This window comes from Camellia sinensis, chromosome 10 (assembly GCF_055761805.1).
Source record: "Camellia sinensis isolate YWXY chromosome 10, ASM5576180v1, whole genome shotgun sequence".
Classification (NCBI taxonomy): domain Eukaryota; kingdom Viridiplantae; phylum Streptophyta; class Magnoliopsida; order Ericales; family Theaceae; genus Camellia; species Camellia sinensis.
This window is the reverse complement of record NC_138970.1, coordinates 13,515,348-13,579,918: the sequence shown is the minus strand read 5'-3', so window position 1 is coordinate 13,579,918 and position 64,571 is coordinate 13,515,348. Positions and strand designations below refer to the sequence as shown.

Below are 64,571 nucleotides of genomic sequence, written 5' to 3'. Positions count from 1 at the left end.
ACTAGAAGTTTATGGTTTTGGGAGAACAGCAGCACAAGCACACAATCAATATGATATTCAAGTCTCTTTTTTCTTTTTTCTTTTTTGGAATCATTTTCAATGATAACTTAGAGGCCAATGTGAAATTAACAAGTGGGTATGTTGTTTCTAGTTGTTTGGAAATTTATTGTATGGAAAGATGTTGAATTGAAACTATTCAGACAGATCAGTATTAGTGAAGGTTGTTTAATTCTGCATCCGATGAACATTGGTGAGGGGTGTGCTCTTAATGTATAGAATGTTTGAAGTTTATTGAACAGGCATGCTTGATGAATCTAATTATGCAGAAATAGAATTAAAAGTTGTTTTTTAACAGGTTTAAGCTTTATTGGGCTTTAATGCTCTTTCTATTTGCTATGGCGGGATCTCTTTGTGGCCTATCACGTGTTCCTTAAGTGTAAGTAAAGTGTAAGAATTTAGGGCAAATTACATATACACCCCTCGAGGTTTGGCTAAATTACAGATGCCCCCCTGAGGTTTCAGAAATTACGAATTCCCCCCTGAATGCTATATTTGCATAAGAAATTAGGGGGTAATTTGTTATGAAATATAAACCTCAGGGGGCAAATTGTTATGAAAATACAAACCTCAGGGGGCGGGATGTAATTTCTGAAACCTCAGGGGGTATCTGTAATTTAGCCAAACCTCGAGGGGTGTATATGTAATTTGCCCAAGAATTTATGTATTATTGATTGATGTTACAAGATTGATATCTTTAGTACAAATGTGAGAGGCTCCTTATATAGGAGATATAGGTGTAGTAGGTGAAGTGGAGGTGGTAGTGGTGTAGGTGAAGTGGAGGTGGTAGTGGTGTAGTGGGTTAGGTTTAGTGGAGTAGGTGAGGTGATAGTGGTGTAGGTGAAGGTAAATTCTAACAGCCCCCCGCAAACTCAAGGAGGATAGAAACTAACCAACTTGAGTTTGGAGAGAGGAACAAAAACAAGAAAATACATAAAAATAAAAAAGGATAGGTGACACTGTATGGTCGTGTCAGACCATTGGTGAAGACACTGGATGGTGGTGTCATAACGTTGTAGAGGACACTGTATGGGGGTGTCATAACCATGTAGAAGACAGTTTATGGGGTCATGTCGGACCGTTGTAGAAGACAGTTTACGGGGTCATGTCGGACCGTTGTAACAGACACTGTTGTGACAGTTGTTGTGACAGTTTACGGAGTCTTGCTGGACCCTTGTAGAAACTAACCGGAATCAATGTCGGGACAGTTTACAGAGTCTTGTCGGACCCATAAAAAGTCGCACCCTCAAAAGGTGTGCCCAATCTATAAAAAAACGTTCCATCAAAAGGCGTGTCTAATTCATCAAAAGGTGTGCCGGACATGATGGCGAGGCACGTGGGCGCCTTGGCTTGCGTGCCCGTTTGTCGGCTGGTGGCAAGAGGCGCGCGATGCGCGTGGCTGCCTTGGCTATTTAACCAAGACGAAGGCTGAGGCTGAGGCATACCATTCTGAAACCTCTGAAACCAACCCTTCTCTGAAAAAACTCTGCCTCTTTGGAGAAAGAAACTGTGGAACATTTTGTAGCCCAGAAAAATGGCTTCGTCTTCCCGCGGGCTGCTCACCCTCTTTCCCGACCTCAACGAGTCAACAAGAGAGAGAACTGGTGCGGTGGCACTGGAAACTCAACCAAGCGCCCCGGAGTTTGCTCCGTTGAACTTTCCGATGCGGTCGGTGGAGCAAAGAATGGCAGTGCAGTCGGATGTGGAGGCCAATCAGTATACTCTGAAGGCATGTGTGGAAAGCATGACGGCGGTCACAAACTTGTCGAACCGGCTGCAGAGTAGGACAAATGAGGTGCAGCATTTAAACTCCCAGCTGGCTCTGCTCCAACGCATGTATAAGGATGCGCGAGCAGAGATAAGCGTGCTAAGGGCAGAAAACAAGGAGCTGAAGCGGAAGGCCACCGTGATGTTCCGATTTGGAGGGCCGCCATATGCTGCAGTGGAGGAGCAGGGAGTAGTGATCATGCCCAGTGGAGGGGGAAACACGGAGGCAACACCGGCAAGGGCCGCGCAGGACGGAGGCAAGAAGAAGAGACCGGCGGCAGAGTAGAGAAGAAAAATCATGCCTGTGGATGGGGTTGTTTTGTGTGTTTTGTGTTTGTTGTTGTTGTTGGTGGTTTTTTTTTTTTTTTTTTTTTTTTTTTGGTGTAAAATGCTGATCGGGGTTGATCCCTGGTAGAAATAAAATGAGTGTATTGTGCAAATTCGAATGGTGTGAAGGTACAAGAGCAGAAAAATTAGATCGAATGAATTTGTTTTTTTTTTTTTTTTTTTATTTTTAATAAAAAATGGAGATTCAAGGAAAAGTTGTGCTGTGGAAAGAAGAAAAAGAAAAAGTAGCACCCACGTGAGTCCCATCTAAGTTGTACATATATAAGATAAAAAAAAAGTTTTGGACGGTGGAAAAAAAAAAATATATATTTTTTTTTTTATTGTATCCATTACCCTATTTTCTATTGTAAAGGAAATGATTTCATGAATGTGATATAATCTAGCATTGCATAGTTTTGGAAAGAGATATAAAACGTTTTGACACGAGCATTACATATGCATTCACCTTATAACTTTATTAAGATTCATACATTGTATTAGAGTATCTCTATTGGGCTTTGGCTTATCCTATGTGGAAAACTATTTTCAGATACTGATGATATGCCTCTGCCAAGGCCATAGCTTGGGAGAACTTAGAGCCGAGAGTTTCTTGTTTTATTTTTGTTATATTTATTTTGTGCAAACCTAGGGTTTTATTTGTATTGAGTTTAAACTCACTTTTAGTGTAGCCAAGTATTGTCTTGGAGAGTTGTAGCCATTAGGGAATTTATGTATTTGTTTAACTTTTATTTCGTACCAGTAACTTGTGGCACATACTATAGATTCAGAGTTAAAGATTATGTTGGAGAATATGTTTTTTTAGTAATTTTTTAACTAAAATATAATATAAAAAAATTATATATTTTGGATGATTTTTTAATTTTTTACAAAAAAAAATGTATAAAAAATAAAAAATAAATTTTTTTTTTGACTTTTTAATATAAATTGTTAACTTTTTAATTTTTTAAAATAATTTTTTAACTTTTAAATTAAAAAATAATATCCAAACGGAGGTATGCGTTCGTTAATTCTTATGGTCTAACTTAAGTCTACACACGTCCTCAAGTCGTGTATAATAATTTTAATAGCTTTAAATCGATCTGATGACAGTTTTTTTTTTTTTTTTTTTTGCACACCGTTTTTGTACCAATCAGGTGCTGGTTCTATGTTGAAACCTAATTGGCTGTGCCAACTCATCAAAGATAAAGCTTGAAAAGTAATTCTCAAAAGTAATTTAAAAATTGAGTACTTATTCATATATTTCTTTCATTTAACATGGTTCAAATTATTGTTCTTATATTTCAATAAATTTTACCCATGACATAGTTATTAAAATACTTTTAATAATAAATTGACAGTCTAATCACATTCACACTGTCAAAGATTTTCTTTTTTCTCTACTTTTTGCACATCTTTTCGTAAAAAGTTAAAAAGTCATCCCAAACATACTAATTTTTTTTAACTCATATTTTAGTCAAGTAACCAAAAAATTACTAAATTAGTCTGTTCCTAAACGAGGCCTAAATGTTCAAAAATTATTTATAAGAATAAAAATGTTTGTCAAATATCTTAAATATAATAATTAAAATTTAGCGAATCAAATGTTCAAAATAATAAGATTTATTAGTCTCATTTAGCAAAAGTTAAAGTAACTAAATAAAAATAAAAAAATAAAATAGACTAATTTAGTATAAAATATCACACTCAAATCATAATTATTTTATTTATTTTTTCATAGTTATCACATCCAAATTAAAAAAAAAGTTCAATATTCTTCTCAAATAGAATTAATTTAGTGAGACTAAATTAATTTTTCCCAAACCAAAGTAATACAATATATTATGAATTAATTGCAATACAACTGATTGCAAAATAATTTCATAATAAATCATCCTTAAAATAAAATAAAATAAAAACAGTTAAAATAAAAACAAGAAACCAAAAAAAAAAATGAAATTTAAAAGACGGCAATAACAACTCCCCAACTTCAGTTTCAAGTTCTCTCTCTTGTCTTTGCCTCTCTCTCTTTCTCTCTCTCTCTCTAGAAACCTATATCTATATCTATATATATATGAATCGATCTTCCCATTTTCTGTGATTTCCAATGGCGGGTCTATACTCATCTCTCAGACCCACTTCTTCTGCTTCATCATCTTCATCACAGAGCTTCACTTCGAGGCTCGTTTTCGTCCTCACAGTGATTCCCCTTTCTCTCGCTGCCTTCGCATTCGTTCTCCAATGGCGTGGCGGTTTGGAAGACCCGACGACCCGCTGGTCCCCCGAACGGAGAGAGTTTCCGGGTATGAGTGGGTCCGGACCCGACCACGGGTTGTCTGCGTCGTCCTCGTCCTCGGATTGTGTGGATCTTCTGGGTCGAAGTCGTTTACCTTCGTTCCCATACTATAGGGATTGGAAATTCAATCATGGGTCTGATCTGGGTCCGAAGGTGAGTTGAAATTTGATTGATTTTATTTGGTTTTCTTGAGCTGATCCTTGGTGGGTTTGTCTTGTTTTGTGGATCTGGAATCTGGGTTGTGTTGATTATCATTTTATATGTGTATTTAGGTATATGTATGTGCATTGTTGTTGGGCCAAGATATAGTAAAATCTGGAAAGATCATGAAATCACATTTGGTTTTGGATTGTTTCACGCAAGAAATTTTTTGTTATATCTGAGAATGTTGGGGTTGGCGGACTTCTGTTTGGTGCATCAATTGAGAATCATCAATGATTTTGTTAGGCCTTTGAGTTCCACCTGTTTGACAAATCAAGTTAGCTACATTGTTGACCTCTCCAAAATAAGGGTTTTATGTCTTCATCTTGTTTAATTTATATGTTTATGCTTTTTTGCTGTAGCTTGCAAATCTTAAGGTTATACGTTTTTTCATGGAAGGTAGTTTTGAACATAGATAAATTGGTAAATGTTGCTAGCAATCTTGGATTGGAAACAAAACAAAAACAGAAAGTCAGTCAATTCATTGACCTTACCAAAACTGATGAAGGTCAGAAAATTTGTGGATTTAGAGCAGAAAGAAAAGTCTTTGATTGAACTTCAGGAAATGCAAATTGAAAATTTTATATAACTAGAACCCATTTCATTGCCAAAAAAAAAGGTGCAGTCACTGTAACGTGCTTAGATGCCAGATTGATAAAATGTGAATTTTATGATTCATCATTAAACACAAGGATCACAATTTCTTTTCGGTGTGTTGTGCTATCATGTAACATGAACTTTTCGGAAACATTTCAATAGTGACAAAAAGAATTTGAAAATACGTGAAAAATTTTAGAAACACAAACTAAAAAGTTACCTAAATGAACAAAAGCCTAATATCAGCCAATGTGTCATGATAATAGTGACCCAAAAAAGTTCTTGTCCACTATAATTTTCACTTCCTTCCTCGTAACTCTGAACTTTTTCGGCTACGATGAGTATATTGATTTCTGTTTCCTCTCTTTAAGGCTTTAAAGGTGTATAAAGATATTTAGGTACATATGAAAAAATCAATATCATAATTGCTTTTGATATTCAGTCAGGCTCTTGCACTCGTGTTATTATTTATGATAATGTCATCATTGCAATTTATGATTTTTTCTGTACTTATTTTATTGCAGTTATGTATTACTACAAGCACTTCTGCTGGCTTAGAGCAGACTCTACCATGGATCTTCTATCATAAGGTTATTGGGGTTTCAACCTTTCTCCTGTTTGTTGAAGGAAAAGCTGCAACCCCTGACGTATCAAAAGTCCTAGAATCCATTTCAGTGAGTCTAAATCTTTGCTTCTTTACATCTATGTACTGGCTATCCTCAGTTGTTTTGATTTTCTGCTTTAGATCTTCCAAATTTCTAAAATCTCTTAATTTCTTTGACAGGGAGTAAAAGTCATATACAGAACAAAGGAATTAGAGGAGCAACAAGCTAGAAGGTCGGTTCCCTTTGCCACGTGGAATGTCACATATGTTATGCTAAATTTTCAATTTAAGTTTTTCATATAATTTCTGTTAGATTGCTTGATATACATTGGTGGGTTCATTTCTTAACATAATATTTGAGGACAATTGGAGATTGAAGAATTTTATTTGTTTATTTTTTGCCAAGCAATAGAAAAATCTCTAATCCCTTGATCCCATATTTTTGAACCATCACCCATTATCAACTGAGATCTTTTCTTTTTAGTCTATCCCTGAGCCACAAAACTGATAGATCACTGGTAATGTTGCAGCTAGGTTGAGGCACTTATTTTAAGGTTTCGCAATTACTCATTTTGGTACTGTATGTAGCCTCGCTAACGTACGAAAAGAAATTTTGTTATGCAATTTGAAGAGATCGATTGGTTTGTACCCGCATAGGTTTTCATATTTCATTTGCATTAATTAATTGGAGAGATGATAAGCCAGTAGAATGAACTCATGTTGATACAACATTATCATTAGTTCTAGAGCTATAACCTTTCTTGAAGAATTCTTATGGAGGTATGTCCTCCTTATATTGAATATTTTTCATTTCCTAAATGATTATTTAGCTTTTCTATTAATAGGTAAATAGGCTGTCTGTTTGCTTTATTGCTCTAGTAAAGCCTTTTCTTTTGTGCTTGAATGGGAAAAAATATATATATTTTTTAGTTTTGTTGTTAAATCCGAACTGCATTGGAAATTTCTATTAATCTACAAGTTAGTCTTCAATTTCATTGTTCTTTATTATTTGTGCTATTTAGCCGGATCTGGAATGAGACTTGGTTGGCGAGCTTTTTCTACAAACCTTGCAACTATGAGTTATTTGTCAAGCAATCCCTCAATATGGAAATGGCTATCATCATGGCAAGGGTATGATCATATCTTTTCATTTATGAATTTTGGTACAGCTTTCTTTCTTTTTTCTTTTTTACCAGTTAGATATTCTTTTTCAATAATTCTTAAGATTGGTCTTTACATTCTCCATTTATTTTTAGGAAGCTGGCGTGGATTGGATTATCCATCTTGACACTGACGAGTTACTTCATCCAGCGGGTGCCCGCGAGTACTCTGTGAGACAGCTGCTGGCAGAGGTGCCTGGGAATGTTGATATGGTTATCTTCCCAAATTATGTGAGTGAATTGGTTTTCTTTTAAATAATTATTTAGTACTTAATACTATGAATTTATGCTACTGTTAATAGATGGTAGTTCATCATTTTTTTTTCTCTGTAGCCTCTTTCCATTCTACCATCTCACCCATATGGAAATATCAAAGTACCTTGGTGCGTGGTATCAAAAATGATAATTGCATTTTTTTTTTGATTTGTTTCAGGAGAGTAGTGTTGAGCGAGATGATATAAAGGAACCTTTTAGTGAGGTAAGATGTATTTATATTGCTTTTAGGCTTTTAGCTAACTTTTATTGCTTTTAGTGTATTTGAAGTGCATCTATATTGGGATAGTGACCATTTTTTCCACTAAAATGATGTTAGGCTGTTTGCCCACCTGGGTTGTGAGCAGTGTCCAACTTATGTAGGTTGTGTTTGGTTGATGAACTTATTATATGTGAGCTGCAAAATAACAAAATTTTGCCAACAGCTACTTGGTTGTGGTTTTGAAGTAGCTACTCTTATTTTGAAATTTTCCATAAAGATTCTTTTTCATTTTGCAAGTTCACATAAGACAAGCATACATGGATAACCTTCTTCATTTCGGGCTGGGAGTCTTGTGTCTGGTTATAGTATTTATGTGTTAAGCTTGCTCTTTGAAAACATAGGTCGTGGGATGACATCACGTAGATGTGATAATTCCAACCTAATGGGGTGCAAGATTGATCATATTATATCTTGAGATTTAGATAAAAGTTGAGTTGTATACACAATTATGTGGTCTTGTGACTGGCAATAATTGTGATTGTTATGATATACAGTCATTTTGAGGAACTAAAAGAAAAGAAACACACAGATTTAGAATTACTCATTATCATGAAGTGTTGTGCAATTTTAAGGAATTAATGAGGGTTTGCGGCTCCGCCTTCTTGAGTGTTTTTTGTGTCACATGTCTATTGACACCTCAAAGACCATATCATGGGGTCAACGCCCCTCTCTCTAACACTGGTCGGCATGCCCCCCTTGGACTCTAGTTTTCAAGCCAAGCTCTCTGTTGATCTCAAGCAGGTAATAAGGGCATATGCTTGGCAGTGTGCCTGACTGAGCCAGGGTGATAACTGATACGCGAGCATCTGGCTAGCATGTCTTGACTCCCAAGGGAGGAGCTAGTATTACATGATTGGCCCACGTATCACCCCACAAGGTTGACACCATGGCACCCGAGGCTTGTGAAGAAGCCAGCTCTGCATTGTGAGGTGGTGACCTCTTGGCGAATCTGGACTCATGGACCTAAAGACAGATATGGAATTGTACTTTCTTATTTTATTTTTTTTAATTCTATTAGTAATTAATAATATATCCTTCTGGGCTTTGGTTTTTTCTCCGTTCAAAGGAATCCCACTCTCCGTTATTTCTAGAGATCGGAGGGTTGTGTGTGACATGTAGTTTTTGGATTTTTTCTTGCTTTGTTATCTTGTATTTTTCTTTTTCTTTTTGAGAGGAGTACTTGTCCTCTTCTTGTACTTCCTTGCCTTTTCTTATTAACATTATGACTTCTTTTTGCTGGTCCCAAAAAATAAAAAGAAAAAAGGGAGAGAGAGAGAGAGGGGCCCAAATATCATTATTTTCTATTTATATTCTATTAATCTATGTTTCTTTGTACTAATTGATGGGACATATTGCCATAATTTATTTTCCTTTTCTTTTCTATTAATCTATTTTTTGGTTATTTTTTTCCTAGTAAAAACTGAGAACACATTTTAATGGTTATGTTACTAATTAATTTGTTGCTTATGTTTCTGTAGGTGTCAATGTTCAAGAAGAATTATGACCATCTTCCTAAAGACACATACTTTGGCAATTATAAAGAAGCAACCCGTAGTAATCCCAATTACTTTTTGACTTATGGAAATGGGAAATCAGCTGCCCGCATTGAAGATCATCTTCGTCCTAATGGAGCACATAGATGGCACAATTATATGAAGACACCAAAGTACGTTATTCTTCAGAATTTAAAATTAATTACACGTGCATGTAGACAAGTCTGTCTCCTTTTCTTTCTTTCTTTTTTTTTTAAAAAATAATTTAAAAAGCGAATGTCTGTGTTTTCAAATGTAGATACAAATTCCAAAAAAAGACAAAGGTGCAAGCAAAAGCTATTTAATACTTAAATGTACATACATATGTGTATCTTATTCATTAAATGTGTTATATATGCGCTTCTATATCAGTGCTGTAAGTGTTGTCGTCTGTGATCTTTGTAGTGAGATCAAATTGGATGAGGCTGCCGTTTTGCATTATACATATCCCAAATTTTCTGATTTGACTTCAAGACGTGATCGTTGCGGCTGTAAGCCAACGAAGGAGGATGTCAAAAGATGTTTCATGTTAGAATTTGACCGAGCTGTGAGTTCCAATTCTTTTTTTAAATTTATTCTGATTATTTTTTCGCATCTGGAGCCAGCCCTGATGGGTCACCTTGTCTTCTGCTCCTGTAAAATTCTAGATATATGCATGTTTTTTTGTATGTGTGTGCACGTACAAAATTAGTTCGACAATTTTTAATTTGAGTTTTTTGGCTGGTTTTGGTTTATGCAAAACGTCCTGCAGAAAGAAACAGAGTTGGGGGCAGGTCCCAATTGAATTCTGGTTGGCTTAACTGAAGCCTCTCAGTAAACTTTTTTGTTTTTAGGATATTGTTGGAGCACATTTTAGTACTATTTATGATATGTGAAGTCACGATGCGCAACACTTCTAGTATTCCTCCATTGAAATTTTACCCGAGTTTTCTTTATTTTGGATTGTGTTTATATTTTTTCTAATGCAGATGCTTATATATTTTTATACATACCTTACTAAGATTCTACATTGCAGGCATTTATAATTGCTTCAACTGCAACAGAAGAGGAGATGCTTCACTGGTAATGTTTGCACTGTAGATACAACTGTTGATTTCTGTACATGTTCTTCCATGTAGATCTGAACCTATAGCTTTTCACTTTGATTGTATGATGAACACTGATTTATCAACTTCCAAAACATTAAACTGAGAGGATTAGAGGCCTAGAAATTTGAATCCTCCAAACCTTTATGTGTAGGAGCAGGAGGCCTCCTTGTATTATGTTACTAGTTAAATTTTAATTCTGTGCAAAGGATGCTTTCGTGGTTCCCTGCTTTGTAGCTAATATTCATTAGCACTTATATTATATCTAATAGTCTATGTTACTTATAATAATATGTATTATAATTTTGTCTTATGTATAAAATTTAATTGAAAAAGCATTCATCATGCCACTAATTCCTATAGTTGAGGAGGAGAGATTAATAGGTGTAAAGCTACATTATTTTCCTTCTATCATTGTATCCTAAGTTATTTTGTTTAAGCACATACTATATTTAATAGATGTTTGAGCAATGGATATGTGTGTTCCCCAAGTATTCAAAGCGCGTCTAGATCTAAAAAAATTAAAAAATGGAAATAATAATAGGACACGTATGGAGGTGTATTGGACACATGTTGGGAAGTGTCTTGTGAGTGTTGGTGTCCGGCATGTGTTCAACGCGGACATGCCACCTTCTTAGAAGTGTTTGTGCTTAGAGTGGTGTCATTGTGAAACCATTAGAAAGATGCTCCATCTGGAGAATACTTAACCAACTCTAAAGCTAGAAAGTGAATTTATTTTAGAATCTTGTGTATGATAGTGTAGAATAAGTTAATTTCCATGTGATGTTTGAGTGCTATATTTTATATAACCAATATCACATTGCATCTCTTATGTAATATATAATCTTGTTGATAGGCTACTTTTGAAGCCATTAAAGAGCAGAACATGAAAAGCTTACAAAAATGTAGGCAGTTTCATATTTAAGGCCTTATTTTACCAAATCAACTGTCCCACCTTCCTAGTTGAGTACCAAAGTAGTGTTTGATAATGGCCATTCTGTCCTCTCCTAGTATGCAACAGAAAACACTTCCTCCATTTCTGTGGCCTATTGCCACTCTTGATTTCAAGTGTTTCATGAATTACATTGGTTTCAGATGTTATATTCGTTTACTCATATGTTTTTCTTCTCTTGTTTTAGGTACCGTGAACATATTGTGTGGACTGACAAAGTGCTAAATATGAAACTTATAAAGAAGGGCATCTTGACCCGCATTTATGCTCCCATGGTAAGTTCAAGTATTCAAATTTCTTAATTGAAGTGTTTTCATCTTTTCCAGTTTATATTTGAGATGTGAACTAGTATCTGGTTATGCTCAACACACATTCAAATGAGATCAAAATCCTTAATACTTCTCCATTTTTTTCTCTGAATTTATAGGTCATTGTTCAAGGGTTGAGAGAATCCGGCGTTCTCAGCTCCGTAATCACAGCAGCGCAGGAAACTCTCTCGAAGGATAAGTTTTTATCATCCGTTGAGAGTAGCAACACCTCTAGAGCTGCCATTGACTCTCGGGGAATTTCTTCAAGAAAGATCGGCATCGACAGAGAATCTCAAGCAACTGCAAGGAGGGTTTTGGAAATTGCAGAAACCAATGTTTCTCATGCAATGCCACCTCTATCTCCTCCGCAGATGGATGATATCCATACCCACCTTGATATATAGAACCCCCTTTTATTTGCAGCACCTCTTCTCATTTTGGTCTTCTTCATCATTATCTTCCCACTAGACAATGAGATTGCTCTCTGAAGCTTAAAATTGGAAGCGTTTTGGATAGAGGGAAGAGAGAAGAGCCAAAATAGTAGAGGAAGGGGCTGTTGTGATGGGGTGTTCTTTGGTGTTGGGTTTCAAGGGGACGTTCCCGATCATTAACCAAGCGTTGCTGTACATTTTCAGGCGTAGATTAGATAGTAGAATTTAAACAGATGTAGAGCAGGATTTTCCGATTCGGTTCCATCTTTTTTCATTTCCTATTATTATTTTTTGTCTGGATGATTCGCTGAGGTTGCTACAACAAAGTCTTGCCCTTTTTATTTTGATGTGTATACCGCATACAAACGAGTGGGCAAGATGATGATATACCGTTAATTCTGTCCATTGAGACAGTTTATTCTTCGAAAAATGGCATACATAACTATTTAAAGCATCTCCATACAAAACACTGCTTGCAACTAGATTGTTGTTTGGCTGTTTGTGTCAATTGGTTCAAGGGTAATTTCATCTAATTTCTGCTTACAGGTAATTTATCAGGGGAAAAGACTTAAATACCCAGAAAAAGATGTTTATCGTTTAGATTATGAAGTTTTAGCTTAGAAAGCACAAATCCGAAGTTAATTTATGAGGCAAAATGACCTAAATACCCTGAACAGGTTGATTATTGGGAGAAGTTTGGGAGTGGATACTTGCAACTTCTGCTTTTTAGATTATGATGTTTTAGCTTGCTAGAAAGTGAACTTAGCAGGGCCAAAATTAAACATGAACCATTCTCGAGTGCATTAGGCATTTGGAATAGGAATATCATAAAAATCTCTAAATTTGTAGAAACAACATACTAATACTGCTGATCTTCTTGACAAAATAATGGCATGGGAAGGTTGGTTTATGTTTTTTAAAACGATGTCGTTTTGATTTTGGAAGACTACTAAAAGCATTATAAGGAATGCATTACAGAGAATTCAGATTCAACATAAATGGATTAGAATGACATTCTTCTAGGGTTGGGCCAAAGATACTATTCTGATAAGATGTGGCTGCAGGGTTGGCATGTTGTTTACTTCTAAGCAAAGCAAACAATAATTGCAGACACATATATTGATGATGAACCTCTCTACCTTTGGAATTTTAAACTGGAATCCTGATTCAAGCATAAGTTTGATCTCGTTGCTTCAATAATTTTAAGGAAAATTTTAAACTACCATCCCTTTTTTTTTGGTTTTTATGGGTAAGTTGCAATAACTTTATCAGAGACTCAAAGAGATTTTAATTAAATTCATAATTTTGATAGAATTATATTTTATTTAGTATAATTTTCTCAAACCTCAAGGAGGTCATTGTAAGTTATCATTTTTATTTATTTTTTGAGTAAATTACATTCACGTCTCTTTTACAAAAAAAATACAATAAATTTTATAATTTTGACATAATTATATTATTTTTTCATTTAATATAATTAAAGTGACCAACACTGGTGTTTGGGAAGTTAGTTTTTTGATTTTTTTTCATTAAAAGATGAATTGGTCACAAAACCAAAAAAAAAAAACAAATCCAAACGAAAAATCACATTAAACCCCATAATCATTTCACTTTTTCTCTTACAAACATCACATTCAACCACAAAAAAAAAACTCAACTATCTTTCCAAACACAAAAAAAAATTTCTCTAATAATATCCTACAACTAAATTTTTTTTTTAAAAATTCACTTCCCAAAACACCCACATAATATGAAACATACATTTATTGATAAAAGGCAACTAAGGGGGGCTTTTCCCATATTAAGCCAAATTTCTATCTTAATTCTCAAACTAGGCCTAATTTAGACGGTTTTCCCAAACTAGGCTATAGCGCTATTACAAATCGCGCTTTCACTGTTTGAAGCAGAAAATTTGATGAATAGTGAAAGCGCTATTAAAAAAAACGCTTTTAATTAAGAAAACGCTATTACAAAAAGCGTTTTCACTGTGCATTTGAAAAAAACGCTATTACAAAAAGCGCTTTCACTATGCATATCTCTCCCCTTCAGAAAACGTTTAAAATATATTAAAATATAATCAAAATTAATCTTGAGTTCTTTGCAGCTCAAATGGTAGTGCATTGGTTTTGCCACACCTCTGCACAGGTTTAAACCACATGCACACCAACTCCAAACAATTGCTATCTAAAATGAAATTCAACTCTTTTTTTTTTTCCTTCCACTCACTCTATATTTTATATATTTATTATGTAATTTTTTTATCAAAAAAAAATTTTGTTTGGTTAAATATTTTAAAAAAATAAAAATAAAAAATTTATTTATTTAAAAAATTAAATAAACAATTTATTTATTTTTAAAGAATTATATAAAGTAGTATACTATTTATACTATCATCGCATCACGCGTATAAATAGTATACTCACTTAGACGTATTATACTATCATCACATCGCACGTATACTACTTTTTTTATTTTTAATAAATTGTTTATTTTTATTATTACCCATTACTTTTAAAATATGTTTATTTTTAAAATATTTTAAAAAATTGAAAAATGTACGCTTGTAAAATATTTTAGTACATTTTAAAAGCGTACATTTTGCTGAAAAAATATTTTTTGAGTACGTTTTCACTGTGCATATTTTTTTAAAATGTACAATTTATTTATTTAAAAAATTAAATAAACAATTTATTTAAAATAAACAATTTAAATAAATAAAATACAATTTTTTCTATAAATAAATAAAATACAATAACTAAACATTTTTTTCTATAAAATACAATTTTTTTCAAAATGTCAACATAATTGTTTAAAAAGTATTCAGTGTATTTGGTTTGAGTTTTTTGGATTTAGTTATTTGAAAACTGAGTTTTTTTATTTTCGTATTTTTTTGTTTTTAGTGAATATTTTTAAAATTTTAAACTTTTTTAGATGCATCTTAGTTAGATGTATCTAAAAAATAAAAAATTTGTCAAAAAATATTTTAAAAAATTAATAAATACATAAAAATACAAAAAAATGTACTGAAAAAATATTTTTGTATTTTTAGCATTTTTTCAGAAAAATATTAATTTTTTCAAAAAAATGTACTCAAAAAAATATGCACAGTGAAAGCGTACTCAAAAAATATTTTTTCAGCAAAATGTGCGCTTTTAAAATGTACTAAAATATTTTAAAAGCGTACATTTTTCAATTTTTTAAAATATTTTAAAAATGAACATATTTTAAAAGTAATGGGTAATAATAAAAATAAAAAATTTATTAAAAATATAAAAAGTAGTATACGTGCGATGTGATGATAGTATAATACGTCTAAGTGAGTATACTATTTATACGTGTGATGTGATGATAGTATAAATAGTATACTACTTTATATAATTCCTTAAAAATAAATAAATTGTTTATTTAATTTTTAAATAAATAAATTATTTATTTTTAATTTTTTAAAATATTTAACCAAACAAACATTTTTTTTTTGATAAAAAAATTACATAATAAATATATAAAATATAGAGTGAGTGGAAGGAAAAAAAAAAAAAAAAATTGAATTTCATTTTAGATAGCAATTGTTTGGAGTTGGTGTGCATGTGGTTTGAACCTGTGTAGAGGTGTGGCAAAACCAATGCACTACCATTTAAGCTGCAAAGAACTCAAGATTAATTTTGATTACATTTTAATATATTTTAAACATTTTCTGAAGGGGAGAGATATGCACAGTGAAAGCGCTTTTTGTAATAGCGCTTTAGTGAAAACGCTTTTTGTAATAGCGTTTTCTTAATTAAAAGCGCTTTTTGTAATAGCGCTTTCACTATTTATCAAATTTTCTGCTTCAAACAGTGAAAGCGCGATTTGTAATAGCGCTTTAGCCTAGTTTGGGAACTCCATCCAAACTAGGCCTAGTTTGAGATTTAAGATAGAAATTTGGCTTAATATGGGAAAAGGCTCCAACTAAGGAGTGTTTGAAAATTGACTTTTTAAGTAGTGTTTGATTTTTTATTAAAAGACGTGCAAATAAATAGAATAATTTGATAATTTTTAATGACTTTTTAACTAAGGCTAGTTTTCAAATTGGTCTATTTTGAAAAGTTTGTTAAAAATTGATTTTTTAATTTTTTTGATTTTTATTTTTTTTTAAATGTGTAAAAAAATAAAGGATAAATTACATTGACACCTTCTGAGGTTTATATTTATTGCAGTTCCTCCTCTCACCTTTTGGAAATTACATCTCCCTCTGAGGTTTAAAGTTTTATTACAGATTCTCCCGTCAGCAATTTAATTTTTTTAAATACCAATTTTGCCCTTATTAGGTAAATTATATTGACACTCCTCATATTTTAGAAATTGCAATCCCTTCGCTAAGGTTTAAAGTAGCATTACTAATTGCCCTCTTGGTTAGTATTAGTTGGAAAAAAAAAATTAATGAAAAAAATTTTGTTAGTAAGATTTTTAAATTTTTGTTTAAAAACTAATGTAAACTCATTTTTTTAATTTACGTTTTTTCCTTAAATTTATAAATTGAGACAACCATTTATAAACCAAAAAAATTATCAAATAAGTTTTTATGACAATTTTTAAAATTTTTGTAAATATAAATTGAAAACTGAAAATGAAATTGTTACAAAATAGGTCTCATATGGTAAAAATGTTGTAAAATTAACAAATAATTAAATAAGTTACTAATGTAAGAAATGATTTATCAAAAAATTCTTAGGCTACGTATGGTTTGATTTTTAGAAAAAAAATTAAAATTAAAAATTAATTTGGTTAAGAAATAAAAAATAAAAAATAATTATCATTTAAGGGTAAAAAATAATTATCATTTTAACTTTTGGGCAAGTTATATACATACGTATGGCTGTTTCAATTTAATTTGTAAAAAATTATTTCTAATCACTCGAAAGATAAAAATCATATAAAAATGATAATTATTTTTTATTTTTTATTTCTTAGCTAGATTAATTTTTAATTTAAAAAAAAAAAGTTCTAAAAATCAAATCATACATAGCCTAAGAATCTTTTGAGAAGTTATTTCTTATGTTGGCAATTTATTTAATTATTTGTTAATTTTACGACATTTTTACCATCTGAAACCTATTTGGTAATCATTTTGTTTTCAATTTTCAATTTATATTTACAAAAATTTTAAAAACTGTCATAAAAACTTGTTTGATAATTTTTTTGGTTTATAAATGGTTGTCTCAGTTTGTAAATTTGTGGAAAAAGAGTAAAATGAGTTTATGTTGTTTTTAAACAGAAATTTAAAAATTTTACTAACAAATTTTTTTTTTTCAATTTATTTTTTTTTCAAATAATTTTTTTTAAATGAATTTTTTTCCCGACTAATACTAACCGATAGGACAATTGGTAATGTTACTTTAAATTTTAAGGAGGGAATTATAATTTCTAAAATGTGAGGGGTGTCAATGTAATTTATCAGTGAGGGTAAAATTGGTATTTAAAAAAATTAAATGGTTGAGAAGGAGTAATTTTTGGATGCATATAGGGTAGATGTCATGTGGTACCTTTCTCTTCTCTCATTGGTTGAGTGAGTGAAAGCTACATTTATGTGTTAGATGATGAAGAGACAACATGGAAGGCCATAGTGCTTGTAATTTGTTAAAAGTACATGTGGCATGTCACGTGGTACCCTATCTACACCCAATATTCTCTCGCTGTGGAGGAATCTGTAATGAAATTTTAAACCTCAAGAAGGAAAATGTAATTTTCAAAAGGTGAAAAAAACTGTAATAAACATAAACTTCATAGGCTGCCAACGTAGTTTCCCCAAAATAAAAATATGATATAATAAAAAAGTCAAAAATCTAAAAGCTGATTTGTAATTATGTCATGATTTATTGCTTTTTTTTACAAAATCTTGCCACATCATCTTTTGGGCCCACTGACAACACGTTCCATCTGACGTGTAGAAACATGATTGGGACGCTACGTCACCGCATCACAGAGAACCGAACAAAAGCGAGAGAGGAGGGAGAGAGGGAGAGAGAGAGAAAGAGCGCGAGTCTCCGAATCCACAGGTTCGAGTTTTCTCTGAAGCAAAACCAGAGAGAGAGACGCCATGGGAGCTCGAAAGAGAGGACCTAAATCCGAAGCCGCCACGACGACGACGACGACGAAATCTCCGTCAACAGAAACTCAAGAAAAAACCACTGCCGCGAACTCAACCGCCGCCGAGCCTCCGATTGCTCTGTCGAAGGCGGGCCAAATCCTGAAAGTCTCACTCATCTTCTTCGTCCCGTACTTGTACTTGATCTTCTCTCACTACAACATCGAAGAGGAACTGAAGCGATCGATCCTCATCAACGCCGTCCTCAGCTCTGCCGCCTTCTTCGTAACCCTCGCTATGATCCCTGTGGCCTCTAAATACGTTTTGAGGCGCAATATGTTTGGTTACGACATCAACAAGAAGGGCACTCCTCAAGGTTCAATCAAAGTGTGAGTTTTTTTTTTTCTTGGAACATTAATTCGAATTTAATTTGATTTCATGAACTGAGAATGAGAATGTGTAAGATTTTAATAGGAGATACTATTTGCACTCTCTTTTATTTGATTATTTCACTGCAAATTTGGCCATTTATTAGTATGCATTGAAAATTGTACTAGACGCCAGACGGTGTGCACACCATGAAAGTCAACCATTAAATGTACAAAGAGAAAAAAAAAAACTTTTTTTCTTTTGGGATAACCGGTGTCCAGGCCAGGTTATGTGCAAACTAACGACCGGGCAAATATCCAATGGCCCAAGGTTTGGATGTTTGGCTTTTGTGGATTTTGAACCTGCAACCTCTTGGATAGTAAGTCCTTTGGTTATTTTCTTCATCCACTAAACTAAGCCAAACCCCTTGGGGTTAGAAAGAGAAAAAACTTGAGAATTTATCAAAATTCAAAATCAAAATCTGAGGTAATTATATAGTGGTAGTTGTAAGGGGTAATTTGGAAATGGAAAATAGTGTAACACTTTACAGCAATTGAGTTGTGTGCTTCATCTAATAGTATAGATTATGCATTTTTTTATATTATAGACAAAATATGGAGCATATTTATGAAGAATGGGGTGGGAATACCACTACCTATTTTATTTCACTTTGTTAGTATATTATATGTATTATATGTTAGTGCATAATATGTTAGCTGTAAAATACCAAGCTTTAATCATGTTGTTTTCTTAGTGCTTTCTTCTTTCGGCTCTCTTGGCTCCTTTGTACACTCTCCTCTCTATAAAAGGAGAGTCATCTTCACATTGTAAATATACTTAATATCCATTAAATACACAATATAATTCTCTCTCTTTATTTGTACATTATATTTAACATGGTATCAGAGCGAGGTTAAGAACCTAATAATTTCGCTTCATCGGCGGGCGGCAGGCTCGTCTTGGCTGCCCGCCGGACCTCTACACATACCTTGACTCCGCTGCCACTAAACCCAATTCAACATTCACCTTCAAGATCAGAGCATCATCACCATCATCCATCTTGGTCACCTCCACCAACACACATGGGCTAAGACCAAGGCCTCTCTATCTGTCTTCTTTGCAGAAAGGGCCGACCCGTCGGAATCTCGCATTTTCGAAGCCGTGCAAGTCACTCACTCTATTCAACGACTTCCTCATTATAGCCACTTTAGCCAACCTCTCCGCGGCTCTCCAAGCCAATGTCGGCGTAAGCGGCTCACCCTTGCAATGGCTGATGAAGCCACTATCTCCTTCTGGTTTGCCACCCATTGCTTAGCAACCAAACCAACCCTACCAGCCTTCAATATCTCTATTACCAGAAATGCATTCTTGGGTTGATCCGAGTGCATTGGCCAAGCCGCTATCGGCACTCCTGGGGTGATGCTCTCCAGGCATGAATTCCATCTACAGTGACTCATGAACCAGCCTGTTGATGGTGCTTTAGCTCTCTTGACATCGCCTACGAAATCTCCTTATCGGCATCTTTCAACACCCAGATGAACTTTTGTCTGCTTTGTTATTGCAAGCTCTTTAATCTGCTGATCTGTCGTCGAAGTTGTTGTTCCAAATGAAGCATATTACATGGATTTTGGGGCTTGTTTATCAAGCCAAATCAAACATTTGTGTTGGCTATTTGAGTTGTTGGCTGTTTGAGTTGTTTTCTCCAATATGAACCCTTCTCATCTACCAATGCAGCCACAACAGCAGGGACGACCTCCCGCTCCGTCGTATTATTTTAACATGAATGTTCTTCATCCACCCAATCACGTGATCAAAAAATCTGTTCTCCAAAACCAACACAACAATGGTTTTGATGGGTTGCTGCTGCTGCTGTGCAATTGCATACCCATGATTAAACTGTAGAAAGGGTGAGAAAGAGCAAGAAAATGGACTCAAGTGCATTTCTGCGCCTCATGTCGGACCCCCCACCAGCAGGTCTTTCTGCTCCTGCTCTCAGGCTTGGTGTAACATAAGCTCCCTTGGTCAAGCTTCCATCCTCCGACTCAATCACCGAAGTCATGGACACATCCTTATGACCCTCCAAGATTCCATTCAGTGAACCTGAGCACCACCATGGTTTCACCATGGTCCGAAATGCTCCGATCCATCCCACTCTATTGGGAAGCTCCTCATGCAGAGCGACCTCGATATGGCCACCGGCTGGCTCTGCACTCAGATTCTCAATCCCTCCGCCGTACACGGTGTCACCAAGTTCTTCGATCTCACTCCGGCGAAGTTCCGCCGCAATTATCTCGGCCTCAAGCAACGCCGGCTCAAGCTCCTCCCACCTCTCTCTCTCTCTCTATGTGCCTGAGACTATCCAAAGAACAAGTGGTGTCCACCTCAACAAACTCCACTCATTCCCTTCGTCAAACAAGTGGTCTAAGAAAAAGTGGGATCAAGAACCTGCCGACACCAACAGGAAGCATGGGAGCCTCACCATATCTCTAGCAACTTTTTATTTATTTTATAATAATAATAATTATTATTATTATTTTCTCTCTGTTTTTTTTTTTTGGCAGTTTGAAAACACACTTTTCACTCTCTCTCTCTCTCTCCACTCAAGGACACCCACCACTTTGTCAACTTTCCAACCTATCTTCCTTTACCTTTTGCACTCTACTCACCGACTCCCTCACCACAAAATAGAATACTTTTATTTATTTATCTTATCTTTCTTGTGTTCCGTGTGTTCTGTGTATTCTGTGCGTGTGTCCGGCGCGTGTCTCTCTCCTATATCACCATACCCACCATTTCTTCCTCTTGTATTTTATCTTATTTTATTTTCTTTTATCACAAGCACAACAGTATCCAATACTCAAAGTGCCAGCATACCATCATAGACTATTATTCACAAACCACCAAATTCAAGTCCTACATTTCCATTGCCATACCAGAGCATTACCAATACATCACACACACACACATAAAAAAAAAAATAATAATAAAATAAAAAAAAATACAAACCAAAACAATCTCCAACCACAACCCACAACCACCACAAAAACCGGCCTTACTTTTTCGCCTCTTCTGTTGTTCTCTTCTTCTTACTTTTATCTTGGGTGTCCCGTGACATCCCGGTCTCAGTACTTCCTAATTCACCGAGCACGTTCACTCCCCCCTGCTCCTCCACCGCAGCATATGGCGGACCTCCGAATCGGAACAAAACGGTAGCCTTCTGCTTCAGCTCCTTGTTTTCCGCCTTTAACACACATATCTCTGCTCGCGCATCCTTATACATGCACTGGAGCAGAGCCAGTTGGGCGTTTAACTGCTGCACCTCATTTGTCCTACTCTAAAGCCGGTGCGACAAGTTTGTGACCGCAGTCATGGTCTCCACACATGACTTCAATGTATATTGATTGGCCTCAATATCCGGTTGCGCTTCCATTATTTGCTCCACGGACCGCATAGGAAAGTTCAACGGAGCAAAACCAGGGGCGCTTGGTTGAGGTTCAAGGGAAATCACACCGGTTATCTCTCTTGTGGACTCGTTGAGGTCTGGAAAGAGAGTGAGTAGACCACGGGAAGAAGAGACCATGTTTTGGGTTGCTGAACGGGAAGAAGAGGCCATGTTTTGGGTTGTTGAGTGTTTCAGAGAGGCAGCGATTTCAGACTGGTAATGTCAGAAAGGGTTGGTTGCAGAGTGTTTCAGAACGAAGATGTTCAGAGGTTTCAAACTAGTTTGGTTTGCACAGCTTCCGCCTCGGTTTATATAGACAATGATGGAGAGGACAACACGACGCTCTGTCGATCACGTGCATCGCCGCGTGTCCAGCGCGACTTTTGATGGCTCGCCGCTCAACGATTTCTGTCGGGCACAACTCTTGATGAAGTGGGAGCGCCTTTTGAGGGCGTAACTTTTGAGGGCTCGATATATATATATACATATATATCTTTTGGGCAGCCTATATACACAATCATATAGTGTATTTTTTTTACATCGGTCCGGCATGACCCCATAAACTGTCCCGACATTGATTCCGGTTAGCTTCTACATCGGTCCGGCATGACCCCGTAAACTGTCCCCACATTGATTCCGGTTAGCTCCTACAACGGTCTGACACGACCATACAGTGTCTTCACCAACGGTTCGACACGACCATACAGTGTCTCCTATTCTACTTTTTTTTATTTTATTTTCCTGTTTTGTTACTCTCTCCAAACTCAAGTTGACTGGTACCTATCCTCCTTAAGTTTGAGGGGGGCTGTTAGTATATTATATGTATTATATGTTAGTGCATAATATGTTAGCTGTAAAATACCAAGCTTTAATCATGTTGTTTTCTTAGTTCTTTCTTAGTACACACTTTCTGCTTTCTTCTTTCGGCTCTCTTGGCCCCTTTGTACACTCTCCTCTCTATAAAAGGAGAGTCATCTTCACATTGTAAATATACTTAATATCCATTAAATACACAATACAATTCTCTCTCTTTATTTGTACATTATATTTAACACACTTAAATTTGATTTTTGTGAGATGATTATTTTTTAAATTTATAAATTGGGGTTCTTTTAGATTACCAGTTTTTGCTCCCCTATTCAATCAAAGTGTTAGAATTTACCATAACCCACTCCACCTACCACCTCCACTACCATACACACTCACCTACTCCCAAATCCTCTCCTATATAATAGGAAGCCTTGTAATATCAAGAGCATTACAATCAGATATCAATATCAATCAATAATACATAAATTCTTACATGGTATCAGAGCGAGGTTAAAGATCTTGGTGTTCTTCGCCTTCCGGCGGGCGGCAACCTTGCCTTGACCGCCCGTCGGATCTCAACCAATTCAAACCTCAACCTAGTCCGCTAAGATTTTTTTTTTTTACACATACCTCGCCAAAGCAAAGCCTCCGTGCCCTCCGCAAGAAGAACACTCACATCGCCACCCTCTCCGAGCTCGCCGCCGTCATCTCGCTAATCGCCTCCGTCATCTACCTCCTCGGCTTCTTCGGCATCAACTTCGTCCCGTCCCTCCTTTCTCAGCACCTACAATAAGCAGAGGAGGATCTCAGAGGGTTTGGTCATGGCTTCGAAGCGAATCTTGGAAGAGCTCAAGGATCTCCAGACAGATCCTCCTACCTCTTGCAGCGCAGGCCCAGTTGCTGAAGACATGTTTCATTGGCAAGCAACAATTATGGGTCCTCCAGACCGTCCTTATGCTGGCGGAGTTTTTCTAGTTACTATTCATTTCCCTCCGGACTATCCATTTAAGCCACCTAAGGTTGCATTCAGGGCAAAGGTTTTTCACCCTAACATCCACAGCAATGGCAGCATTTGTCTTGATATTTTGCAGGAACAGTGGAGCCCTGCACTTACCATTTCCAAGGTATACATGCACTCAACCCATCCACCGCCCCAATTGTTTTTTTTTTTTTTTTTATTATAAAGCTTGATTCCTTGTACCCCACTTTCGTTCTTTTATATATATATATATATATATCTCTTTTTTATTATCTTCTATTCAAAACACTATTTTGAATCCACCACTATATATCTGTTTTTTTTTTTGCATCCCCCGCCCACTCCCTCTCTCTCCTCTTTTCTCACTTTACTTTTTCTCACTCATACTTTTTTGGTTCCATCTTTCCACCCCGCATGTTTCCCACTATATGCTTTCTCCATTCATATTTTATTTTATTTTTTTCTTATTATTCAAAAACAAAAAAAATAAAAATAAATAAATAAATAAATAAATATATATATATATATATATATATTTCCAAACACCATTGTTGTTTTTCACAAATCCGTCTCGAACCCATCTTTCATTTTGATTTCACATTTCTTCTTATTATTTCTTTCTTTATTTTTCTTTCATCTTATTTTTAATTTTTTTTTTTTTTTTTTCAATTCCATTCATACCATATAGCTTTTCACACCAAACTCATTTTATTCATGTTGGGGCTCACCCCGATCACCATTTTACAACAACACTAAAAAAAAATAAAAATAAAAATAAAAATAAAAAAAATACCCACACCCACAGTGGGGTTTTCTTCTCTACTCTGCTGCGGGTCTCTTCTTCTTGCCTCCGTCTTGGACAGTCCTTGACGGTGCTGCATCTGAGTTTTCCACGCCGCCCAGCACGTTCACTCCCCCATACTCTTCCACTGCAGCATATGGCGGCCCTCCAAATCGGAACATCACGGTAGCCTTCCGCTTCAGCTCCTTGTTTTCCGCCTTTAGCACACTTATCTCTGCTCGCGCATCCTTATACATGCGTTGGAGCAGAGCCAGTTGGGCGTTTACATGCTGCACCTCATTTGTCCTACTCTGCAGCCGGTTCGACAAATTTGTGACCGCCGTCATGCTTTCCACACATGCCTTCAAAGTATACTGATTGGCCTCCACATCTGACTGCACTGCCATTCTTTGCTCCACCGACCGCATCGGAAAGTTCAACGGAGCAAACTCCGGGGCGCTTGGTTGAGTTTCCAGTGCCACCGCACCAGTTCTCTCTCTCGTTGACTCGTTGAGGTCGGGAAAGAGGGTGAGCAGCCCGCGGGAAGACGATGAAGCCATTTTCTAGGCACCAGAGTGTTACACAGTATCTCTCTCAGAATTCTCTCTCAGAAAACAGAGTGTTACAGAATCTCTCTCAGAAATCTCTCTCAGAATATCTCTCGCAGGTTTTTTGCTTCAGCCTCAGCCTCTGTCTTATAGCCGAGGCAGCCACGCGCATCGCGCGCCTCTTACCACCAGCCGACAAACGGGCACGCAAGCCAAGGCGCCCACGTGACTCGCCATCATGTCCGGCACACCTTTTGATGAATTGGGCACGCCTTTTGATGGCACGCCTTTTGACAAAATTGGGCACACCTTTTGAGGGTGCCACTTTTCCAAGGGTCCGACAAGACTCTATAAATTGTCCCGACATTTGATACCGGTTAGCTTTTTTCAAGGGTCCGACAAGACTCTGTAAACTGTCCCGACATTGATTCCGGTTAGCTCCTTCATGGGTCCGACAAGACTCTGTAAACTGTCCCGACATAGATTCCGGTTAGTTTCTACAAGGGTCCGACAAGACTCTGTAAACTGTCCCGACATAGATTCCGGTTAGTTTCTACAAGGGTCCGACAAGACTCTGTAAACTGTCCCGACATTGATTCCGGTTTGTTTCTACAAGGGTCCAGCAAGACTCCGTAAACTGTCACAACAACTGTCCCAACATTGTCTGCTACAACGGTCCGACATGACCCCATAAACTGTCTTCTACAACGGTCCGACATGACCCCATAAACTGTCTTCTACATCGGTATGACACCACCATACAGTGTCCTCTACATGGTTATGACACCCCCATACAGTGTCCTCTACAACGTTATGACACCACCATCCAGTGTCTTCACCAATGGTCTGACACGACCATACAGTGTCTCTTATCCTCTTTTATTTTTATGTATTTTCTTGTTTTGTAACTCTCTCCAAACTCAAGTTGGTTAGTTTCTATCCTCCTTGAGTTTGCGGAGGGCTGCTAGAATTTACCATAACCCACTCCACCTACCACCTCCACTACCATACACACTCACCTACTCCCAAATCCTCTCCTATATAATAGGAAGCCTTGTAATATCAAGAGCATTACAATCAGATATCAATATCAATCAATAATACATAAATTCTTACACAAAGTGTGAGTGGAATGTATTAATAAAGAATGGGATGGGAATAGCACTTCCCATTTTTAATCTACCCAAATTTGATTTATGGTGATTATTATTCATTGGAATTATAAATTTGGGTTCTTTTAGATTACCAGTTTATACACCATTATTCAATCAAAGTGTGAATGGCTTGTTTGTTTAATATTATTTGCTAGGCAACATATTAATACCAAGTTACTTCTAAATAAAACCTGTGATTAGTCTGTGAGTGTTTTAACATTGATGTAATATCTGTGATTAGTCTGTGAGTGTCTCAAGATGTATCTCTAAAAATTGCACTAAGATATTTTTTCGTTGACTTTGCGTTGCTATGCTATGCATTTAAGTTACCTAGGCTATGAAACAAATTGATTGATGCATTGAAGGGCATTTAAAAATGCCCTGTCCATTTTTGTTACAAAAAAAAAAAAAAAAAACAACAACAACAACAATCATGTTGAAAAGTTGGAATAGTTAAGCAAGGCTTGATTTTTTTATCATCTCAGAGTCAGAACTGATTAGTGGTTTTGATTTTGATTTTGGCATTGATGAATGCCACTGAAAGAGTTTGTTGAACTATAGTTTAGATGTGAGTGAACTAGTTTTGCAATTTTCAGTTGCGTCAGTATGTCAATTTTTTGCAATTTGCTTCTTCCGCTTTTACGTAATAAGTCTAAATTGTGATTGTGTACGTATTCCCATACAGATTTTGAAATTGGCGGTAATAAATGATTTATTTCAAATCAACTGAGGAGTTCGTTTGGTTCTTATGTGATTTTATGTGATTGGCTGTGGACCCATATAGATGATATCTTTTCATTCACTTTCATCTTTCACAGACCACCGCTTATTAATGTCATTTTCTGTTTTGCAGGCCTGAGTCACTTGGTATTGTTGTTGGGATTGTTTTCTTAGTGTTTGCAATCTTATTTCAGCATTTTAACTTCACAGCAGATTCAAATGTAAGCGTAATATGTTTCAAAAGTTGTTTGGCTCATTCTTATTGTTTCTTTTGGGTATAGCTATTTTCTTTTGTATTTGGGTGGCATCCCCTCTTGATGCTTGCTTAATATACTTCCGGGAAAAAAAATTATTAGCTTCCAGTTTTAATGATTTTGTAATTTACCTTATTGTATATGGTGACCATCTTTTCTTTTCACCCTTGTCAATTGTACTTTATTGTAAGGATGTGTGAGTTTGTTATGCACTTCTATGTCATATGTTGTAAGTTGTAACAAGTGTTGTACTTCTATTTTTCCTCCTTAATTGTGTCTTCTCTTTGTATTTTTTTTGGTATTACAACTCTCTTGCTTCTGCATTGTTAGGTGAGGCATATAAAACATTATTTGCTCTAACTAGTGATAGACTGAACTGTTGATTATTAATCTGTGCAGTGGCTTGTTGAGTACAATGCGGCTTTGGCATCCATCTGCTTCATGATTTTGCTTGGATTTGTAGATGATGTCCTCGATGTCCCTTGGAGAGTGTGAGTATTCCAACCATATTTTTGGATTTAGCGGCCCATTTATTTCAAGAGCACTGTTTTCTCTTTGCACTACTACATTCAGAGTTAATGCTAAACCAAGTCTTTCTAACTTTGAAGAACAGGAAATTATTATTGCCATCAATTGCTGCTCTTCCTCTGTTGATGGCCTATGCTGGACATACAACTATAGTTATACCGAAGCCTCTCATTCCCTATCTTGGGCTTGAGGTTTTGGATCTAGGTAATTAATTCTAGAAGTGGAAGATTTTTCGTTTGTTATTGTCAAAATGCTCTGGTAGTTCATTCATTTCCCTTAGCATCAACTATCAACAGAACTTATAGAAAGATATGTCAGTTCACTTCTCATACAGAACTTTATTTCAAATAACTATCGTTTTTGTTCTACTGTCAATCTTTGCTTTTGCATGCAGTTTTATTTCTTATTATTAGAGGCGGTATATCTGACAATGTTCAGTAATGATCACATGGGAAAGTTTGGTGTGTTTCTAAGTTATGAGAACTATTCAGTGCGTTTGGTTTCAGTTTTTTGGAAGTGGAGTTTTTTGTTTTTCTTTTTTTTCTTTTTTTTAGTAAATATTTTTAAATTTTAAGCAATTTTTTTACTTTTTTAGATGCATTTTACTTAGATGTATTTAAATAGTAAAATATTTGTGAAAAAATATTTTAAAAAATTAATAAATACAAAACAATTTGAACAATGTACTGAATTTTTGTATTTTTGGTATTTAGTGAATTTTTGAAAGATTTTTTTCACAAATATTATACTTTTTAAGTGTATTTATGTTTGGTGTGTCTAAAAATAAAAAAAAAAAAATTGCTTAAAATATTAAAAAAAATCATTGAAAACAAAATAAAATACGGAAAATAAAAAAGTAAAATTTTCTGAAAAGTGTTTTCTGAAAATCAAAACCAAACAAGCTGATTGGGACTTGATTGGGACTAGATCTGTTAACACAATATGCATTAGAAGCTTTTGTATTCGTGCATTATTTGTGTAATTTCATAACTTGCTTACTTTTACAAATTTTTTTATTTTTTAAATAAGATTAATTTATGTTAAAAGTCATCAAAATGGATGTGCCCATATACATCCAAAAGAAAACCTATGTAAACAATAGGCTATACAAACTTTCAATCCTCAGAAGTTCTCTATGAAATCCAAAAAATCCTCTACTGTCAGGTCCATCCATACAAAAGGGTTAACAAGCAAGATTATTTTTTTATTTTTTTGATAAATGGTTAACAAGCAAGATTTCACCTTAAAATGAGGTTTCTCTACCCAATCAAAAGACCATTGATTTCTTTCATTCCAAATAATCCGTATCAAACATGAGGGAGATGATTTCCATGCCTTTATTTTATTTTATTTTATTTTTTTTTTTTCTACTCTTGCTAACACTCAACTTTCCAACAATGCATGAGCTTTTCACAACATGACCAGTAGTTGCAATACTTGGAGTTTTTGGTTGATAGCTTGATTATTTCTCAATTCTTTGCCTGTTCTCATGTGGACAGGGTGGATATATAAGCTATACATGTGGCTTTTGGCTATATTTTGCACGAACTCTATCAATATTCATGCTGGTTTAAATGGCCTTGAAGTTGGGCAGACAGTTGTTACCTCATGTGCTGTAAGCACCAAACACTATACCACATTAGAATGTGATTTCATTGTGGAATCTGACACTTTGTATTGATTTACAGATTCTGATACACAATGTAATGCAAATTGGAGTATCTTCGGACCCAGAGTATAAACAGGCTCATGCATTCTCTATTTACCTTGTTCAACCGTTGCTTGCCACTTCCTTGGCTTTATTTTCTTATAACTGGTAATATTATTGTCAATGTTACGCTAGATGGTTTATAAGATGTTCTTACTCCATAATCAGGTCATCTTGGAAATTCTCTGTTGTCTGTATTCTAGGTATCCGTCTTCAGTTTTTGTTGGTGACACCTACACATACTTTGCTGGAATGACTATGGCTGTAGCTGGCATTCTAGGCCACTTTAGGTGCGCTTTCTAATTGTCCTCTCGACTTTTGCTGCTACATCCTATAATGTATTTCAGATCGAAATTCTAATGCATGATGATTTCTTCTTTTTTTTCTTTTTTCTTTTTTTATGACCTTATGCATGATGATTTCTGGAACCTTGTTTTGCAGCCTTGAGATATTAATCACCATGTCAATATAAATGTGCATCATATGGAGCAAGTTACATAATTGATGTCTAACTTAATGGTTTAAGTAAATAATTAGATAACATCAAAATTTGAAATCAAATACATGTTAACACATTTAAACAATTTCATGTCCATCATTTGCATAACCACCCTGGGGACCACGATTAAAAAATGAAACAATTTGAAAGCCTTGGCAACATAAAAATTCAATTGAACTCCACTTCACGTGATTATATGCATTTTCTTTTAGTTATATTGACTATGTGATGTGGTAATCAGTTTCTTATGTGCTTGTAGGATTTATTTTTTCTTTTTTCCTTTGCTTTTTGCATAAGTATACACTTCTAGAATTTGGCAGCACAATTTCACACTAAGCTTAGATCTTTCAAAGCGTTAATATTTAACTTGTTTTGTCCTTTGGCCAATGACAACTTTGTCATGTTAACACTATTGTGAATATCTTCCTGCCTTGATGTTCCAGTTCTTCTGCTAATAGGAGCTGATGAACGAAATCTGGCTCATCAATAATTGTTGTCATACTCAACATTTATGCATATGAGAGGATGATGTATTAAAATGAATAAGTACCTTGTTACAGCCCTCTAATGGAAACTCAAAGCGAAACCTATCTATCTCTAGTGGAAACCTAAGCCCATTGAGAAGCACATCTTCCATGATCAGATACTGATCTGCTCCCCAAAAGACGTACAGAAAATAAAGGGTTGTTTGGGGTGTTCTAAATAAGTGCATTTTTTGACTTTTTGGACTAAAAAGTTAAGGGAAAAAATTATAATTGTTTGGGATAACTTTTTGACTTTTTACGGAAAAAATGTGTATTAAAAAATTGTATAAATTAGTGTATAGGAGAAGCTTGGGCAGAGTAGGCAGTACGGTGGCAGAGTAGTGTATAGGAGAAGCTTGCCTCCTTTTCGGGCATTGAATTGGATGGTATTGTACGGCCCGTGGAGGCCCACCACAGGTCCCATTTTGCTAATCGAAACTGTTCAATGTGTAAAGCTCGTTGAGTACTATATGTTCGTAAAAAATCACGTTAATCGGATATCGATAGCTATTTGATCGGATTAGTTTTTTTATCAACCGTTAATTATAACACCATCCATTTTTTTTATACAAAACTGATTTGATCATATAATTAGCGATATCCGATCAACGTGATTTTTGATAAATATATATTAATCGACGAATTCTATACATTGAACGGTTCATATTATCAAAACAGAACCTGTGATGCGCCCTCACAAGCCGAACAGTATCATCCTGTGCAAAAAAAAATTTCCACCCACGACCATCACTTACTTGGCTTGTGTACAGTGTATTTGGCCTGTGTAAAGGGGATTTTTATATATATATATTTTTTTTTTTCATGAATAGTGATGATTTTTTTACTTTTTAGTAACTTTTTGTATTTTTTAGTGTATGCCAAACCAGGCCTAAGTATCTCACCCTTGATTTTCATGTCTTGTGGATTTGACTCATAACTCATCCAAGTTCTATGAGTTCAAGTTCATTTGGTAGCTGATCAATGTTGTCTTCTTACTCATTAAAATTTTTTGAGTTGAATGTCCTCCCTCCAATGGCATACACGATGCATCATTATTTACTGCAATTGTTCTTTCTCACAGTCAACACTAAAGTCCCAGGGCGGGGTACTATAGTTGTGCATTGAACTGTTTAAATTGTCTATCTATTTATTCTGGGAGTAATTAATGTACTTCGCCTAATTTTTGTTACAGTGAAACACTCTTGATATTCTTCATTCCTCAAGTTTTGAACTTCCTTTTATCACTTCCTCAGGTTTGATCAAAGCATCACTTTCTACTTCAAATCTTTCAGATTGTGCTAGATGTTTGAATATTCTAATTCTTCTTGTTTTCTTTTAGCTTTCTGGCTTTATTCCTTGTCCACGGCATCGGCTGCCAAGGTAGCTTCTGAAGTATCTTCACACTGGTTGTGCTTTATGAACTGTTGCTGGCATCTTCGTGAACTTTCCTTGATGTTAGTGTGAAAATCTCTGTACCTTTCAGGTTTGACCCTCAGACAGGACTGCTCACTGGGACAAATGATGGGACGCTTGTGAATTTGTTCTTAAGACAATTTGGCAGGAGGTCAGAAAAGTCTCTTTGCATCCTTCTACTTATCTTCCAGGTAACAAAATCATGATTTTCTCATTTTATCTTCAATTTGTGCGTTGTATGTGGAAATTTCTTCATCCTGTGTACTGACAAGCCTCAGTAAGCACTTATTACACAGTTTGCGAGTTTTTTTTTTTGGACTCAAATCTTCAATGATCCTGCATAACTAATGATTGTGAACTCTTCACATTGGCCCTTTGTACTTCTTCTCTACTTCAGATATGACAAGATCTATATGAACCTGCCAAACCCACCTAAAATGAATGCATTTGATCATCTAGGAAACAAGTTCTTATGGTTTACCTGAAGGTGAACATCATTTACTGTTGGGTAGTGTTTGGTCTGTTGCAATGATGTTTGGCAGGAATGCAAGGACTATTCCTCGGTCTGCCAATGAAATGACCATTTGTTTAAATTGGCGAATGGTTATTCCATTTAGAATGTACATTTATTTCTTTTTAAGCGAACCAAACAGAATGACCATTTCATTTGGGCCTTCAATCCATTGTACCAGACAATGCTTTACAGATTTGACCTATCTCTTATTTGCCAGATTCTGAATCCTTTTATATTTTTTATTGATTAGGCTTTTTAATGTGATTACTTTTGGTTAATTGGTTCTGGACTTGGCCTCTTGTTTATGGGTCTGGGTGAGTGAAGCTACCTTGGAACCTATGGAAACCTATGCAAAAACCCAACAACCTGTCAACTGTACTTCAACCATAGAAAATCAGAAAATTAATTTCAGAAAAGGCTATGAAAGTTCTGTAATTCGAACCCGCTGTCCTTGCATGTTTAATATACTCTATCATGATATATCCTTTTAGATTTTTTTTTTTTTTTCTTGAGATCATCAAATGTATGAATTCATTTATTTGCCACAGGCCATTGGTTGCTGCTTCTGTTTCTTGCTGAGGTGGTTCCTAGCTGGTTGGTACAAATGAGGCAACAACAGAAAGCGAAACAATCTTCTAGTTGGCTTTATTTAACATGCGGGACTATCTCATCAGATAGGTGTGTTGTATTATTTGTTTATTTTTCTTTGGGAAAAAAGAGCAACTTAACCCTTGAGCTATCTGTCAGTAGGATATACGGATGCCTTGCAACTGAGCAGCGTTGACATGTGAATCAAGAAAAATAGACGAAAGTGAAATTTTTGTATTTTTGCTCGTTAGGATGAGAATTTTCTCACATATTCAGACATTCAAAAGATGGTAGACAATATTGAAGTGTTTTTGTTCCTGTTATTTCACTCAAATTATTGATATGATCTCGTGATTTATAAATCTTTCTACATTTTGATTGGAGTTAATTATACACCAAATTGGCTGGAGTTGTCCAAAATAGTACATGTCATGAACTTGAAGACCACATATATGAGTTTAAAAGTCTAGTTTCAATCCATCAACTGCGCTGATAGAAATCATGGTGCTTTTTTTAAGTATAGGACAGTTACTTTTGCAAAAATTATCAAAATGTTAAGTTTGTCAATCTATCCTTCAAATGAGATCTATACTGTGCGTATTTACCTTGAGAAGTCTCAAGCAAATTCATTCTAGCTGAGAAGGCACCTATGCATCTCCACCCGTACCATGTTTGCGTTGATTAATGTATCGGACCCGACTGCAATGGTGGCACACCTTTCGCTGGCAATCAATCAGCATATGTTCTAAATATTGAAGCATGTTTTAACATTTGATGTTCTTTCACATCATTAAGAGCTTAACTATCCAACTATATATAATACCCGAACTTCATTCAGAGATGGAGACATTGTACAAGGAGAGAAACCCCAATCCCTTGTTCTGTTCCCTCCTCTTTTTCCATCCTACCAACTGAAGTCTTAGTTTTGAATTACAGGCAAAAATTTCCAATAGGAGAGTGAAAGGTCATACTTGTGATTCTCCAACTGCATCAAAACAATAACTATATGGAGGTTCTGAATGCACCTAATATATTTCTCCTTGCGTTCTAAAAAAAACATATATTTTTCTTTACACCCATTACTTGTAATTGAACACTTGTACCTTGTCCGGTAGATGTAGAAAGAAATATTTTTGGTGTACTTAGCACCTTCCATAACTATAAGACAAATTGAAAAGATAAATTGAAAAAGTAAGGTGCCAAGACACATGAAAATGTGCTTGACTAAACAGTTCCAAGCATATGACAAGGGTACATCTGACATGCCAAAGGCAGTTAATAGGCACCCGTTTGATTGCCAAAGGGACCCTGTTCTATTCCAACTAACAAGGGTGGCTTCTCAACAATTAACAAAAGCAAGTACAAGATAACAAACCCTATTGATAAAAAGGGAAAAAACAAAAAAAAAAAAAAAAACAAAAAACAAAAAGTTCACAAAACCGTAAGTAAGAGATTGCTAGAACGTTTGACAAAGAAGCTCAATCTGTGATGGTGAACTACAAATTCCGAAGTTAAAGAAATTCCATATACTTAGGCTTCCTAAAACAAGGTTGAAATATACGGTGATGCTCAATCTGCTAATATAGGGCCCAGTAAACTTAGATGTTCTCTCACTGATGACAGGGGGATATCAAATGCAGCTAGTCAATGTCCATGGCCTTCTCCTTTCCATTGCTTTTGCTTGACCATAGCTTGATTGTCCGATCACGTGAAACAGTTGCAATGCACTGTCCATCTGCCACCAAATAACAATCATAATTTGAATTACAGAATACAAATAGAGAAGGTTTGTAAAGGAACATCAGATGGTACTCAGATTTTGAGAGAAATTAACATTTTAACAGTGTCAACATATTCAAAAACTTGCATATAAATAAATACCCAACGTCAAATTAATTACAAGTCTACCGTCACATAGGTTGCTGACATGTACACAAAATATATGATGGTGCAATTAAACTACTGCATATGAAAAAATACCTATATATATATGTTTTACTTACAAAAGTTCATCAGGATATTAAAATAAATTATTGGACTATACATCGGAATATTTCCATGTGCCTGAATATTTCAGAAAGCAACTCAAAGTAGACATAGCAATATAAATTGCAACATATCAGGATCCTCTAAACCATGTCATCTATTGCAAATTTACGAATTCTGAAAAAATAATCATTCAAACAAGCCTAAAACTAAAAATAGAAGAGCTACTACATATATTAAATTACTGACACTCCATGATGGTAAATGATGAATTTATATGGCAAAACTTGGATGTTTCATTAAGAAAAGAAAAGAAAAGAAAAGAAAAGAAAAAAAGGACAGGAGGGGGGAAAGAAAAAAAAATAGAATTAAGATCAATATTATGCTTACTTACCTCCTACTACATCCAATGAGGTAACCTGTGCTTCATGGCCAGATAGTGTCTTGACAGGCTTAAAATCTCTAGATGACCAAACCTGATGCAACAAAACCCAAAATTTAGTAATACATTAAAAAAAATTAAATAAGCAAGAAGTGATCAATTCAAAGATATTTGGTACACAACAATCATATTCTACACAAGGGGAGGGGAAGGATTACCTTAGCAGTAGTATCATACGAGGCAGTTACCAAAAAATATCCCTCTTGAGGCTCAAATTTGACTTGAGAGATGATATTTGCATGAGCTGGTATTATGTACAAGGATTTTCTCTTCCTTAAATCCCAAATACGGCAAGTATTATCTTCACAACCAGTGGCTAAATGATAACCATTGGGAGAAAAACTGACACTGAGAACCTGAGAGAAACAACAGAAAAATATTTCAGTCAACAATTTGATTCCACCACCAACCAACCCCGACAGAGCATAAACAACCACAACAGCATAAGAAAAAAGGAAAAAGAAAAACCATGATATTATGACAGAGCTTTTAGTCTCACCGGCTTAACATGGCCTTCCAAGGCAAGAATACTTCTCCCAGACCGAAGGTCCCATACCCGAGCAAGTGCATCCAATCCACAAGTTGCTGCTAAAGATCCATCATGGTGAAAAGATATTCCATACACACTCCTACTGTGACCTTCTTGGAGGAGCAACTCCTCACCAGTATCTATATCCCATAATCTCCAAGTCTTGTCATAGCTAGCTGTGCCCAAGTACTTCCCTGATGGATGGAAGGCAATACGAGCAAGACGGTCCAAATGGCCTCCAAATGTCTTCAGGAGAGACCCTTCAGCATTCCATAACTTTGCAGTCCGGTCAGCAGAGCCAGTTGATATATAATTGTCCATGGGAGAAAAAGCAACATCCGTTAAGCGTTCTGTGTGTCCCTTTAAAGTACAAACTTTCCTCACTTGAGGCATACTCCATATTTTAGCAACTCCACTTGAAGCACTGGGGGATGTTTGGAGGAGTGGGGGGAAAAAAATTAGAAAGTTATCCCAAACAAAGTGTACTTAATAGAAGATAAACGAAAGACTTGCAAACACTAGGAAAAATAAGTAAAGGTGATCTCAAAAGACAAACTGGGGATAGAAAGAAAGAGCATGAAGATCTTTCAACAAAAAAATCCAAATCTATATTAATCTTTATCACACAACAATGACCATAACATCCCTCATATTATCAGCACAAAAGGTTCAGACGGTCAGACTGAACCAAAAGCAATCTATTCACATAAAAGCTTCATCAAAATATTGCACAATTAAAACAAAAACATGGAGTCCTACAAATTATGCTTATCTTGTTATATAGTAATCACACACACAGATAAAATAGAGAGAAAGAGAGTACCATGTGGCAAGCATCTTTCCGTCACGTGAAAAGGAACATCCTGAAAGTGGCCGATCATCTCCTATTTCACTACAATCTAGGACCAAGCTACCAGCTTGCCTCAGAGCCCAATCAACCTCTGCATCCAAATCTTCATCTGGGTCATCCCTTCTCCTCCTTGCACGCTGAAGACGCAAAGCTGCCCTCACAACAGAATACTTGGCAATCTCTCCTCGGGCCTGTAAAAGTGCTTTTGATCCTTCAGTGAAAAACGGGTACTGAATGTCATCCTCAGCTTCCTCCTTTGTCACAGAAGCTGCAGCCTCCTCGTCCTCGTGCGCTTTCATCAGCCTGTCCAATTGCCCTTCAGCATCCAGCTTTGCCATAAGCATCCGCAAACGGTCCCTTCTTTCCATTTCTCTTTCTCCAAAAAGAGTTATGGGTTCACCAAGACGACGGAGACGAGCCCGTACAGCCATATCATTTGTAGGCACAGCCAGGGCAGCAGCACGCCGCTTCATCAGTAATTCTTGCATGGCTTTTTCCTGCCTCTCTCTCACCTGCTTGCTCTGTTCTGAAATCTCATATTCTGCAGCTGAACCTGCAGTAGTCCGATTGGGGCCTGAATCATCATGATCAGAGTCAGAGTCACTGGGCCTAACCTCACCATTTTGGGGCTGGGGTGGCTTAAGGATAGGTGGACGGACAGGGAGAGATGCCAATGGACGGGGAATCGAGGGGTTAACTGTGGGTATTGGAGCAATAGGAGGCACAATTGGAGGCGTAATTATTGGAACAATTGTGGGAATCGGAGCTATAGGAGGCACAACTGGAGGTGTAATTATTGGAGGAATTGTGGGTATTGGAGCAATAGGTTGAACTGGTTGAATAGGAATCAGATCAATTGCAGAATTTGTAGTCTGATCTTCAATGACTGCAGCAGAAGGATCAGTAACTGAAGTTGAAACCGAATTTTCCTCATCTACCTCCATGATGCCTGACAAACGCAAACACAAAAACAATTAACAAACCCAATGAAGCCAAACAGGTGAAGCAAAGATTAATGAAGTCAACAAAAGGGGATAACTAAACAACTATTCAATCAAAATTTAATGCAAAAAAACAATTAACAAACCCAATGCAGCCAAACAGGTGAATCGACAGTTAATCCAGTCAACAATATGCGGTGAATAGACTCAACCCATCACAAAAGGCAAAGGGGATTAATTAAACAAGTATTCAATCAAAATTGAGGAAGGCAATTAAAAAAAAATTAAATTCAAACACCATAAGCTTAATTGAGCCTACAAATCTCTCAAATTAATAGAAACAACTTCAACCCTTCAAGTTTTTTTTTTTTTTTCCCCTTCAATTTTCACGAGTCTGAAGTAGGATAATTAGCTCAGAAACATCATAATCAGTCAAACACAAACACAAAATACAACAATGAGATAATTTCATAACTTCCCAGAAAAAACAAGCTACATATATATACATAAACCAAAAATTCGTACTACCCATTAACTCTCAACGATAGAACAAAACCCTATGTCCTGTGTTTCGTAAAACAGTTACATACATACACAAAACACACAATACGCAGAGAGAGAGAGAGAGAGAGAGATACGAACCTTAGGGCTCGAGGGTGAGTGTTAAGTATTAGTGATACGGATTTATTAGGGTTTAAGGACACAATTACGATCCGGATTTATTAGGGTTTAAGGGTGAGTGAGAGCACAAGACTTCAACCTCAATTCATTTCATTGCATTGCATCACAGAGAGAGAGAGAAAGAGAGAGAGAGAGAGGGGCTTATATGATATTTTGTATTTTGATCAAATTACACTTTACCCTCTTAAATTATGGGATGTTAGCAATTTGCCCCTCTTGATTGAAAGGGGTTGTTTGGGATGCTTTAAATAAGTGCACTTTTTGACTTTTTATGAAATATGGGTTGGATTTGAATTGATGTGATAAAGAGGTGATGTGACTTAAATAAGATAGTGACTTTTTGACTTTTTAATTTTTTTTAGTATATGCCTTTCTATTTTGTTTCAAGATTTTGTTAGTGAAACAAAGTAGTACATGTTAATTTTATGATCAAAATGTTCATTGAAAAGATTGAAATAGGCTGATGGTTTATATTGAAGACAAATCAAAATATTAGAATTTAAATTAATAAAATTAAAAATTTAAGATTTATTTTGTTGTAATGGTTAAATTCTATTTTTTATTTTTTTATTTATAATTTTTTCAGAAAAAAATTTAACACCACAATCACAACTATACAACAATGTCAATAAACCTAATAATCAACTCCAAGGATTAAGATTCAAAGTCTAAAGTTTGAGTTTCTCTTAATGGTAAATATAAGTTTATCAAGTCGTTAACTTCAGAGCTGAGTCCAAACTGGGCTCGACACCCAAATTTAAAAGAAAAAAAAAATGTTATCCACCTTTAAGTAACATTATCAGATTAAAGGGGCAAAAAATAGATTGTGCAAGTATGCTAAGGCCCTATTTGGCAATGGCTAAATAAGCTGTTTTTGGTTAAAAGGTTAAAATTAAAAAGCATGTTTATTTTTGCTAAATAAATAAAGATAATATAGTAATTCCCAGACCAAAAAAAAAAAAAAAAAAAAAAAAATTTAAAAGAAAAAACTTCCACCACAAAAAAATGCATCCGTATTTTTTAATTTTAAAAAATAAGAAAGCTACTAAAATATAAAACAAAAAAATAAAAAACTAGTATTCATTTTTGCAATCAATAGCATGTGTTTCACAACCAACATGATTGTTTCCCCTGAAGAAAGCAACAGACCCCACTCACCCAACTCCACAGCTACTTTCAAAAAGAAGAGATGCCTCTTAAGATTAATTTGAGCTACACAACAACTGCTATTTTTTTCAAAGAGTAAAATGCAAAGTCAAGGGAATACAAGCTAAGTGGCTTGCCTTTAATATGATACAAAACTTGCAACACAAAAATGAGTTGAATCACATTGAGTAAACAAACATTCGAAGGCCATGGGTTGGCTTAATAGATGAGACTCCTCATTACTAGACACATCTAATTTGAGTCTTAAGATTTCCCTTATTTTCCAAGGATGAATTGGTTGCCTTCTTCACATCCACTTCGGCATCTCCCCAACCAGCCGGAGAGAATGACTCACTTGGGACAAGAGGTTCACTGATACTCACAACCTTTGGGCACCGATATGTCACAGGGAAAGCCATTTATCTCTGCCCAGAAACGGTTCTTCACATTGTGGAATGCCTCTTCACCTGCAGAGTCATTCCATTTTAACACGTTCTCATATAGGTGTATACACTTCTTGGTTTCTACAACCTTTCGCCAAGGAACCGAACCAACCAAAGTGCAAAATTTCTTTTCCCATTAAGGCACAGTTGGCTGTTAATTACCTGAAAGAAAAATTAAAGTGTCAAATTTGAAACAAGATAAATAATTAAAACAAATTTTCCAAAAAGAGGAAACTAGAGTCAGTTGCAAGCATATCTAGTAATTCGAGTTAACAATACAACTAGCATTAAATCCCCCTATTATGCATGAAGCGCACCATGACACATTGTGAATACCGGTTTAGCCTTAAAAAAAAAAAAAAAAAGAATATAAAGAAAGATGAAATTTTGCCATGTCCCCATGTCCTTAGACTTGGGAATTGGGATTAGGTAAATCAGTCACTTATACATATAAAAGCACTCGACATTCATATGCCCATGTAACATAGGGGTTTACAATAGTACAGTTCCTAATTCCCATAATTAGGAAACCCTAATAAAAAAATGTAGGATAACATAAACTACATACTGTCAAACTTCAATTTCCAAAATTTCATGTATTAATTGAAATAGTACAATATCAAAACAGAAAATCCCACAAACACACTTCTACTAAAAAGGAAAGAAGAGAAAAGAAACAAGGAAGTTGGTGAATAATCCCAGATTTGAAATGCTGAACACATCAAGAAATCTTCACCATTGATAACATCCATAAGCCTATTACAATTTGGTCACCCTCCCATTGCAAGACAATTCTCAAGCCAAGGGGTTCATATAATTAGGTATTAGGGTTCGTATAATTAGGTATTAGAGCCAATGTCAAGTATGGAAGGGGTCACACCTATGTGAGTATGGGATCGGATGGGTTTGGATTAATACTCGTTGGGGTGTCAAATACTGATAGGTGAGTCAAGTTGCCGACCATTGGGTGCTTCTACCTAAGGGTTCATATCAAAACCCTAATCAAAGAACACTAACTTTTAATCATCAATAAAATATAAACCTAATTTCAAGACCTAACAGAATACCTCCTAAACAGCAACTATAATAAACCCCCCCATCTAACATTCAAACTAATAAATTCAACATTTTTTTAACCCTAAAATCAAAAAAACTCTTAACCTGGCAAATAGGTAGTTATGATCATCAAGACAAAACCCAAGAACCCATTAACAAAACATCATCTTTCACAAAAATTACACACAAATAAATAAATAAATAATAGTAAAAAATAATAATCCAACATAAATAACAAAATCATAAAAAAAAACCCAGAAAATATATATACCTATAGGCAGTTTTCTGTTCTGTGATCTTGGTTGTCTTCTCCAACTATCCATCATCACAACACAGCATCAAACAAACAAACCCAACAGAATTTCCCTATAACCCAGAAAAATTCAGTTAAAAAGAACAAAATCAAAGATAAGTATCTGAGAAATTGATCTGATTTGTAGAAAGATTCGAAGGTGAAGAGATCGGAGGCTTGAAACAGAGTGATTGGAGGCAGATTTAGAAGGAATTGAGAGGGTTTTAAAAGGCACAAAAGAAGAAACTTTTGAAGGTTTGAAGCGTCTAGAATTGCTTAGAGCAAATAAAAGATTGATTGTAATTTTAGAGGCATAGATCTTGGTATTGGACTCGATTTATATATTATGTATAGTCTGATTTTCCTACTCCGATAAGGATTGAACATTGTAGAGATTGAGAACGTCACAAAGCGCGTGAAATTTGTTTATATCACAACAAATTCCGAAGTTAAAGAAACTCCATATACTTCAGGCTTCCTAAAACAAGGTTGAAATATATGGTGATGCTCAATCTGCTAATATAGGGCCCGGTAAAATTAGATGATCTCTCACTGATGACAGGGGGATATCAAATGCAGCTAGTCAATGTCCATGGCCTTCTCCTTTCCATTGCTTTTGCTTGACCATAGCTTGATTGTCCGATCACGTGAAACAGTTGCAATGCACTGTCCATCTGCCACCAAATAACAATCACAATTTGAATTACAGAATACAAATAGAGAAGGTTTGCAAAGGAACATAAGATGGTATGCAGATTTTGAGAGATATAGTTGACAAGAACAATTACGCATAAAATCAGTAACCGTCATATTCTCTTTTCTTCTTTTTTTTTTTTTTTGGCAAGTAATGTTTTTCATCTTCACCGTAGGACATATTAACATTTTAACAGTGTCAACATATTCAAAAACTTGCATATAAATAAATACCCAGCACCAAATTAATTACAAGTCTACTGTCACATAGGTTGCTGACATGGACCCAAAATATATGGTGCAATTAAACTACTGCATATGAAAAAATACCTATATATATATGTTTTACTTACAAAATTTCATCAGGCTATCAAAATAAATTATTGGACTATACATCGGAATATTCCCATGTGCCTTAATATTTCAGCAAGCAACTCAGAGTAGAGACATAGCAATATAAATCGCAACATATCAGGATCCTCTAAACCATGTCATCTATTGCAAATTTACGAATTCTGAAAAATAATCATTCAAACATGCCCAAAACTAAAAATAAAAGAGCTACTACATATATTAAATTACTGACACTCCATGATGGTAAATGATGAATTTATATGGCAAAACTTGGATGCTTCATTAAGTAAAGAAAAGAAAAGAAAAGAAAAGAAAAGAAAAAAAGGACAGGAGGGGATAAACAAAACCAAAAAGAATTAAGACCAATATTTTGCTTACTTACCTCCTACTACATCCAATGAGGTAACCTGTGCTTCATGGCCAGATAGTGTCTTGACAGGCTTAAAATCTCTAGATGACCAAACCTGACGCAACAAAATTCAAAATTTAGTAATACATTAAAAAAAATTAAATAAGCAAGAAGTGATCAATTCAAAGATTTTTGGTACACAACAATCATATTCTACACAAGGGGTGGGGAAGGATTACCTTAGCAGTAGTATCATACGAGGCAGTTACCAAAAAATATCCCTCTTGAGGCTCAAATTTGACTTGATAGATGATATTTGCATGAGCTGGTATTATGTACAAGGATTTTCTCTTCCTTAAATCCCATATACAGCAAGTATTATCTTCACAACCAGTGGCTAAATGATAACCATTGGGAGAAAAACTGACACTGAGAACCTAAGAGAAACAATGGAAAAATATTTCAGTCAACAACTTGATTCCACCACCAACCAACCCCGACAGAGCATAAACAACCACAACAGCATAAGAAAAAAGGAAAAAGAAAAACCATGATATTATGATAGAGCTTTTAGTCTCACTGGTTTAACATGGCCTTCCAAGGCAAGAATACTTCTCCCAGACCGAAGGTCCCATACCCGCAAGTGCATCCAATCCACAAGTTGCTGCTAAAGATCCATCATGGTGAAAAGATATTCCATACATACTCCTATTGTGACCTTCTTGGAGGAGCAACTCCTCACCAGTATCTATATCCCATAATCTCCAAGTCTTGTCATAGCTAGCTGTGCCCAAGTACTTCCCTGATGGATGGAAGGCAATACGAGCAAGACGGTCCAAATGTCTTCAGGAGAGACCCTTCAGCATTCCATAACTTTGCAGTCCGGTCAGCAGAGCCGGTTGATATATAATTGTCTATGGGAGAAAAAGCAACATCCGTTAGGCGTTCTGTGTGTCCATTTAAAGTACAAACTTTCCTCACTTGAGGCATACTCCATATTTTAGCAACTCCACTTGAAGCACTGGGGGGTGTTTGGAGGAGTGGGGGAAAAAAAATTAGAAAGTTATCCCAAGCAAAGTGTACTTAATAGAAGGGAAATGAAAGACTTGCAAACACTAGGAAGAATAAGTAAAGGTGATCTCAAAAGACAAATTGGGAAAGAAAGGAAGAGCATGAATATCTTTCAACAAAAAAATTCCAAATCTTTATCACAAAACAATGACCATAACATCCCTCATATTATCAGCACAAAAGGTTCAGACGGTCAGACTGAACCAAAAGCAATCTATTCACATAAAAGCTTCATCAAAATATTGCACAATTAAAACAAAAACATGGAGTCCTACAAATTATGCTTATCTTGTTATATAGTAATCACACACACACACACACACAGATAAAATAGAGAGAAAGAGAGTACCATGTGGCAAGCATCTTTCCGTCATGTGAAAACGAACATCCTGAAAGTGGCCGATCATCTCCTATTTCACTACAATCTAGGACCAAGCTACCAGCTTGCCTCAGAGCCCAATCAACCTCCGCATCCAAATCTTCATCTGGGTCATCCCTTCTCCTCCTTGCACGCTGAAGACGCAAAGCTGCCCTCACAACAGAATACTTGGCAATCGCTCCTCGGGCCTGTAAAAGTGCTTTTGATCCTTCAGTGAGAAACGGGTACGGAATGTCATCCCCAGCTTCCTCCTTTGTCACAGAAGCTGCAGCCTCCTCGTCCTCGTGCGCTTTCATCAGCCTGTCCAATTGCCCTTCAGCATCCAGCTTTGCCATAAGCATCCGCAAACGGTCCCTTCTTTCCATTTCTCTTTCTCCAAAAAGAGTTATGGGTTCACCAAGACGACGGAGACGAGTCCGTACAGCCATGTCACTTGTAGGCACTGCAAGGGCAGCAGCACGCCGCTTCATCAGTAATTCTTGCATGGCTTTTTCCTGCCTCTCTCTCACCTGCTTGCTCTGTTCTGAAATCTCATATTCTGCAGCCGAACCTGCAGTAGTCTGATTGGGGCCTGAATCATCATGGTCAGGATCAGAGTCACTGGGCCTAACCTCACCATTTTGGGGCTGGGGTGGCTTAAGGATAGGTGGACGGACAGGGAGAGATGCCAATGAACGGGGAATCGAGGGGTTAACTGTGGGTATTGGAGCAATAGGAGGCACAATTATTGGAACAATTGTGGGTATCGGAGCTATAGGAGGCACAACTGGAGGTGTAATTATTGGAGGAATTGTGGGTATTGAAGCAATAGGTTGAACTGGTTGAATAGGAATCAGATCAATTGCAGAATTTGTAGTCTGATCTTCAATGACTGCAGCAGAAGGATCAGTAACTGAAGTTGAAACCGAATTTTCCTCATCTACCTCCATGATGCCTGACAAACGCAAACACAAAAACAATTAACAAACCCAATGAAGCCAAACAGGTGAAGCAAAGATTAATGAAGTCAACAAAAGGGGATAACTAGACAACTATTCAATCAAAATTTAATGCAAAAAAACAATTAACAAACCCAATGCAGCCAAACAGGTGAATCGACAGTTAATCCAGTCAACAATATGCGGCGAATAGACTCAACCCATCACAAAAGGCAAAGGGGATTAATTAAACAAGTATTCAATCAAAATTGAGGAAGGAAATTTAAAACAAAATTAAATTCAAACACCATAACCTTAATTGAGCCTACAAATCTCTCAAATTAATAGAAACAACTTCAACCCTACAAGTTTTTTTTTTTTTTTTTTTCTCTTCAATTTTCACGAGTCTGAAGTAGAATAATTAGCTCAGAAACATCATAATCAGTCAAACACAAACACAAAATACAACAATGAGATAACTTCGTAACTTCCCAGAAAAAAACAAGCTACATATATATACATAAACCAAAAATTCGTACTACCCATTAAGTCTCAACGACAGAACAAAACCCTATGCTCTGTGTTTCGTAAAACAGTTACATACATACACAAAACACACAATACGCTGAGAGAGAGAGAGAGAGAGAGAGAGAGAGAGAGGAACCTTAGGGCTCGAGCGTGAGTGTTAAGTATTAGTGATACGGATTTATTAGGGTTTAAGGACACAATTACGATTCGGATTTATTAGGGTTTAAGGGTGAGAGAGCACAAGACTTCAACCTCAATTCATTTCATTGCATTGCATTGCAACAGAGAGAGAGATGGGGGAAATTCTATTCTCAAACCCTCTTTTAGAGCATCTCCAACCCATACCTCTCTATTTCTCTATATTAGAGGAACAAAATAATAGTCTTTCTTTAAAATGTTATTATTTTTGACAATTTCAATTATATATCTCTATTTCTTCAAAAATTTGAATATTTTCTCACTTGTTTTTTTCAAATTTTACCCAAATTTTTTTCAAAATTTAAATTATTTAATTTAATTTTTTGTTAAATATAATTAATATTGGTCTCATTTTAAAGGTATTGTTAATATCTTTTTAATGAAACTAATTTTATAAATATTGAATATTAAGTTATAAAGACAAAATTAAAGATCAAAAAAAGAGTAAATACTGTTTTAGAGTGATCCTCCATTTTTTCATCCTCCCTCTATATTTGGAGGATCAATTCATCTTCTTCCTAAATGGAGGAGGATATAGAGGATGGGTTGGAGTTGTTTTTGGGAGAGAATCATCCATATTTGAAGATATGGAGCATGCATTGAAGATGCTCTTACCTGTGAATATATTTTCTCAATGCGTAAGTTTTTACATTTTTATTCTCGATCTACGCCTCAGATGTTTTAGTTATACCTTAAACTAATATTTTGCACACACACCACTTAAATCATTTGTTTTATAGAGAATTAATAGTGTAGACTCATTTCTTATTTCACCCACATCTTTCACAAGGAATCTCTCAATAAATCGCTCTATGAATTTTCAGATTATATAACAAGCTACCTCATTTTCAGTTACATTATCAAACTGATTCCTTCATTCAACAATCTAGTTAATATCGAAAAAGTCATCAATTGGCATTGACTTGTATCAACATAAGTCTTCAAACAATATCGTTTTGTATCAAACTCAATTAAAGACGTACAACTTTATTTATCTCTTATTTTTCATAAACTTTCATTTTTTTTTTCCTTATAAATTTTGCTTATTCAGCACTGGTTATCCGAATGAAAAAGGTTTATTCGATTTTTAACTTCTAAAACATGTAAAAAATTTCAGAATTTGGTTTCCGAAATAAATTCTTAAATTTGAAAGTTGAGTTCCGATTCCAAATTCGGAACTTGGATTTCGAATAGAATTAATAATTTCGGCAGTTGATATCCGAAAAAAGTAACATGTTTTGGCACTGGTTTACCGAATTAAAATTGTGAAAAAAAAAATTTGCACGAAAAAACTAATATTTTCATAACTGCTTTTGTTGTAACCAGGCATATTGTTATTTGAATTTGAATTTCCATTGATTTGTAACTTTTCTATCACAAAAATCAAGAATTATGGTGGATTCTAATAAAAAAACAATATAATCAATGGAATACAAACTTTAGAGAGTAAAGCAAACAATGAAAAAACTAGGTTTTTTTTTTTTTTTTTTTTTTTAACTCAAAAGGTGTATATTAAGATTTTTTTTGTTCTTAAAAGATGTGTACAGAGAATTTTTCTACATAATATTATGAGTGTTGCTAAATGTCTATTATGGTCATTTTTATTTAGGATATAATTGTCTTTAAATTAATATTTTATTAAGTGTGTGCCCTGAACTAATTAGGTGTGTAGAAATAAAATTTTTCCAAAGGGAGGGCTTATATGATATGTTGTATTTTGATCAAGTTACACTTTACCCTCTTAAATTATGAGATATTATCAATTTGCCCCTCTTGATTGAAAATTACAACATTTTGCTTTCTTTATTTTCTATTTTGTTTCAAGATTTTGTTAGTGAAAGATGAAAGAAAAAGTAGTACATGTTAATTTTATGATCAAAATATTCATTCAAAAGATTGAAATAAGCTTATGGTTTATATTGAAAATAAGTCAAAATATTAGAATTTAAATTAATAAAACAAAAAATTTTAAGATTTATGTTATTGTGATGATCAAATTCAAATTTTTTTATTTTTTATTTTATAATTTTCTCAGAAAAAATTTAACAGCACGATCATAATTATACAACAATGTCAATAAACCTAATAATCAACTCCAAGGGTTAAGATTCAAAGTTTAAAGTTCGAGTTCCTCTAAATGGTAAATATAAGTTTATTAGGTTAAAAATAAAAATTTAAAGTTTGAGTTACTCTAAATGGTAAATATAAGTTTAAACTTTAGGACTGAGTCCAAACTGGGCTTGACCCCCAAATTAAAATAAAAATAAAAATAAATAAATAAACCAAGTTATCCACCTTTAAATAACATTATCAGATTAGAGGGGCAAAAAAATAGAATGTGCAAGTATGCTAAGGCCCTATTTGGCAGTAGCTAAATAAGCTGTTTTTGGTTAAAAGGTCAAAATTATAAAACATGTTTATTTTTGTTAAATAAATAAAGATAATATGGTAATTCTCAGACAAAAAAAAAAAATTTAAAAGACAAAACTTCCTAAACGAAAAAATACATCTTTTTTTTTTTAATTTAAAAAAAAAGAAAAAAAGAAAAATAAAAAACTAGTATTCATTTTTTGCAATCAATAGCATTTTTGTTTCACAACCAACATGGTTGTTTCCCCTGAAGAAAGCAACAGACCCCACTCACCCAACTCCACAGCTACCTTCAAACAGAAGAGATGCCTCTTAAGATTAAGATTTGAGCTACCCAACAACTGCTATTTTTGTCAAAGAGAAGAAAATGCAAAGTCAAGGGAATACGTACCACCTTTCCATTTACCTACAATAATGGTGGTATATATATCCTGCATATTATTTTCTTCAATACCAACCTAACTGGCTTGCCTTTAATATGATACAAAACTTGCAACAGAAAAATGAGTTGAATCACATCGAATAAACAAACATTCGAAGGCCATGGGTTGGCTTAATAGATGACTCTCATTACTAGACACATCTAGATTTGAGTCTTAAAAGTTCTGTCCGATTCTATGATCAAATTTTGTACACTTCAAATTTTTCGAGGGAAAATCAGATATCACAGAGAAACAGAAGGAAAAAAACGAATACAACTTTGCTGATATTTCCAAAAAGACTTGTAAATGATGCAGTAGACTAACCCTCGTGGGTAACAGGTCTTATTATTAACCTGCCTGATCAAATTAACAAATTCATACTTATATGCATTGGCAACTCCAAAACACACTCATTACTTGAATATATATATATATATATCCTCCCCCGACACTGCAAAAATTGTTCAAAATCTCAGAGGAGGAACTCTTCCTAAACAAACTACAAAAATATAAATTGTATTATTTACCATTCTCTCCAACACACAATAAAAATAATAGAATAGAATGAACCAAAGAACATTTTGTTATTTTGCTTCACATTCAAGAAACTGATTTCTCCCAACTCCACTGATCTCCTGGCTTGGACGATCCATGGTGGCTTATTGGTCCGCATGCATTCATCCCGTTCCACTGCCTTGACGCGGGTCTTTTATCTGTAAATGATTGTTCGTGAACAAAATTTGCCCTCTTCTTGCCATTTCCATTCCTCCATTCCCGATTTGCAAGATTGTCATCACCATGAAACCTCGAGGTTTTATACCTTGACATGTTGTGCCTACCATGAAACCTTGAGTTATCAGACCCGTAATTATTACCCTCCCAATGATTCCTTTCCCTGGGATTATTCCAAATTTCACCCCATCCAGTCGCTTGAATGGGTTCATTATCTTGAGCACAATTGAGCTCCCATGGACTTCCCTTATTTTCCAAGGTTGAATTGGTTGCCTTCTTCACATCCACTTCAGCATCTCCCCAACCAGCCGGAGAGAATGACTCACTTGGGACAAGAGGTTCACCGATAATCACAACCTGCTCACGTTTTTCTTGATCATCTGGTACCACAAATTCACGTTCCAAATCTAATAGCAACTCGGGATCAATGTTTGAATTCCAATCTATCTTATCAATATGAATGTCGGGATTGGGCAACGATATGTCACAGGGAAAGCCATTTATCTCAGCCCAGAAACGGTTCTTGGCATTGTGGAATGCCTCTTCACCTGCAGAGTCATTCCATTTTAACACGTTGTCATATAGGTGTATACACTTCTTGGTTTCTACAATCTTTCGCCAAGGAACCGAACCAACCACAGTGCAAAATTTCTTTTCCCATGAAGGCACAGTTGGCTGCCAATTACCTGAAAGAAAAAATTTAAGTGTCAAATTTGAAACAAGATAAATAATTAAAACAAATTTTCCAAAAAGAGGAAACTAGAGTCAGTTGCAAGCATATCTAGTAATTTGAGTTAACAATACAACTAGCATTAAATCCCCCTATTATGCATGAAACGCACCATGACACATTGTGAATACCATTTTAGCCTTTAAAAAAAAAAAAAAAAGAATATAAAGAAAGATGAAATTTTGCCATGTCCCCATGTCCTTAGACTTGGGATTTGGGATTAGGTAAATCAGTCACCAACACTTATAAAAGCACCCGACATTCATATGTCCATGTAACATAGGGGTTTACAATAGTACAGTTCCTAATTCCCATAATTAGGAAACCCTAACAAAAAAAAATAGGATAACATAAACTACTTACTGTCAAACTTCAATTTCCAAAATTTCATGTATTAATTGAAATAGTACAATATCAAAACAGAAAATCCCACAAACATGCTTCTACTTAAAAGGAAAGAAGAGTAAAGAAACAAGGAAGTTGGTGAATAATCCCAGATTTGAAATGCTGAACACATCAAAGAACCTTCACCACTGATAACATCCATAAGCCCATTACAATTTAGTCACCCTCCCCTTGCAAGACAATTCTCAAGTCAAGGGGTTTGTATAATTTGGTATTAGAGCCAATGTCAAGTATGGAATAGGTCACACCTATGTGAGTATGGGATCGGATGGGTTTGGATTAATACTCATTGGGGTGTCAAATACTGATAGGTGAGTCAAGTTGCCAACCATTGGGTGATTCTACCTAAGGGTTCGTATCAAAACCCTAATCAAAGAACACTCAACTTCAAGGACATATGTGATTTACTCATCAATAAAATAAAAGCCTAATTTCAAGACCTAACAGAATACCTCCTAAACAGCAACTATAATAAACCCCATCTAACATTCAAACTACAAAATTCAACATTTTTTTTAACCCTAAAATCAAAAAAACTCTCAACCTGGCAAATAGGTAGTTATGATCATCAAGACAAAACCCAAGAACCCATTAACGAAACATCATCTTTCACAGAAATTACACACAAACAAACAAATAAATAAATAAATAATAAAAATAATAATCCAACATAAATAACAAAATCATAAAAAAAAACCCAGAAAGTATATATACCTATAGGCGGTTTTCTGTTCTGTGATCTTGGTTGTCTTCTCCAACTATCCATCATCACAACACAGCATCAAACAAACAAACCCAACAGAATTTCCCTATAACCCAGAAAAATTTAGTAAAAAAAGAACAAAATCAAAGATGGGTATTTGAGAAATGATCTGATTTGCAAAAAGATTCGAAGGTGAAGAGATCAGAGGCTTGAAACAGAGTGATCGGAGGAAGATTTTGAAGGAATTGAGAGGGTTTTAAAAGGCACAAGAGGAAATTTTGAAGGTTTGAAGCGTCCAGAATTGCTTAGAACAAATAAAAGATTGATTGTAATTTTAGAGGTATAGATCTTGGAATTGGACTCGATTTATATATAATGTCAAGTCTGATTTTCCTACTCTTATAAGGATTGAACATCGTAGAGATTGAGAATGTCACGAAGCGCGTGAAATTTATTTATATCACAACAAAGAAACTACTATAAATTAGAACTAGGGTTAATTACACCGTGACCCCTCAATAAATATTATTTTATCCTTCCCTAAATCTGTATATTAAGGGGTTGTTTGGGTGGGTTAACTTTTTGACTTTTTATGAAAAAATGTGTATTAAAAAATTATATAAATTAGTGTGTAGAGGAAAATTAGGATTAAGAGTTGTGCAGCCGTACTTTTTGACTTTTGGTGAATAGTGATAACTTTTTAATTTTTTGAGTAACTTTTTTACTTTTTTTCAACTTGCTAAACTTGGCCTAACCCTAATACATTCTTTTGGAGGTAGTCTTGATGGGATCCGAAGGTGGTGAACGTAATACATTTTTATATTTAAACGATCAAAATATATGAATTTATATATGAGGAGATAAAGTGATACTCGTTAATAGTTGAAGACGTATTAGTATAATTAATTCTTAGAACTATTTTAAAGACTAAATATTTTAGTAAAAAAGTTACTATAATTTGTCACATCATATATATTTGTTTTTGTAAAAAGCTTAAAAATTACCAAAATAACATGTTTTTAAACGAGACCTAAATTACACTCTCTCTCTCTTTATATTTGGCTATTTTTAACTTTGACTCTAAATTTTTCTTTTACTTTAGCTTTTCATGTTTAATTTTTTTTTTCTTCTATTTATTCTTAAAGTTAATTTATGTTTAAAATTAGGCTGAAAAATATCACATTATTGTCACATGACATAAAAAATATATATTATATTAGGATTTAGATTTGTGTCAAATATGTGAATTATATATAATAAAATATTTTTATATTATGTGACTGTTAATGTATTATTTTTTGTGTAATTTTAAACACAAGTTAGCTTTTGGAGTAAATGAAAAAAAAATTGAAACATGAAAGGTTAAAATGGAAAAAAATACAAGGTCAAAATAAAAATAAAATCAAATAAACCAAACAAAAAGGGGCCAAGTGTAATTTATCCTGTTTTAGGAGTTATTTATGCTATGGTTATTTGGCCAAACAGTCTCTGACTTGGATTAGGGAATGGAGCAGTCTTTCTTGCTTGGCAAGTTGGCAACAGTTTGGTTTTCCGCTTTCTTTAATCCGTACAGATGGCTATTAAACACATGGCCGGCTCGCACACACGGAAAGCCATTAGCTGTGTTTTTATTTTTTTATTTTGCAAATAAAAACAGAAAATTTAATTGCTGTCCAAAACAAATAAATATAATAATATGTTTAATAAATTGTTGGAGCGATGGTTGACAATGGATAGAGAATGAAAAATATTATGAATCCAAATGAAATTTTCATCAAACCTGTTATATGGGTATAGGATCCACCTAAACTCACATGTATGTTGGTCTCATAGCTATATGAGAGATTTGGTAGAATTTTTAATAAATCATTTGAGATCTTTAGCATAATCCATAGAAAATGAGTGGGTTACTTACTTGGAGATGTCGTCGTTGAAGTTGATAATTAAAATGTCATCGAAATTTAGGAGATAATTGAATGATCGATTATGAAAGAGTTATTAGAAAGTGATCGGAGCTCATCGAAAATCATGGGCTGGTCGTGTAACCTATTATGGTTGGCAGTGGCCAATGACAACAATGATCAATTGTGTTAGAAGTGGTAAGGGAGTGATGAGAGATTGTAAACTTGTTTTGAAAATAAATAAAAATATATTTTGTTATATTTGATTTATTATGTAAATAATCACCACTATATTAATTTATTGGATCCTTCTACTTATGTCTGTTTCAAATTTAATGATGCCAACTCATGATAAATTAAATATGAAATAAAAATATGATGAATATAGAATTATTGTTAATAACATTAATTTTTTTACATCTTCATATTTCTAATCCACAACCCCTAAAAGTAAAACAAAGTAATATTATCTAAAAAAGACAATAAGCCATTTTGCAAAGTAGAAAAAAAGTTAATTTATTAACTTATTTAAATCTCATTACTTATCTTTTCTTTTTTTTAACATATTCTTTTTTAAAAAAAATATTTTAAAAAGGCAATAAACTAATTTTTTTCCCTATCTGTCAAAACAAGCCAATGAAAACAAAACAATCAATTGAAGAAAGTCTAAAAAATAAATTGAAAATATATTCCAATGAGGTATTAGCCCATTGTAAATGTCAACTCAAGTATTCATTACTTTACAACAAGACAAGACACATTAGGATGGGATAAACGAAGCTTATATTAACAATTTAATTATTATTATTATTATTACCTCGGTTACAAAATAATAATTTTTAAATTTTTTTTAATAGTACAATTATTACATTTTAAAAATATTAATTTTTTAAAATTATCTTTTGATAGTATATTTTTTTAGAATATCAATTGTCATTATTATATTTTTTGTGCTGTTAATGAATTGAAAAAATGACAAAAATAAAAAATTTATATTATTTTAGTTCTTAATTTTTGAAAAAAGATTAATATTTTAAGATAATAAAAAATAAAATAAGGGATTCATATTTTAAGACGGAGAAATTATAAATTATTACTTTTTAAATAATTGTAACAATAAAGTTGTTGGGATGATTCGAATTCATGAAGAGTGGTTCAAATTTCATGCCAGTGTTTTGAAGTTTTTATTGTTTTTATTACTTATTGATATATATTTTTTTAGATGGTACTTATTGATAAACTTGGTTATTTTATACTTTTTATTTTTATTTTTAATACTCTCTTTTTTCCCCTTTTTATTTGCCTTACGTTATGTATGTATAAATGGGAATTTTTATTGAGTGTGCACAAGATTAAAAAGAAAGTGATTGAATACATGCGTATATGGGAGTGAAAGTTTGGGAACCAAAAAATAATTATAAAATGTCAATTCATTCATTTTATTTTATTTTTTGTCTTTTTAAAAAAAATAAAAAATCAATTCTCAAATCAACTTTTGGCCTTATTTGGGAAGTGATTAAATTAGTCTAAAAAAATCACTATAAAAGTTAATCTATTCTCTCTATTTTTTAACATATATTTTCATAAAATTTAAAAAATAATAAAAAATAATTATAAAATTATTGTATTTTATTTTAATTTACGCTCTGTATGTTTGGATATTTTTTTTATTATATTTTTTGGTGTTTAATATAATAAAAAATGAAAGTCAACTAAAACCATTTTACATAATCAATAAAAAATAAGTTCATTTAAATAAAAAATATTTTTTATTTTAAAAAATAAAATTTTTTTCTAAATTAAAATTATATGGCCAAGTTTGGGAACTTGTAAAAAAGTTAAAAAGTCAAAAAGTCACTCAAAAAATTAAAAAGTTAACACTATTTATCAAAAGTCAACAATTACGGCTATACAACTCCCAATTCGAATTTTTCCCTACAAATCAATTTTTACAATTTTTTATTACACATTTTTCTATAAAAAATCAAAAAATTAATCAAAACATCCATATTTTCAACTTTAATTTTTTAATCTAAAAAAATAAAAAATATACTTATATAGAACACCCCAAACAACTCTTAATATCATCACACAATTATCACTATTGTCACCTCCACGGTCACTATCATAGTTGCCCCATCACCTCTACTTTCGTTTTATCATTACCATTATCAAATATAAAAAAATATTTTATTTAAAAATATTATAAACAAACGATGCGTAAAATTTGTAAGCGGCACAATAGGAGAGTGAAGTACGCTCGCGTGATGGAGACAGTGCGCGAGTGGAGGAACCATTTCCTACTCTGTTTACGTCGACGACGAGTTGGCGAAAGAGTATAATGTACGGGGTGCCGTTGAATTGACCCAAACAGGCTTCACATCTTCGGACTTTTTTTTGACAATATGATGACTATTTTCTCGTATGGGAAGTGACTATTTTAATAGATTATTTAATTTTTTAATTATTTTAATAATTTATTTTAGTTTTGTGTTTGAGAAGTTAGGTTAAATTTTTATTTGAATTAGTGTATTAAAAAATGTGTTGAAAAGATGTTTGTAATTAAAATGACCATTTTGTCCCTATAATTATATTTTTTTAATTTCCGACTGAGGGGCAAAATGGTAATTGAGCTGTTGATATAACCATTTTCCGGCTGTGACAGTGTAGGCTGCCTACACTGTCCAGCGCTCAGCCTATTTTTTTTTTTTTTTTTGGAAAATCAAGAAAAAAGTTGCTACAGTGTAGGCTTTTGGGCCGATTTTCAAAATTAGGCTATAATAGCCTGAAACTCATGTTCCCAAACAGCGCCATGTTTGGTATAAATTTTTTTTTTTTTGGATTAAAATAGTCATAAAAATATAAAATAGACTAAAATATTATATTTAAATTATAATTATTTTATTTTTTCTTTCACAAAATTTAAAAAAGCAAAAAAATTTATCCTAAACGAAATTTTTTAACTCCAAATTAAAATAGCTAAAAAGTCAAAAACAAAACAAAAAAGCAAACCTACATCTTAAGCAAAAACTATATGAAAAATGATACGCAAGTCTACCTTTTAATTTTATTTTTTAGACTTAATGATATGATTAATTAATGATGTTAGGTTTTATTCTTGGCAATCCCGTTTGACAAAACTCCTTTCAGTTGTATTTATGTTCGCACTTTTATTTCAGTAAGGCTATGAGCGTTTAGATGTGAATCCAACTCGAATTGTGCTTTTCAGAGAAGTTTGTGATGCTAAGTATTTTCAAGATTGCCACTTCGTTGATTATTACGGGGGTCGAGCTGCCCGGTCAGCTCGCGGCCCGAAGCAAAATGCAAAAATGCATTCAAAGTTGCCTGTCCGAGCATGTTATATTTTTCCAGTTTTTCCAGTTTTGGCCTTCCCGCTCGAGCGGGGAAAGTGACGCTCGAGCGGGGATTGGAAGCTCTCAGCATCTCTGCAGTCGCCTGAAAAAGTACTGGATAGTGTGATTTGCCGCTCGAGCGGCAAAACCGACGCTCAAGCGTAGAGCCTGTATGAAATCACAGAATTTGAAGTCTCCGCTCGAGCGGGGAAAAGGGCGCTCGAGCGGACCGCGCGATCCCAGATTTCCAGATTTGTTAAGGAGTTGGTTTTCTTCTGAAACTAGGATTGCTTTGGTTTTCTATAAATAGTTGGTTTTCTCCCAACACTAGTGAGACTGCTCCAGATCTTATTTTTGGATCTTAAGGTTTAGATCTGGAGAGATTTTGCTAGTTTTCTTTGATGTTTTGATTGAGTCTTCAACTCATGTTCTAAAGAGAGTACATCAAAAGTTGTGTTTTGTTATACACAAAAGAGAGAGTTATTCTTCAGTTGTGGATTCTGAAGAATTCGAGCCTGAAGCTTTGGTGGAATCCGGAGTGGCTCATCAGAAAGACAATTCCGTGGTGAAGATGGGGTTGGAAGAGGCACATAAAGGTTGGTTCAATTAGGCGTTGTGGATTCGCTAGGTAATTGAGAGTATACCTGTGTAATTCCTTTAAATCTTCTTAGTGGATTGTTCTTGTGGCTGTTGCCCGTGGTTTTTTTATCACAGTTGGAGGTGTCCAATTGTGGTTTTTTCCACGTTAAAATTGTTGTGTCTCTTTGTCTTGATTGTTTGATTGTTTGATTGGGATTGTTATATTCTTCTTTAAATTGATACATAATCACAAATCAACATCTAGGGGATTTCTAGATTTAGATTTTTCAATTGGTATCAGAGCAGGTCGTTCTATTTTTTTTTTTTAAAAAAAATTCCTTTAGAACGAGATCTTGTTTGATTTGTGATAATGGATACAATTCGTGAAGGAAATTCTATGGTTCGACCACCCCTACTTGACGGATCCAATTATCCTTTTTGGAAAGCTCGGATGAGATCTTTTTTAAAATCTATTGATGAAAAAGTTTGGCAATCCGTCATGAATGGGTGGACTGAACCAACAATTACTGTTGATGGAGTTACAATCCCCAAACCAATTGATCAGTGGGACACAACTGATTACCAAAATAGTAGCTGGAATAGTAAAGCTATCAATTCTCTCTTTTGCGCTGTCACACCTGAATAATTTAGTCGTATTTGTAATTGTGAAGTCGCAAAAGAGGCTTGGGATATCTTACAAACTATTCATGAGGGCACTCCTTCTGTTAAACGCTCAAAACTTCAAAGGCTCACATCTAGTTTCGAAAACCTTTCAATGAAAGATAGTGAGACCTTTGATGAATTTTATGCGAAGTTGAGTGACATTGTAAATTCCAGCTTCAATTTAGGTGAAAAAATTCCAGAATCCAAAGTTGTGGGAAAAATTTTGAGATCCTTGCCCGATCGGTTCCAACCAAAAGTTACGGCTATTGAGGAGGCTCAAGATGTTGACAACCTCAAGCTGGATCAGTTGGTTGGAAATCTCCAAACTTATGAGGCACACAGGAATTTCAAACAGAAACAAAAAGATATTGCTTTTAGCAGTGCTCATAAAGTTAGAGAGGATTCTGATGAGGATTGTGATATAGATTCCAAGATTATGGCTGCTTTTGTTAAACAATTTAAAAAATCTTTTTTGAAAAAGAATCCTAATCTTTTGGAATCTACTCATTCTCATAAATCTAAAGGCAAAGATAAACTCAAAATTAATTCTATAGCCAAGAAGGAGAAACGAAAGATACAAGGAAACTCTGAAAGACTCCAATGCTATGAATGCCAAGGATTTGGACATTTTGCTCAAGAATGCCCCACTCGTTTGAAGAAGAAGAAAGCCCTTGCCATCACTTGGGATGATGAATCCGAATCTGATGAAGATGAAAGTGACAATGAAGGTCAAGGCGAAGAGGGTCATAAACAATTTCTTGCTTTCATGGCGGCTTCTGAAGCTGAAGGACAAACAGATTCTCCAAAGAGGTCAGTTGAGAATATCACTGATGATGAATCCTCGGAGAGCGATCATGAAGAGCTTGAGTAAGCTTATGAAAAGTTGTATAAGGAGTCTCTTAAGTTATTCAAATTGAATGACAAACTCACAAAGAAACTCAAAAGCATGTGAATGTGAGAATGTCAAACTTAAGGAGGAGATTTCCGAGGCCAAGATCAATGCCATCAAGATAGCTGATGATCAACAAGTTCTTTGTGCAAAACTGTTGACTTGTGAGACAGAAAGGAATGAGCTGCTGCAAACCCATGCCATGTATGAAGAAAAGATTGAATCTCTTGAGATATCACAAGTTGCTTTAGAAGAACTAATGGTCAAGAAAGAGGAAGAGCTCAAGTGTGCTATGGCTACCATTGGGCTTTGGAACAAAGGATCAAAGACTTTGGAGGATATCATTAGGTCTCAACACATGAGTTGTGACAAGAGTGGCATTGGCTTTGGTGGTAAGAAAGAGCAAAAACAGAGTGCCTCCTCATCTTATGATACAAGAACTCAAGGAAAGGGAGGACAAAAGATTCAACAAGAGGAAAGACTTCTCAAACTCCCTAGAGTTGGTAAGGTAAAAGAAAAGAAGGTACACCCTATTTTTATTTGTCATCATTGTGGTATGCATTGTCATATTCGCCCTTATTGTTATAAGTTGCATGGGAAAGTGTCTCAAAAGGGTAGAAATTTGAATACTTTTTGGGTTAGGAGACAGCCTTACATGTCTAAGCGGAATACCAAGATTCATGCGGGTGTTCACTACACCACGACACTTACCAAGACCGCTAGACCTGATTTTGTTAAGACCAAAAAGATTTGGGTGAGAAAAGTTGACTTGTGTTAATTTGTTTGGTCGTTTTAGTTTATAGGTTTTTGTGTGTTTTTTTTTCGGGTCTTTTAATGTGTGCTTGTTTGTTTTTTGTCTTGCTTTGGTTAAGAAAAAAAAAATTGAAAAAAAAAAAAAAAAATCCAATAAAAGATTTTCTTAGTATGGTTTTGCAAGCTTGAAATTTTTGAGTGGTCCTTGGTACATATTGGAATTGATGAGAAAATCCATTACATGTTAATATGTGTGTGCTTTCTGTGGTCATTACTCATTTTGGAGTGTGTGTTCTTTGATTAGTATGTCTCATTCTGTACACACTCTTGGATTAGCAAATTTTGGAGTCTTCCGCCTTAGTGATTATTTTTTCTCTATGGACTTCTGACATTGTATCTTTTGCTTTTCTAGAGGAATTGACCTATACTAGCATATCTTGGGTGATGTTGAGTCTCTTAACCATCTACCATCTTTTTGCATCTCCATGGCTTTCCCCTTAATTCTTTGCAGTCTAGCCATGAGGAAAAGGCTACCTCAGAGTCACCAACCAGGCCATCCTTATTATATCCATGCTTCTCTGGTTCGGTTTCCATACTCTTGAGCGTGTCAGCCACCAATGATTGTGCAAAAGAAAAAGAAAAAGAAAAAGAAAAGGAAAAAGCAAAAGCAAAAGCAAGAGAAGAAGACAAAATATGCAAAAGAAAGAAAAAAACATGTGAAAAAAAAAAGAAAAAAAAGGGAAAAGATTCATTGATTGAGGGGGAGCCTCCGCCTTTACTCACCAAATACCCCTTGATTCCTAGTGGTTTGACTTTCCTTTGTCGTACTTAAGATTCTCTTGTCAGAGGTCCGGCTTTCATATCACTACTAGGATTGAATCTAGTATTTGTCAAACTCCAAGTTTCACACACACACACTTTTATCATGGGATCTATGCTTTTCCTATAATGCATCACTTTCTTTCATGAGGAATTTTCTACAGACTGTGCACATTGTGTTTACTAGTAATTGTGCTTCTTGGATAATCTTGTGTGTTTTAAGGTACAAATCTGAAATGCCTTGCTTGCTCCACCATATTATTTTTTGTCGTTGTCTTCTTGTTCACTGTTTTTAGTGTTTGTGGTTGCTTTTAGTGAGGGGGAGTTTGGTTCATCTTGTTTTGGGTTGGTAAGGGAGTTTGGTTTTTTTTTGCAAGAGTTGTTTAGCATGAACACTTTGATATGTTTGATAAGGGAGATTGGCTATATTGTTTTTCATGTTGCTATGCACTATTTGCCCTTCTTATATGCTCCTAATATTTACATTGTCATATCATTGTTTGTGTGGTTTATGATCTTGCTTTGGTTGTTTGAGAGTTGTTGTTCATGAGTCTTAGTTTTCATCTATTCATGTTTTCCATCTCATGTTTCAAGATAATCGTGTCATATGTCTATTGTTTTTTCATATACTATTGTGGGACTAATAGTTGTTTTGGAGATTGTGGCACTAATGACTGTTTTGCAGATCATGACCTTGAGATAGAGTTGGTTTTTGTTGGCTGTAATGGGTTGGGGTGTTTAGGATTTTATTTGTTAGGTGTGTTTTGTCACGGCATTGCCAAAGGGGGAGATTGTTAGGTTTTATTCTTGGCAATCCCGTTTGACAAAACTTCTTTCAGTTGTATTTATGTTCGCACTTTTATTTCAGTAAGGCTATGAGCGTTTAGATGTGAATCCAACTCGAATTGTGCTTTTCAGAGAAGTTTGTGATGCTAAGTATTTTCAAGATTGCCACTTCGCTGATTATTACGGGGGTCGAGCTGCCCGGTCAGCTCGCGGCCCGAAGCAAAATGCAAAAATGCATTCAAAGTTGCCTGTCCGAGCATGTTATATTTTTCCAATTTTTCCAGTTTTGGCCTTCCCGCTCGAGCGGGGAAAGTGACGCTCGAGCGGGGATTGGAAGCTCTCAGCATCTCTGCAGTCGCCTGAAAAAGTACTGGATGGTGTGATTTGCCGCTCGAGCGGCAAAACCGACGCTCGAGCGTAGAGCCTGTATGAAATCACAGAATTTGAAGTCTCCGCTCGAGCGGGGAAAAGGGCGCTCGAGCGGACCGCGCGATCCCAGATTTCCAGATTTGTTAAGGAGTTGGTTTTCTTCTGAAACTAGGATTGTTTTGGTTTTCTATAAATAGTTGGTTTTCTCCCAACACTAGTGAGACTGCTCCAGATCTTATTTTTGGATCTTAAGGTTTAAATCTGGAGAGATTTTGCTAGTTTTCTTTGATGTTTTGATTGAGTCTTCAACTCATGTTCTAAAGAGAGTACATCAAAGGTTGTGTTTTGTTATACACAAAAGAGAGAGTTATTCTTCAGTTGTGGATTCTGAAGAATTCGAGCCTGAAGCTTTGGTGGAATCCGGAGTGGCTCATCAGAAAGACAATTCCGTGGTGAAGATGGGGTTGGAAGAGGCACATAAAGGTTGGTTCAATTAGGCGTTGTGGATTCGCTAGGTAATTGAGAGTATACCTGTGTAATTCCTTTAAATCTTCTTAGTGGATTGTTCTTGTGGCTGTTGCCCGTGGTTTTTTTATCACAGTTGGAGGTGTCCAATTGTGGTTTTTTCCACGTTAAAATTGTTGTGTCTCTTTGTCTTGATTGTTTGATTGTTTGATTGAGATTGTTATATTCTGCTTTAAATTGATACATAATCACAAATCAACATCTAGGGGATTTCTAGATTTAGATTTTTCAAATGATTAAAGAAAATATGAGATAATATTATTTTTAATATCCTAATTAATTATTACATCATTAGACTTAAGAATTTAATTTAAATTTTAGTCTTGAATAACAATACTCATAATATATTTATATATATATACACAAAAAGTTAGGGTCCAAGAATTTAAGACTCAGAAATGGGTTTGGGTGGTGAAAATTAAATTGATGAAGTGTAGGTCTACATATGAAATGAATCTCAACTATTCATGTGAAATTCTGAATAATTTTTAAATTTTAATATCTGAATTCATAACATTACTTTATATATATATATATATATATGTGTGTGTGTGTGTGTTACATGTGGTTAATTATTAGCTACAACGTTTGTGTCCATCGTAAATATTTATCTATACTATAAAATAACAAAATAAAATAAAAAAGTTACACGCTATCAGAGTGGTGGTCTCGTGAAAAAGACATTTTTTTATATAAGAATATGTGCCGTTTTCACAACACACCAAAAACACAGTTTTTTGTGTGTGTTGCCAAAAACGCCAAGTTGCCCTAAACGCCCCAAATCCCATTTGGGAAGACCAAAAACGCAACACTCAAAATTATCAAACTACCCTCTACAAAATTTAAATTAATTAATTTAAAAATCAAAGAGTAAGGATATTTTAGTTATTTTGGAGTGATGTGATACTTTTAAAAAATATTAAACCAAAAATCAAAAAAGTCAATTTTTTATCAACTTCTCAAATCACTTTCAAAAAAATCAAAAAATTTGATAAAAAATTAAAAGTCAACTTTTTATTAACTTCTTAAAACACCCCTATGTCAAGTTCGACTCTCAGGGAGCATAAAATACTATTTGTTCAGCTACCTCTTTTCAGAGATCTTACGTTGTACTCCTACTTAGCCTTTTTTGTAACACTTGGCTGAGTTTAATTGGGTGTCTCAGTGATAAGTTATTTGCTTTAGGTTTGATTAATTTTGACTGTCAACCCGCGGATGTTGTGATCTTCCTATGGAGCTTTTTTTTTTTATTAAAAAAAATAAAATAAAATAAAAAGTCATATGATAACGATGGTTGACTTGGTGCTTGCAAAAGACTGAATAATATTTTTAAAAAAAATTAAATTTTAATAAATAACTTTATACTTTTATGATAAATTATACTGAACTCATATTAAAATAAAATTATAAATATACATTTTGAGATTTATTTAAAATATAAATTATTTTTTATAATTTTAAAAATTACATTATACCCCTTCAAATTTCAAATTGCATAACAAATTACTTATTTTATTGATAAATCATTAATACAATTAATAATTTTTAATCATATCAGAAATATGTTTTAATTAATAATTTTGATAATTTTATTCTTATACAAAAGAGTAGTTAGGAATTTTATTTTTTCTGTTAATTTGTTAAATAATTTTTTTGACAAGGGGGTATTTATAATTTCCAAACTTATGGAGAGTAATTTGAATTTTAAGTAAATCTCATGGGAAGTAATTATAATTTACCCTTAAGAAAATACAGCAAGACCTATTATGTTAGATTAATTATACTAACCTCCTTTTTAATAAAATTATAAAAACCGAAAAGTGTGAAGAAATAAAGATAAATAAGATTAAATATATATTTCATTACAATGTGTAAATATAATAATATTATTTTTTTTATTCATATGACTTATAAGTTTCTGCTTCTGCTGAACAATGGATTAAATATTATATGAATTAAAACTTCAATAGAGTCTAATATAATTATACAAAAATTATAAAACTTACTCTATTTTTTTTTTAATATAAATTTTAAGATAGATCAATATAATTTACCCTAACTTTTAATTCAACCGTTTACCATTTTATACAAATGAAAAGGACATTTATGCAGGAAAAAATGAGTTTCCAAACAAGGAGGCCAGAAATATCGCAGTATGATTATTTGGCACTTTTTAAATTCCCAAATTGACTCTACAAAGTGGATACAACATGTGAAAAAAGGGTCTTGATGAGTTGTAATTCCTTTGCATGGTGGGAGGCCCTGTTTCAAAAAAGTCACTACCATATGGATTGGACTGCTGCTGCCCCTACAGGAAGCTGTAATCCGTTGCTAGGGATGCATACTAGTTACGGGGGATATGCAAAAAGTTATTTATTTTTTTATTTTTAATTTTAAATAAATGATATATATTTTAAAAAATATTAGAGATTCACAATTTAAATTTCAAAAACTATTTACAATGATATGATAAAAGAATTGGATTTTACATAACCTGACTCGTTTGAGAACATGTTATTTTAGTAACTTTTTAATTTTTTATGAAAAGATATGTAAAAAAATAGAGAGAGTGATGTGATAATTTATAGTGACTTTTTAACTAAAATATGTAGTCCCCAAATAAGGCCAGATGACATCAAAAAGTGACGGATAACAACATGCTATGTCATGGTGGGTAAAATGAAAATTGTTTAAGAGCTCTAAAATAATGAGCTCTAATAGCTCTAAAAATACTGTAGTCCCAATTGATGTGATATTTTACTCTTTGTTTTTTTTTTTTTTTAATTTTCAGCACTGCCAGCTCATTAGAGCTGGCTTAGTGATCCCTTTTTAGTGGTATGTAGCACCACTGGGGTAAAATTGTGAAACTCAATTGTGGATTTAAATCATTTTTCTTATTAATTGAGCTAAAAAACTTAAAATAACCACTTATAATGACTTTTTGATTAAAATAAACTTTTTTTTTTTTTGACA

At 34.4% G+C, this 64,571-nt stretch overlaps 4 protein-coding genes and 1 pseudogene across 6 annotated transcripts; 2 read left to right on the top strand and 3 right to left on the bottom strand.

Annotated features, from left to right (window-relative positions):
- Positions 1 to 4,102: 4,102 nt before the first annotated feature.
- On the top strand, positions 4,103 to 12,316 carry LOC114271743 (glycosyltransferase-like protein). The gene is made up of 11 exons (XM_028213366.2): positions 4,103 to 4,597; positions 5,767 to 5,916; positions 6,027 to 6,079; positions 6,869 to 6,977; positions 7,103 to 7,237; positions 7,440 to 7,484; positions 9,020 to 9,207; positions 9,479 to 9,620; positions 10,089 to 10,135; positions 11,298 to 11,385; positions 11,538 to 12,316. Exons 1-11 carry the CDS (start codon positions 4,256 to 4,258, stop codon positions 11,820 to 11,822), a joined length of 1,584 nt encoding a protein of 527 aa, XP_028069167.1. The 5' UTR covers positions 4,103 to 4,255; the 3' UTR covers positions 11,823 to 12,316.
- Positions 12,317 to 17,774: 5,458 nt separating this feature from the next.
- On the top strand, positions 17,775 to 33,106 carry LOC114271745 (uncharacterized). Its single transcript, XM_028213369.2, has 11 exons — positions 17,775 to 18,302; positions 26,850 to 26,937; positions 27,370 to 27,461; positions 27,584 to 27,702; positions 28,998 to 29,113; positions 29,187 to 29,314; positions 29,410 to 29,496; positions 31,422 to 31,482; positions 31,569 to 31,609; positions 31,713 to 31,833; positions 32,705 to 33,106. The coding sequence occupies exons 1-11, from the start codon at positions 17,926 to 17,928 to the stop codon at positions 32,762 to 32,764; spliced, it is 1,290 nt and encodes a 429-aa protein (XP_028069170.2). The 5' UTR covers positions 17,775 to 17,925; the 3' UTR covers positions 32,765 to 33,106.
- Positions 33,107 to 34,002: 896 nt separating this feature from the next.
- On the bottom strand, positions 34,003 to 38,351 carry LIS (WD-40 repeat family protein / small nuclear ribonucleoprotein Prp4p-like protein). Of its 2 annotated transcripts, none has more exons than XM_028213368.2 (6): positions 38,135 to 38,351; positions 36,525 to 37,500; positions 35,672 to 36,125; positions 35,331 to 35,528; positions 35,125 to 35,206; positions 34,003 to 34,479 (listed from the first exon to the last, which is right to left on the bottom strand). In XM_028213368.2, exons 2-6 carry the CDS (start codon positions 37,493 to 37,495, stop codon positions 34,385 to 34,387), a joined length of 1,800 nt encoding a protein of 599 aa, XP_028069169.1. In that variant the 5' UTR covers positions 37,496 to 37,500; positions 38,135 to 38,351; the 3' UTR covers positions 34,003 to 34,384. The 2 variants fall into 2 exon arrangements, with proteins under 2 accessions (XP_028069169.1, XP_028069168.1); XM_028213367.2 differs by lacking the exon at positions 38,135 to 38,351 and adding an exon at positions 38,021 to 38,045.
- Positions 38,352 to 39,347: 996 nt separating this feature from the next.
- Positions 39,348 to 45,789, bottom strand: LOC114271747 (U4/U6 small nuclear ribonucleoprotein PRP4-like protein; annotated as a pseudogene). The gene is made up of 7 exons (XR_014341644.1): positions 45,538 to 45,789; positions 43,927 to 44,890; positions 43,087 to 43,527; positions 42,746 to 42,943; positions 42,540 to 42,621; positions 41,090 to 41,784; positions 39,348 to 39,924 (listed from the first exon to the last, which is right to left on the bottom strand). The product of XR_014341644.1 is annotated as a U4/U6 small nuclear ribonucleoprotein PRP4-like protein (transcript).
- A 3,015-nt stretch (positions 45,790 to 48,804) lies between these two features.
- Positions 48,805 to 51,453, bottom strand: LOC114271748 (uncharacterized). Its single transcript, XM_028213370.2, has 2 exons — positions 50,973 to 51,453; positions 48,805 to 49,809 (listed from the first exon to the last, which is right to left on the bottom strand). Exons 1-2 carry the CDS (start codon positions 51,025 to 51,027, stop codon positions 48,992 to 48,994), a joined length of 873 nt encoding a protein of 290 aa, XP_028069171.1. The 5' UTR covers positions 51,028 to 51,453; the 3' UTR covers positions 48,805 to 48,991.
- Positions 51,454 to 64,571: the final 13,118 nt, after the last annotated feature.

Bases quoted from the DNA above. Each gene is read 5' to 3' on its own strand.
- LOC114271743 (XM_028213366.2), top strand. From the start codon at position 4,256: ATGGCGGGTCTATACTCATCTCTCAGACCCACTTCTTCTGCTTCATCA. The intron at 5,917-6,026 runs GTGAGTCTAAAT...TTTCTTTGACAG, and splicing joins AAGTCCTAGAATCCATTTCA to GGAGTAAAAGTCATATACAG. The intron at 9,208-9,478 runs GTACGTTATTCT...TGATCTTTGTAG, and splicing joins AATTATATGAAGACACCAAA to TGAGATCAAATTGGATGAGG.
- LOC114271745 (XM_028213369.2), top strand. From the start codon at position 17,926: ATGGGAGCTCGAAAGAGAGGACCTAAATCCGAAGCCGCCACGACGACG. The intron at 27,703-28,997 runs GTAATTAATTCT...TCATGTGGACAG, and splicing joins GCTTGAGGTTTTGGATCTAG to GGTGGATATATAAGCTATAC. The intron at 29,315-29,409 runs GTAATATTATTG...TCTGTATTCTAG, and splicing joins GCTTTATTTTCTTATAACTG to GTATCCGTCTTCAGTTTTTG.
- LIS (XM_028213367.2), bottom strand. The intron at 36,126-36,524 runs GTACTCTCTTTC...AACATCCCCCAG, and splicing joins GGAAAGATGCTTGCCACATG to TGCTTCAAGTGGAGTTGCTA. The intron at 35,529-35,671 runs GTGAGACTAAAA...TGTTTCTCTCAG, and splicing joins TGGAAGGCCATGTTAAGCCG to GTTCTCAGTGTCAGTTTTTC.
- LOC114271748 (XM_028213370.2), bottom strand. From the start codon at position 51,027: ATGATGGATAGTTGGAGAAGACAACCAAGATCACAGAACAGAAAACCG. The intron at 49,810-50,972 runs GTATATATACTT...TTTTTCTTTCAG, and splicing joins GAACAGAAAACCGCCTATAG to GTAATTGGCAGCCAACTGTG.